A 72089-nucleotide genomic window follows, 5' to 3' on the forward strand; every position below is an offset into this window, starting at 1 on the left:
TTTTTTTCACTTGACTTGTTTGTCATAACATTTCTGTAATTCTTAGTATGTAAAATTAAAAAAAAAAAAAAAAGTAGATATTATGATAGCAATTTTATAGACAACTTAAACAAGATTCCGTATGACTACATATTATCTTAGTATAAGTCACAAAAGATGGTCAAAAGTCAGTGTGTAAAAATCAAACTAGGTTAAAAAAATGGAAGTATAGTATAGATCAAGTAATGTACGTAGTATGACATTTTCATTTTAAATATTACTTTCACAATATAACTTTACATGCACTTGTCACACATACATATGCCCGAGTGTATGATAGATACTCTTCTACGTAGACTATGTTTATACTTCATTTGGCAACTCTTGCAATAAAACATAAGCACTTTTGTAGTTAATAGCTAACAAGTTGCAAATGGTAGAAGAGAATGATGGCAATAAGAGAAAATGTAACAAGACTAAAAATAGAGGCAGCCAACTTGAATGGATTGAGGCAGGCTCAATAATTAGAGCTCAACAATGATTGTTAATGCAACTTTTTCCCTTGAGAATAATTCGGGAAAGCCGCTGTAAATTTAGTGGGAAAAATAAATAATCATAGAATATAATCAGATTTATTCAAAAACCATAATTTTACCTTTCTTTACACGTACTATTTGAGGCAATAAATAACATTAGATAAACGTTATATACAGTACTATGCCATTATGCTTCTTCAGATTTTAGATGACGCATAAGCGCAGCAAAATTATAGGATTTTATAATATCAGAAATTGAAGGGACTATGTCATCTCTAGATAAGGACTACTAAGCTAGTAGAAGTAGTGATGGTGTTGATTGTACAATATCATTTTCTTAGAATAAAAAAAGTATTATGTAATTCGGTGCCGACATTTTTGTTCATTTATTAATTGAGCTAGAGATTGGCACCAACTTTTTAATCTTTATATTTGGAAAAAAAAAAATGTGTATTTATACTTTTATAGATTTAGCAGCCAATTCGTGTTTAAATTGGGTGGATGAGTATTGACGGGTTAGATTTGGGTAATCAGATTGGAATATGTCTTAAAAATTGACCAATTTATGTGGATCAGGTCATCTGATTAGTGAGTTGTGTCAGCCTATCAGGTCATGTATCTTTATGGGCTCGGGATGGGTTAATTAACTTGAAGCTATTTCAATTTGGGTTCAAGGATTACGTTGATTCGGTTCAGATCGAGAATGAGTTTGTACCTGACTATTTTGAGTTTGGGTGCGGTTAAATTGAAACATTCACTTATCAATTTCTGGTCGAGTCATTAAATTAGGTTATTATCAAGTATAGACAAATACAAATTGATTTATTATCAACTCAATTACAATTCATGTTAACTCAGTTACAATTCATGTTGGTACATTCATGTTTAATTGAATCATTATGAGTTCGAGTTTGTTGTCAAAGAGTTGCTTTGTTACCATTAGGGTGGAGTTGATTGTCATGAGATGCACGGTACATATAAGATATACGTAAAAAGTGTCTCTGAAAACCTATATATAAATTTTCTAATACATTTTTTTCATTGGGAAAATTCCTAAGAGATTATCCATCCCAACACTGCTCTCAGCCAATCACAATTAACTATGACATATCACACGAGTAGTTTATGATCTTCTTAAAAAAAAAAAAAAAAAAAACTACCATGTTGACATGAGTTTTACATCAAAATCTAAGAGAACGGAAAATATATACTACTTCCGTTCCTAAAAGTTCGACTCACTAACTATCCATCTGGTCAAAATAAAAATAAATTTGACCACATATTATAATTTATACAATAAAAATAAATTAGTATGAAGGGTCTTATTAGATTCCCCTTATTATAAAATTTTCAAATATCAACTTTTCATAATTTTCACTTATACATAGCCGAAGATATTCATGGTCAAAGATGTTCATTGAGAACCGTGCAAATGCAAAATGAGTCGAACTTTGAAGAATGGAGGGAGTATATAGATTTAACATAATTATTGTTGCTTGAACCAACAATCATTTTGTACAAACATCTTTAATTTGGGTTAAACCGAATTATTATTATTTTTTTTTTTATTTTTTTGCTTAATAGATACTTCTTCCGTTCTTTTTTACTTGATCCGCTTTAACTTTTATACTATTCACCACCTCTCCTTTGACCGTCTTTTGTGAATAATATATAAAGAAAATCATATTCATGTGGGATCTTTTTGAATTCCTCTCAATAAGTACTATCATAATATATAACTTTTACAATATTTACTTATAAAAAATTAAATTATTGATCGTTAAAATTTTATATTGATAAGTTTGATAAAAAAAACGGTCAAGTAAAAAAAAAACGGAGGAAGTATTGCATAATCTATTCACCCTAAGCTATAATCTTGATGGTGAGTTGGTGATGAGCCCAAGAAACATGAAGTAGAAGCTCATAAAGAATAATAATGGAAGTGAAAATAGAATATTACAAAACGATGAAATTAAAGGCAGAGTCGCAGAGACTTCAGTGTACGTGTGCATGATACCCAACACAAACTTCAATGTATCACTATACGGTTACATTATTATCACTATTAACTTCACACCAGAATTTCTATTTTTACCGTTGATTTGATCATGACCGTTAATCTTGTTGACCTCTTTGCTAGATTATACCTCGTATTTTACTCTAGTTCGGACTATTTCCTGTAATACGACTATACAAGTATAAGTATAGAATAAATATTGTGTACGACGGGTTTACATTAATTTTATTGTAAAACGGTCAATTTGAGCGTAACTTTAACTACTTTTATGATAACTTTAACCACTTAAAGGGTAACTTTAAGTTGTCGTTAGTTTAAATTTTATGTTAATGTGTAATTTTTTATAAATACGTGATTAATTATTATAAAGACTAATATGATTAATCTAATACATTATAAGTTTTTTGTAAGATAAAATTTATTAATAGAAAAATAATAACTTTTGCAGTACAAAGAGTAATTTTTAGTACTTTAACATAACTTTAACCCGTTTTACAATGAATTAATGACGTACACCCGCCTTTTTAGAGAATTTGTGATAAGTATCACTACTTCTATTTTGGCCTATTTACATGCAAAGTATTTTGCTTTGTAATTTATATTTCTTATTTACAAAAACGTAAAGTTTTATATGATCTTGTTATATGCATTTTGATAAATATTATAAATATTTTTAAACTGTTTTTTACTTAATTATAATTAAAGATATTAATTGTTAAGATATACATGCACAACATGATGACAAGTTGCAACTAAATGAAAATGGAGGTAGTTTGTTAACACAAGTTAAACAAATAATAAATACTTTCTCTGTTCTTTTTTACTTGACCCGTTTCTTTTATCATGCTTGTTAATATAGAACTTTGACGATCAATAACTTTAATCCTCCATAAGTAAAAATTATAAAAGTTATATATTATGATAATACTTATTGAGACGAATTTAACAAGATATTACACAAATATGTTTTTCCTTACATATTATTCACAAAATATGGTCAAAGGAGTGGTGGTGAATAGTGTAAAAGTCAAAGCAGGTCAAGTAAAAAAGAAGGGAGGAAGTAGAAATATTGCAACTAAACTCCAACTATTCAATCAATATAATTTAACTACTCATGCTAAAGTTTTTCATGATCTAATAATAAAATTGTTTGTTAAGAATATTAAAGCATTATAACTGAACTTAAAAAAAAAAAAAAAATATATATATATATATATTTTCATGATCTAATAATAAAATTGTCATTAATAATTTTTTCAAACTTAAGTAAAATTTTAATGAACTTATCATAATAGAACTTTTAATCATATATATTCAAATATACAATACAACGTATGAACTTATTTAATAATTTTTAAAATAAGGCAAACAAAACAAGGCCATATTTAAACTTATTTTTAACTGCAAACTGAACTTTTTAACCCTTACGCTCAAAGTTATTTTTCCAAACTCATCTTAATTGGACTTATTTCCTAAAAAAGTGAAAATAATTAAATAATAAGATCAAAGTTCTTAATTAATAAAATCAAAGGCCGAATATTTGTTACATGTAGCTTGATTTCCTCTGCTTTTAGTTTGTAGTTTTATGGGCAACTGCTATAGGAAGGGAGAATATTTATTTTTAGTAAATATGATCAAATTAGTAGGGAAAAAATTGAAAAATAAATAAATTAAACGCTACAACTTAAAAGTAATTAACAAGTCAAACATTTACCACAAACGATCATATCAAGCTTTTGTGTAGTACTATGCAATTTTATGCTTGGAAGCATATTTTACTTTTGTCTTTTGATAAGCTCATAAAGCCCTTTCATTAGGCCAAGACGTTGTACTAAAGGGTTTTCATTCATTGTCTTAGAACTTTGATCAATCAAATCCTATAAATATGTGAGGCAACATGTACAAGACTAAAGGGTATATTCTTTTTGCTTCAAACCAAAAAAATAACAATAAAAATTATGAGGTTATTAATGATTCCTAAATTTTTGAAATAGTAATGATTTTATGTATCTAGTCTTTAACTTTTCTTTTTAAAACATGTCTTTGAAAAATCATATCTATTAATAACTATACAATTTGCCAATCGTATAAGATGTTTTGTTCGATGTTTGATCTAAAATCAAGCTTTAAAAGGTTTACAAATTTTTTGTACAGCATTACATGAGCTTTGCAAATCTAAAATATCAAGAGGTTGTAGGAATATGGACATTTTATGAAGAATTCGGGACATTAGCACTAGAGTAAGTCTTGTATGTGGGTAGCCACACGGTGTGGCCACATTGATTTATAAGAATAATCCTTATTTATATATGAGTAATACTATTTATTCATAAGAGTAACCTCATTTTGTCCATTAAAATAACTCCAATTCATTATATAATATCAACTAATTTAGAAATAAGTAACCCCATTTGTTCATTCGAGTAACCCTTATTTTGTTCTTTTAAAAATTGAAAGAATAAGAAAACCGCACTTTAGTTCAATCGAACAACCTCACTCTCCTTTCTCTCTCTCTCTCTTTAACTCGCTCCTCCTTTCTCCCTCTACCTTTCCCCATTTCCTTCTTAACTCCACTAATTCCACTGCCACTGCTTCCACCACGACACACCCCTATCCACCGCCACCACACTCTATCCTCATTCTTCACGGCATCAAGGCGATGGTGACGTTGGTCGCGATTGGTTGTTGGATTTTTAGGGTTTCAGGTGGCGCCTCTCTTCTCTCTCTTCTTCTTCAGGACGTCCCGCCTCCTCCTCCTTTGTTGTCTTGCGACGACCCGAAGTTTTTGTTCTTACCCCATTATTATACTCACCTTCATTCGAGGTTAAGGTTATCTTATGATGTTGAATAATTTTATAATTTGGTTGAGTTTTTGTTATTTTAGTTTTGAAATTAGGGCTTTGATTGATTGTGGTTTTTTATTTCGATGGATTTGTTATGGGTATCCGATTTTTGGTTGTAGTTAGATGGATTTTTGGTTGTTTTTAGATGGATTTGTTTGTGGGTATGCAATTCCTTGGTATTTTTGTTGTGGTTTTGAATAATCGATTTGAAGTAGCATTTTATCAAGTTCATTTTTCTGCTTCGATTAATTTTGTATATTTGGTCTTGATTTCAATTTTTAATAATTTATGTTGTTTAAGTTGTAGCATAGATCTGGTTGATTAGTAGTTTACCATGGTTCAAAAATTATTGGGTTCCACTATTTACCATGTCTGATATAAGTATTTTCAAGTCTTTGCTTTCGCTACCAATTGCTTATTACAAGGATGGTCATGGACATGAATTTCTAGTGAGACAAAATTATTAAGGTGGAAGCTCTCCATGTAGATTTCTCTAGCTCAATTTGAGGGACAAACCTGTTAAACAAGTTCGAGATCTAATGCCTTGGGATGTCATTGTTTGTACTGGAAGCCTTATTCGTGTTCGAAACAAAGTGCCTGATAACTCACAATGATTATGTCTTGGAAGAGGTAATTCAGATTTTTTTTAGCAAGGTTTTAGATTGGAAGCTCGTATGATGGTGTAGCCGTGTAGCCTGTGGCATGATACCCCTGTTGTCCTGCTGATCTCTTATGTTGTTATAAAAGTTTTCTATGTTTTGTATGTCAGAAAATTTAGTTACCTTAAAGAGTCTAATGCTAATCACTTGTGTTGTCTTAAGAACTATCCATGTTTTGTATGGTGAATATCTTGTTTTTGCTATGAGAGTCTTTGCTAATTGCTTATGTTGTCTTAAGAACTCGTCATATTTTGTATGCTGATATCTTGTTATTACCTTGTTAGTTATGACTCTATTGGGCTTATTTATCTAGTTCACATCATTATTATCTATTATCTTTTGTTGTGATGGAATATTTACATATGAGACTAGCATTTGTAATGGTGTAGTGTATTTTTAGAGTAATATCAAAGATATATATCGAATAGCTCGTTTGATATATGCACCGAAATATGGGATTTGGTTTGCATTTATTTTCAGATTCAACACCCTTAAGCTCATTTTTCTTGTTGAAAAGGCTTAAGTTGTAGCATTTATTTGAACTTCATGCACTCAAAGAAAGCCACCGATATCTCAAGTATGGTTTGATGTTTCTTTTATTGATCTATTCTCTATAATGTCCTATGATCATCAGTTGAGGCTATTTTCAATATGATGCTTATTTTACAAAATCTAACCTATTTATATTATTTCAGTTTGCTGATCATGCCTTTTCATCTCTGCAGCATGATAGATCATACACGCAACAGCTTTGAAGATATAGTGGATGCACATTTGGCATACCTACAGGTAGGCTTTGTTAGTTTGTTAAGGATTCACTATAATCCTCTACTTGGAAGTTTACACGAGGGCTCTATGCAAGTGTGACTGGTCTTTTGATTGGGGGAGAGCTCTGATGTGTGCATGGCCTCGCTTAATGTAGTTGAAGGTTGTGTTGGAATTATTGGCATTGATCGTTTGCCCTTGATTTCATTTGACATGATGTGAAGGACTTGACACCAGATTTATTGACATAGCTTCCTGATGACTATACATTTGAGACCACCTAGCAGACTTGATAGTAAGTTTTAGGGTTTGAAATCAGATTACATAACTCATTTTTAGGAGTCAGCTTTGGTTTGTGTTTAAGCTACATCTGTGCTTGGTTGCTTGTGTTTTCACAGGATGATTCACTGCAAGCAGTGTGGTCAAATGGTGAAGGTGAAAGGAAGCTTATTAGGTATATATGATAAAGAACGCAGAAAAAGAGACACTCATTGAGGAGAAATCTGCTTCTATTAACAAATTGGTGGCAGAGAATGGACTAGGGCTTGAATCTTATCTAAAAGGTAATAAAAGTTATAGTTTTATTCCATGGCGCGAAAAGAAAAAAAAATTAACAACCATCTTTAATATACGATTGATATGTTTCTTATAACTGATCACTCTCTTATAATTCAATTTAAAATTTGTAAATATATGTGTATGACATTTATTTTATATATGTAAATAAATAAATGTGTATGCCTTCCCTTCACGCATGTGCTAGAATGTGAATGCAAATCAAATAGTGGCCGCGGTTTTTGGCTGCCAAGGTAGAATGCTTTGATGCTGATAATTGTATGCTACTGCAGCGTTGTTTATTTTGCTTCATCTGACTTTGCTTTGGTTTGTTCAGGTGGGATGAAGGTCAAGACTGACGGAGATGAACCATCTCCTTATGCCGATTGCTGCTATGCCCCTGTTGCATGATGCTATGCTCCTGCTGTTGTTTTGCTTTACGCTACCGCTGTTCTACTGCTAATCTGCTATACTTGTTTTTTTTTTCCTTTTTGAATTAAAATTGTAATATTGCAGCTTTGTATTAATGAAAATTATAAGTTTTTATATATGTTAGTGTTTATGTGTCAATTTAAATGGAAAAATGCAAAAAAAAAAAAAAAAAGCATTATTCGCACTGGTTACTTTTTTTTTTAATTTTTGAAGGCATTATTGGCACCGGTTAACCGTGCGAAAAGTTATATTATTCACACCCCTCAAATCTAAACCGGTTCAAAACCGGTGCTCATTTCGTTTTTTCTACTAGTGTCCACTTATGTAAGAGAGTAACCCCTTTTTTTCATTTAAGTAACCCATATACGTCAAGGTAACCCCATTTGCTTATCACCGTAACCCCCTATTACTTATTTAATTGTCTTATATGTGAAGTGGCCACACCATGTGGCTAGTCACATATAAAAATTTGTGCTAACACTAAAGTAAGAATATTTAAAGATTGCTTTTATGTGTACAAATAGGAAATTTTAGAATAGAATTGCATATATGTCATTTTTAAAAAAATCATTAAAATGATACTCCGGTTTGCATTAGCTAATTTGTTTTTTCCAGTTAAGTAGTACCCAAGACTGGAGTCGAACCACCTATGTGTTGGATACAAGGCCAACACATCCAATAACCCTCTTTCTCTTAACGAGAATCCTACACTTCTATGAGAATCGATCGATCCTCTTTGATTACAAGAATGAAAGGCAAAGATTTAATTACAATTTCTATACACTTAATTTAAGAAATTAATTGTATGTATTTCCCTTTGGATTCCTTTGTCTCCCTTTCCTACATTCATAGTACATAACCTTATTACCTTCTCCATTCATTTTTATTATTTGTTTTTTTAAAGGAAATTTAATTACATAAGAAATTAGAATAGTCCTCTCTAAAAAATAAAAAAAAACAAAAAAATAAAAAAAAAACATTGATTCTAACTTTTCAGAATAACTAAATAAAATTAATATCTATAAATTGATCGATATCTCGGTGAGCTTGCATAAAATGACCTAGTGCAACAATATAGTCTGCTGCTCGATTGCCCATTCAATACAACAAACCATTGACAATCAATCATTACATACAAATCCTCAAGTGTACAAAATAAGCTCAATATTACACATACTCAATATCATAATAATACATATACACATGTCAAGGAATATTTAGAGAGGAAAATAGTTATAAACTCAATAGGTTAGAAAAGTTTATAAACTCAATATGGTACTCTATATAATTATTTATTATTATCACACTATTATAAAAATTAATTTAATGATAATAATGCATATTTGATCAATTAAGCCTGGGATCAATCAATCAACACATTGGGTCCAGAAAGTCAACACGTGGGGTGGCATTTAAACCTTGATTTTCATAGAAGTACGTAACACTCCTATAAGTCTACAAACTCTTAATTATATAAGAGTTGATACTAATATAACATTATTTATACTTAATTGTTTAATGTAATTGTACTATTTATGTTTTGGTTTACTTGTTTATGTTCCTATTTTTATTTTCCTTTTTTGGGATACACAACTTGTTTATATTGATTTATGTTATATAAATTAATTAAAGAACGGTTCTGAAGGAATAAGAATTTTGACCTCAAACGCAATGTGTATTGTAGATTTATAGTACAAAATATCAATCAAATCTTTAAGCTAAAGCTTAATTTCAGCATACATTTAAATTATTTTTCTTCTTTTTGATGTTGATGAATTGTAGACAATCATTTCTTATATTGTTAAATTAAATACTACAGAATTAAACTTTCATCCCGTTAATTACTTAGTAGTATTTACTCTTTTTAATCAAAATGATTATTACGGAGTACATTATTCTTCGAAATAGTTTTAATAAGAAAAATAAAACATGATTTAATTTATTAGATGACCTATACACACTCCTTCCATAGTTCCATTCTTAATCAATTTAAGAAATGGTTTAGATATGTATGTATAAATTCAATTATAAGCCAAACTTTTGCTAGAAGAAGTTAAACATTTCCTACTACGTATAATTTTATTAAAGTAATACGGAAAACTACAATAGTATAATTATATAATTGCAAATGAGTAAATATCCCGTCAAAAAAAAAAAAGAGAAATTGTACTTTCATAACGAGTTGAGGGAAGCAATAAATTGTTAACTTTTGATATATTGAAATTGCCAAAAACATCAAAACTATATCTCATTTACATAAATAAAAAAAATCTAATAACAAGTTAAATATACCTTTGTTGCATGCTTAGGTTTTTTTTTTACTTCGATCAAGACTAGATTAGAATTGGAAATTAGATAATACCATGTCACATCTAAAAAAATTTAGATTAGATCATATCAGGTGAACTAAACGTCTGAACATAACCACAATTGCTCATGTGTACACCCTATGAGTAAGTCCAACTATATAATCAAAATAACTAATTGAATTCGATTTTCAGCTAAACAACAATCACTCAAACTTACTAAATTAAACCTTTTTCTAATATCTTTCAAACTATTTTTAATGAAATGCACTTTCATTAAAACATTCATTTAACAGAAACTTACTCATTTAGGTGTTTATCTTTATAGGTTTTTTTTTTACCAAACTAATGATAAATAGATCTGATTATTGGACAAGGTAGCCCAATAAATATAGGATTTGAGCCAAGATTAACAAGGTTTTTTTTGAAAAGGGTCCTTTAGCGGACTCCTTTTATTGGACACGATCTGTATAAGACTAAAATGTTTGTCCAATTTAATAGAAAAAAAAATGTGAAAAACAATTATGTTATCTTTGTTTCATATTATGCGCAACAAAGGTCTTGATATAGACTCCCAAGTAAAATTTGTTTGTCGGTATTAAATAGAGAGTGAAAGATGGAGATGCATGTGATAATGAGAGCAATAGAGAATTAAAAAGAAAATTTGTTGCACAAATTGTGTATGAGCAATTTTTACTAAATATTGCACATAAATATAGGTACTACTTAATTTTGGCTCTCTCGTCTATTCTTTTTCCTTAATCGTTTGTTGGTCCGTTCATTGTTAAACCGCTATTCAACTGTTCCACTTTACGCAATATAATATGACCCTCTTTTGACTCGATCAATTACTGAAGCTCACTGACCCAACCCGACCCGCCCAATAATAAGTTCTAATAATGAAAGATGCAAATAAAGGGGAATTACAAAAGAGAATCTTGAAAGGAGGCTCCTTTGATGGGACAGAAGAAAAAGGAGAGGGGACGGAAGGGAGGCGCAGCTTCATCGTTCCTCATGTGATGTTGGCATGGCATGTTGTTAGGAAGTGGTGCCCTGCACACTACACTGCTCTCCCTCTTTTGCTCTTTGTCCCCACTTTTCTTTGGACCCCAACCTCAACCTCATTCGCCCCCTTTCTTCTTCTTATACTACTATCAATATCAATTGTAGAGTTTATCATACATCCATTCTTAGCAATTTGACTATTGAACACCCTTAATTAGCATGCCATAAGCCAAGGCTAGGCAAGATAAGGCTTATGTAGAGATTGGCCACCGGTCACCACTCTCTTCTTTTCCTAGAAGAGAGTCTTACGTACAGCTGGGTATGGGCTAGGTTGACATGATGACCAATCTATAGCACGACACAAAAATTGTTAAACTTGGTATGAATTCGTCACAAGATTTGCATAAAACGACAGACAAATCAATGTGTTACAGATAATACATGGATATTTTTCTCAAATTTTGAAATGAACACAATGGTTGATTCGCATAATGCATATAATCCCACTTATTTTACCAATTTATAAAATATATAAAATTATTAAAGGGTCGGTTGGCACAATTCAACCTAGCTAACATAATACGGCACATGAGTCAAGTCATGTGTATGGGCTATGCTCAAGAAAGATTGGCATGTGCTTATTAGACGGGAAAATTAAAGAAACATATTTAAATTTCACGTTTTATATTGAAGTTAGAAAGTCATCAAACAAGCAATTTTTTTTAAAATTTTTCATTTTAGGGAAAAAAATCGAAGGGGAGAATGATTTAGCGTGATAAAGCATAACGGCTCCAAAATCAAGGTCCCATATACTTCTCATTTGTCTTACTCGTGTAATTAACGTTATGTTTTATGTGGAAAAAAAAAAAATCTCCTCCTTATGTTACATATATCATGATGTTTGTTTTCTTAGCCACGTTCTTTTCGCCTAAATAATCAAGGTTCAAGTTACATAGGTTATCATAAAAAAGAAAAGGTTAAATAAGTTATCATATGTTAGAATAAGTTAATATAATAATGCTACCAATAAGATTGGTAAGTCTATAAATTAATTGATAAATGCATGCAATTTTAATAATAATAAAATAATAAAATAATAAAAGTTTTACCTCCAAAGAAAAACAAATTTAAGGGCCAATAAGTTTTGATAAACTCGTATGAATTCTAATTTGTCCAAATCAAATTAGTTGAGGGGTTTTAGGTATAAACTTACATTTAATAATTACGCTTATTTTATAAATTAAATACATCTTGCGTCTTTAAAAATTCTTTATTTTTTGACTTAATTTGTGAGACAAATACTACTCTGTATCAAGGAAGAATTTTTAGTGATGGAAATTAATAATTTGATGGATCTTAATCTAAGGTAATAATAATGGCTTTTTGTCAAAAACTACCTATTAAAAGCCATATTTTGTGAGAAACTACCTAATAAAAAATAAATTGTTGTAAGAAACTACTGATTAAAATGAAAATGTTGTAAAAGACTACCCTTTCACCGGATTTTCGCCGTTGACTAATTTTTCCAGCGTTGACCACCCATTTGCCAATCACGTGAATTTTTAAAACCTTTTTTTTCCATGCCCCACCAACAATGCCACCTATCATCTGACCGACCGAGGGTGTTCAACACTGGAGAAATTAGTCAAAGACGAAAATCCGACGAATAATAGTTTTTTACAACATTATTTTTTTTAATGGGTACTTTTTTACAATATTTTTATTTTAATAGGTAGTTTCTTACAACATTTTTTTTTATTAGGTAGTTTCTCACAAAAAAAATAGCTTTTAAAAGGTAGTTTATGACAAAAGTCCTAATAATAATATATTTAGAAAATGCTTTGCTGTGGTTTAAGAATGAATTCTCATTATTACAATACTCATGAACAGGCTTGAATAATTTTAACTATATTATGTTTAGATACTATTTGTGTTACACACTAAAATTTCACAAATATATAGAAGGATTTCAAAATATTAATAGCAAGCTTTTACAAATTACACTGCTAGCTATGTATACATAAAATAAATTTAAGGATTTACTTGTTTGGTCACACTTTTTTAAACTCATATTAATTTTTATTAAGTGTTGGCTCAAGCTTATATGTGTTTGTTACTCGGTAATAATTAGACAAGTCGAGATGAAATAGCTCCTATATCAATATTAATTTGTAAATAAATTAAGAATTTAAGATGTTAGTATTAATAAAATTGCTATCATGGAATAACTTTAATAATGGAGATTTTTGTCTAATTATTTTTTTCTGCTAAAGTTACCTTTACTCTAAAAATCAGTTTCAAACACTGAAAATTGAACTTACTTAGTAAAAATCGATCTCAAACGATAAAAACTAATTTCAATTAATATGTTTACTAATCAATTTTCATAATAAAAAATTGCAAATAAGTAGCAAAAAGAAATTTTAATTAGTAATATGTATATTCAAAAAGCATGAGTGTAAGTAGTTCACTTCAGTGAAAAATACTTTTTGATAAGTGTAAATTGATGAAGGGTAAGGTGTGTTTTTCTCAACTTATTTTGATCGATATGATTTGAGACAATAACCAAAAAAAAAACCGGTTAAATAAGTTCATCACAAACTAAATTTATACTCCTCCGTTTTTAAATACTTGCTCCATTTCTCCATGTGCGGAGTTTTAGGAGAAATTAGAGAAAGTAATAAAATATGGAGATAGTGGGATAAGTGAAGAAAAATAAAAAATTGTAAAAAGTAAAAGTAGTTGAGAGAATTGAAGGGGAGAGAATATAAAATTAATTATAATGATTTATGTTGGATCCACTAGTTGAGAAAAAGGAATTAAATATTGTAAAAACTTTTCAAATAAGAAAATGGAGCACGTATTTAAAAACGGCCAAAAATAAAAAGTGGAGCCAGTATTTAAAAACAGAGAGAATATAAAATTAGTCAAAATTAATTCTGGCATATTAATAACTTGAGACAAACTAAGTTTAGATTAGTCTATATAAAACTATGTGTCCCTTAACATTGTTCCAAAAAGTTATTAATTATTTTGTAAAATAAATTTATATCGTATTATACTTTTACACCATGCAAATTAACATACAAATCATATCAAACCAAAATTCTTATTATCATTTGCATGAATATATCAAATACTCCGTACCTTTAATTTGTATTAGTAAATTAAAGAAAGTTGGATTTATGAAAAATACACATTGCATCACATCGAATCTAGCTAGCAAGATCCCATTAGATAACCAATTCTCAAATCAAGCTAGCTTAGAGATCAGAATAGACAAAATTTTAAATATTAACGTCACAAAATTATTTCATATGAAGAGAATACAACCTAAGCTGAAAAAAAACACTCCCTTGATCAATAATAATTACTTCAATTTAATAATATCCTGAAAATAAGTAATAACACTTTATATAATTATATGTTTGTGCAAACTGCAAAGAATACACTTCACTCATTTTTTCCTTTTTAGTACAAAATTATTTCAGTAACATTAATATGCAGTTAATTTAAATATGGGTGGTGTTTCGGGGTTTTCTGATGTCCTGCGGGAGAGTTACAACACCGAGACTGGAACCGGCCGCCTGTACCTGCAAAATAACGGAGACTCCTGGGAGCTCCGCCTCCAACGGTCAAGTTAGTACCTGATTAAGGAGTAATGAGTGCGGAAATTAAAGTGGTTTAGTCTCTCTAGGTGAGAGTGTTTAATGTATAATCCGTGTGTTATTAGAGTTCTCTCTCTTTTTTCTCTCTCTCCTCTTAATGAGGATTAAGAGGAGTATTTATAGTCTTGAGAAGCGTGCCACTCTCTAGGTTTAGGGTAAACCTAGGGCTGACCGGGCTTCTAAACAGGATTGGGCCTTGGTGGCCGGTTTTCCCATTTGGCATGGGTGGACACATGGCGTGTCTCAATTGGTCCGCAGAGGACGTATATGTGATTGACACGTGGCAGGCTCCTATTGGCCTACGTGAAGGACACGTGGCGGAACCTGGTTGGTCCACTTGTCAGACGGTGATTGGAGGATAAAAATCCCCTAATCATTTGCCCCTCACAGGTGGCACGTGACTGGTCACGTGTCGCCTGTGACAGGTGTCGCACGGTGACAGGCGACGGCCTGCTACAGGTGTCACCTTGCAAACGGCCGAGAGATTTTCCCGCCCACATTTTGAATTTGAAAGCGACCATTCGCCTTCTCACTTTGCCTATATAAGGAAGTGCTGACTTCGGTCATTTTCACATTTGAGAACTTTGCGAGAACATTCGGACCCCTGAACTTGCTCTGACATTTCGGACCTTATCTGCCTACCGCCTGTTCTGACAAGCCGACTGACCCGGATTTCCAGAACTTCATCAACCGTCACTCGTTCAGGTAACTCAGTTCTCTTACTCTTAATTTTCTTTTTATTTTTTGAAATGGCACCACGGAAGCACACGACACGACCTAAGTTAGTGATCAGCCGGTCACCGGGGACGGCTGAATCTAGGACTAGGAGTGCCGCCTGCCCTTTTCTGGACCCATCTTTGCCCTTTATACAAAGTCCGACTGTATCTGTGTCTATGCAGAACGTGATGGCCAGAACAAAAAAGACTGCCATGATATCAAACTCAGACGGCTCCTCCCAAAGGGTGCTCCTTAGTGAAACATCTGACCAGGCGCCAGATGTAGAATTGAAACGAGGCGGCTGCCAAGCCGACAGTTCTGAGAGAGGGGCCAAGGTGGTCCCTTCCCATCTTACCGTTGATATGTCTAATTTTCCTCCTGCTCCTTCTAAGGGAGAGGAGGCGGGCCCCTCTGGGAGAGGGGAGGAGTCGTCCTCTTCGGACTCGTCAGAGGACGAGTCCGAGTCCAGCTCTTCTGGCCACAGTTCTCCAGGCTCAGAAGAAAGAAACAGTCGCCTACAAGAGGCGAGGCTTTCTCATGCAGTTGAGAAAGGGGACAATTGGGCGGAGCCGTCCGCCTCTCACAGAGAGGAGAACACCCCCTACTACTGCACGGTACCCCGGGGCCGGATCGCAACCATGCAAGACAAAGTGGAGAGCTTTATTGCTAACCACAGAATGGGCCCGGAATATTTACTGTTCGTGCCGGATCCAGAAGACACTGTCGTCTGGCCGGCTGGTACCAGCTATGATGACGGCTGCTTTGGCTGCTATGTGGCGGCCATCAAAGCTGGACTGCGCTTCCCATTACATCCGGCTGTTCAGCGGATTTTAGATGGGTATGATTTGGGGTTATGGCAGTTAGCCCCCAACTCTTGGGTAAACGTACTCGGCTATGTGGCCGGGTGCGAAATGTACGGGGTGGAGCCAAGCTTCGAGGCTTTCGCCCACATGAACTATCTCAGCCGGACCCCTAAGTCGGGCGGTACCGGCTGGTATCAATTAACAAGCCATAGGGGTTACCTCATGACGAGAGGTAAGGCGAACAAATGGAAGGATTGGCGGAACACCTTCCTTATCATCGAGGGTTCAGACACGGAGCTGAACAAACGCTTTAACAAGTGGAATAGGGATCCGCCTCTTCTCGCAGGCGGCCGCAGCATGCCACCTGTTCCCCCAAAGGCTAAAAAAGAGATCCTAGACAAAGGACTCTTCAAAGTAGAGACTAGGGTGAACTCTACTTCAGGGGTACGAGAGCAAGTACCCCTGAACTGCGTCCCGAGCTTCAAGTGGCTCTATGACGAGTACTTTTTGGCCGCCTGTGGCCTCAGCAGTCGGTGCTCTAGAGGTAGCCGGCCTGACAAATACTCTGTTTTTCACGCCTTGTTTACTTGAGATTTTTACTAACTTTGCTGTTTATTTTTTGCAGCTGACGCCATGAGTAAAATAACAGCATCCAAGACTGCGGCGGCCATGTTGCGGGCCTCTCTCATGAAACATTCCTGTACCGACTCCCCCAACAAGGGGGCACCCTTGGTAGGCCTCGAAACTCTTCCTCTTTTAGGAGTTGTTGTCTTATGCATATACTAACTTTTTTCTTTTTTTTTTTTTTTTTTTTTTTTTCAGTCGGGCACTCCAAGAGCTTCTTCCTCGCAACAGCCGGACCCCAAGGCCCGGAGGACGACTGTTGCAAGCTCTCCTGGGTCTTCCAGGAAAACAGTGGCGGCTGAAAAGCAGCCGGCCACTTCTTCTAAAACTCCGGCGGGGCCGCCTAGAAGTATGGACAATTACTTGTAAAAACCTTCACTTGCTTTCTTCTTGACTAGGTCTAACTTGCTTTTTTACGCTTGATGCAGCCGGCCCTCAGGAACCTGACTTGGTAGAGGTAGCCAAGTCCATGATCAAAGCAGTTCCTGCATCTGAAAGGGAGGTGGTCAGGGGTGTCGGCACCCTTGACCTTGATGGGATTGCAGGGGTCCTTGCTGAGGTATACTTAGCATTGTTTGTATTCGAGTTCCAGGACGCCTGTTATCTTGTTTGGAAACTGACGTCTGTTCCCTTTTTACTTAGGCCCTGCTCCGAGTGAACGGCCTTCGCAAGCCGCTTGATCGGAAAAACAAAGAGGTAAAGGCTGCAAAAGCTATGGCCGCCTCTAACTGTGACAAGGCAATGTTTCAAATTGCCCAAAATGAAGTTCTGACAATTGATATTCTTTATTATCAGGCGCAGGCTACCGCCGCTATCCGGGCCCAGTTAGAGGCGGCCCAGAAGCGGAACAGCGAGCTGGAGGCGACCGTCTCCAACCTCAAGGCCGAGCTTAAACCTCTCCGCCAAAAGATACTCTCATACGATGCCATGGAAAAATCCTTGGCTAACGTAAAAGAACGCCTGGTGACCCAGGAGAAAAGTCTAACCAAGGAGCTCTCGGAGAAGGCTGAGCAAGAGAAGAGAGAGCTCACGGAGAAGGCTGAGCAAGAGAAGAGAGAGCTCGTCCGAGAGATGATTGAAGACTCTTCCCAGATCCAGCGCATGACCTGGAGCCGCCTCTTCCCCAGTGCCGACTTTGCCTCGTGGGAAAAAACGTACCGTCAGTGTTCTGAAATATATAATCAAGAGATCCTGGCGGCTGCTGAGGACGAGGCGTTGGAGGAAGCCTTGGTTGAGGATGAGCCGGTTGTGGCGCTTGTGCCACTTGGGGGTAAGGCATCAAAAGAGGGTGCAGCTGAAGCCGAGTCCAGCAAGAAGAGTGCTGACCAGGCGGCAACTGCTAATACTGAACTGCCCCCTTCTTAAGCTTTATGTATTCTTTCCACGGCCTGCGTGCCGTTTGATTGTATTTACCCGGCCAGGGGGCCGGGGTTCTGAATATTTTTATCTTCATTAATGAAATCATTTTTTGCTTGAAATTTGTCTAAGTGTTGAATATTTGATATTGCATTGTACACTATATCGACTGTTTTGCATGGCCGATTGTAGACAGGTACGGATGGTCCGCCTATGCCCCTGGACGACTGGTTGTCTGTTTCCAAGCTGGGCGATCAGTCGGCCATTTATTCAATCGGTCCGACCGAGTAAATAGTATTACCATTTATTCAGTCGCCAAGGAATTAAGTAGGTTAACAAGCGGCGGGTACCGGTTGTTTCCCTTTATTGCCAATGTTGGCTTTCAACTCGTAATTTGTTAACCTAGCAAGAGTAGTGGTTGAGAGCCCCTGTTTGTTAAAAGCAGGCGGACGACTCATACCTTTTAGGCTCCATACTAAGTTTGAGTGACTATTAAGTTAACATAAGAGTTACTTAGTCTTCGTCACACTCTAGATTGAGTAGTAGAGGTACCAGGCGACGGAGGCCGGCTGATCCTCTTGGTTTGCCAATGTTTGTTGGCTATTAACTCAATAGGTTACCTAGTAGGAATAGGGGTTTGAGTGCCCTTGTTTGTTTAAAACAGGCGGACGACTCAAACTTTTTAGGTTCCATACCAAGTTTGAAGGAGTGACTATGAGTTAACGTTGGAGTTACTCAGTCGCCGCCACTTATGTTTGAGAAGTAGAGGTACCAGGAAGCGTAGGCCGGCTAGTCCCCTTGATTCGCCAATGTTTGTTGGCTATTAACTCAATAGGTACCCCCTGCATTTATCCCAAGTAATACAGGCGGTCATCTGACTCAGATGTCAACTGCTACCACTGGTTTGGTTAGTGATAGAGTTATCCTTGTCTCAAAAACGGCTACGTGGTTGCCCTTGGGGACAGTCGTATAGGTGCCGTGTAATTAGTTTATAGAACAATGTTCCACCCAAAAGGGAGCTGCTCTCTGCGACGAATTTCATCCGGAGGGATGCCGTCGGACGCCTGCTATGATGTTGGGACAGGTCGTATTAGTTTTGTAAATTGATCAGGTGGCTTGGCGCCTGGTCTGATCATTCGGCCGGTTGCCTTGGTAAGTTCTTGGTGAACGTAGGTGCTAAGTAAAAGAATGGGTAGCCGCCTGTATGCACAGGGTCGGCCAAGCCCTAATCTTTTTAGCTAAGTATTGTGAGTAAAATACTCAATGGAGAGTAGCCGACTGTAAAGGTACAGACGGCATGCCCCTCTGAAAGAGTGAAAAAACTCAATGGAGAGTAGCCGATTGTAAAGGTACAGACGGCATGCCCCTCGTAATACAAAATTGAATAGTAAGTGCAAACTTTATTAAGTAGCTCTTTACTTTACATCATTCAGAAGAAATATTTTTTAAGGTTATCTACATTCCAAGTTCGAGGCAACGGTTGTCCGTCTGGTGTTTCCAGACGGTAGGTACCGTCCCTGACTTCTTCATAGATTCGGTAGGGTCCTTCCCAGTTGGGAGTTAGTTTGCCAGACTCATTAGCCCTACCAACTGCTTCCATTTTTCTAAGTACAAAGTCCCCTACTTTGAGTGGACGCCTGTGTACTTTTTTGTTGTATGATCTAGTCATTCTCAGGCGATAGATCTCATGGCGCAAAACAGCATTGCCCCTCTTTTCAGGAAGTGAGTCTAATGCCAGGCGCATGGCTTCCCAGTTTGCCTCTTCGTCATATAGCATTACTCGAAGAGTCGGTTCGTAGTGTTCTATTGGAAGGACAGCTTCCGCACCATAAGTTAGGAGGAATGGAGTTTCTCCAGTCGCCCCTTTTTCAGTCGTCCTAATGGCCCAGAGAACATGTGGTAGTTCATCCGCCCATAGGCCGCCTGCTCGTTCAATCTTTTTCTTGAGACCGTCTGAGATGATTTTATTAAAGGCTTCTACCTGGCCGTTTGCTTGTGGACGGCCGACAGATGCAAAGTAGTGTGCAATTCCTTGGTCTCCCAACCAGCTTTTGAGAACAGGCGTCTCAAATTGGGGACCATTATCAAAAACCATAGACATGGGAACCCCGAACCGAGTGATGACGTTTTTCCAAATGAATGAAATTACATCTTTCGTCTTGATTCCCTTTACAGCCTCTGCCTCTACCCATTTAGTGAAGTAGTCAACGGCAACAAGTATGTACCTTCTGCCGCCTGTAGCAGGCGTATATGGACCCAGAATGTCCATGCCCCACTTAGCAAACGGTAGTGGGCTGTGAATAGTAGTGAGGTCAGTAGCCGGACGGTGAATTAATTTGCCAAACCTTTGGCACTTGTCACATTTTTTCACCATCTCCATAGCATCAGCTTCTAAGGTAGGCCAGAAGTAGCCCTGGCGCCTTGCCCGTTGAGCAAGCGTCCTTCCACCTATATGTGAAGCACAGTAACCAGAGTGGAGATCGTCTAGTATCTCTCGTCCCTTTTCAGGAGTAACACACTTTAAGAAGGGTTGTAGGTACCCCCTTTTGTGAAGTTCTCCTTTTATCATTTCAAAATTGGTGGCTCGTCTTTTCAGTGCTCCCGCCTGTTGAGGATCATCCGGCAGTGTACCGTTTATCAGATATGCCCTGATTGAATCCATCCAGTTTGAGCTTCTGTCTAGGATTCCAATAGGGTTTTCCTCGATGCTTCTCTTCTCCATTACTTCCCAAAAAACAGTTCGGGGAGTATCGGAGGAGGCGGATGATGCTAATTTTGACAGTGCATCTGCTTGGTTGTTTTCTGATCTCGGCACTTGGATCAGATGGAAATCCTCAAGGGAGCCGACTGCTTGTCGGACCGCCTGTAAATACTTGATCATGGCCGGATGAGTTGCTTCGTATTCGCCATTGTACTGACTCACTATCAATTGTGAATCAGAACAGGCGTCTATTTTTCTTGCCCCTGCCGCCTTGCACATGCGGATCCCGGCTAGTAAAGCTTCATATTCTGCCTCATTGTTTGAAGCCTGAAAACTGAAGCGTAGAGCATACTCGAACCTGTCGCCCTCTGGAGATTGACATACGACGCCTGCTCCACAACCATTTGAAGTAGAACTTCCGTCCACATATACCTTCCAGACTTGGTCTGGAACTTGAGAGTCAGGAGGACGAGTCATCTCTACAATAAAGTCAGCAAAGGCTTGCCCCTTCACTGCTTTTCTAGGCTCGAAAGTAACTTCGAGGCTCTGAATTTCTATGGCCCATTTGATCATTCGTCCTGACGACTCCATGACGGTAAGGGGCCGCTTGATTGGTTGGTCGGTATACACGACGACTACATGTGCCAAAAAGTAGGGCTTCAATTTTTTAGCAGCCATGAAGAGTGCAAGACCAAATTTCTCCACTAGGGGGTACCTCAACTCGGCATTTTTCAGTACGTGACTGATAAAGTAGACCGGGAGCTGACAGCCGTCCCTTTCAGCAAGGAGCACAGCGCTTAACGCATGATCAGAGACGGCCAGGTACATGTAGAGATCCTCTTTGGGCAAAGGGCTGACCAGCCTCGGCAAGGAATGCAAGTGAACTTTTAATTTCTGGAAGGCGGCCTCAGCATCCGGCCCCCATTCAAACCTTGCCTTTTTCTTAATTGCCTGGAAAAAGTATAGGCATTTGTCGCCTGATCGGCTTAGGAATCTCCCCAAGGCCGCCAGACAACCTGTTAATTTCTGAACCTCTCGGACGGTACGGGGCGACTGCATGTCGATGACCGCCTGTACCTTCTCAGGGTTCGCCTCTATTCCTCTCTGATTGATAAGGAATCCGAGAAATTTCCCAGACTCAACTCCAAAGACACATTTCTTGGGATTGAGCATGACATGGTGCCGCCTGAGTGTGGCGAAAGTTTCTCGGAGGTCCGACAGATGATCTGTCTGAAGTTTAGACTTGACAATCATATCATCAATATATGCCTCGACATTTCTCCCAAGTTGATCAAAGAACACAGTGTTTATCATACGTTGGAAGGTGGCCGGGGCATTCTTAAGACCAAACGGCATGACCGTGTAACAGTATAACCCCTGATCAGTGACGAAGGCCGTCTTCTCCTGATCTTTCTTCCACAAAGGAATTTGATGGAAACCAGAGTAGGCGTCCATAAAGCTCATCAAAGCATGGCCGGCTGTTGAGTCGACCAGGCTATCAATTTTAGGCAGAGGGTAACTGTCTTTGGGGCACGCCTTATTCAAGTCTGTGTAGTCTACACACATTCGCCAGGTACCATTCGGCTTTTTAACAAGAACCACATTTGCAACCCAGTCTGGGAAGTAACATTGCCGAATGAACCCTGCATCAAGTAATTTTTTAACTTCGGCGGCTGCCGCCTGACTTCTTTCTTCGCCATGGTTCCGCTTCTTTTGCCGTACCGGCTTCTTTTTCGGATCCACAGCGAGTTTATGTACTGCCAGATCAGGACTAATGCCTGGCATTTCATGGACTTTAAATGCAAAGATGTCCTTGTATTCTTTCAATAGGTTGTGAAAGTCGTCACCAAGGTTTCTCAGAGCAGTCGTCCCAATTTTGACTGTTCGGTCAGGACGTGAGTCGTCTAAGATCAGGTCCGCATGCTCACCAGCCGGCTGAGGGCGGAACTCATCCGGCCGCTCCTCTGCCAATGATTGCTATTTTCTTGCTTTTCTTGCGGACTCTGTCTGGGACGCCTTTCTCTTTTTGTCGCCTGTTTCTTGAACAGGCGCACTCTCCTTGACATTGTCAAGGTCTGTTTTTTCTCCACTTGACCCAGTGGTCATAACAGTGGGCTTGACATCCGAGAGATAACACTCTCGGGCCATCCTCTGATTTCCCCTTAGGGAGCCGACTGTTCCATTATCCCTCTCAAACTTAAGCAGCATAAGAGACGGGATTATAACAGCCTTGGAATTATTCAGGGTTGGTCGACCCAGAATCATGTTGCAGGCCGAGAGTTCCTCTACTACTAGGAACCGGACTACCATGTGTCGTCCTTCCCCTTTTTCGCCCAGGCGAATGGGTAAATCTACTCGTCCCAGTGGGTGGACGACTCCTCCTCCAAACCCTATTAAAGGGTGAGAGGCCGGATGTATGCAGTCCGTCTGATATTTCAGTTTTGACAGACATTTGCTGCTGATGAGATCTGAGGAGCTCCCGGTATCTATGAGGATTCGGCCAACTCTCTGGTTGGCCACTTTACATTCAATAACGAGAGGGTCGTCATGCGGCCCCCTTACCCCTCCTAGATCCTCTTCAGTGATGACAATCTCAGGAAATGTATATTTGGACGGCCGTTCTTGGTGAATGGAATTTACATCTAACCGCCTTATATTATCTTTGTTGCCCCTAATAGTGGGGCCGCCTCCTGAGAAGCCGCCTGCAATGGTGTAGACGACTGCATCATCTGTATCGGAACTTTCGGCCTGTTGATTCTTTTTGGCCGACTGCTTTTTTGAGGAAGTGTTCCCCGTAGATTTCTTGACATAAGTGTCAAGATCACCTTGCTCAGCCAAGCGGTCTAGGTACCGCATGAGACTGATGCAGTCATTGGTGTGATGACCAACGTCATCATGATAAGCACAGATTTTGTCTTGGTTCCGGTTGTTTGCAGAACCCTTCATGGGGACCGGCTTCTCAATTGAGAACCGTCCCTTTATTTCTTTTAGGATAAACTGGTTATCCTTGTTAAACACATACTTTGGGGAGTATGGTTTGAATTCTTTTTTCTTCTTCTGGGCCGGCTGTTTAGAGGAATCGGCCGCCCAGACCTATTTTCTTTTCTCCTCTTTGTTAGACGACTGTTTCTGTCGTCCTTCTCTTTTGTCGAACCTTTTCCCGTCCGACTGTTTTATCGTACACAGATCAGTCGCCTGTATATAGGCTTCTGCTTCAATCAAGGCCTCTTGAAGAGTCGCCACCCTTTTTCGAACTAAGTCAAATTTGAAGGTAGACCCGTCTTTGAGACCTCTAAAGAAGTCAGTATAAGCTACCTCATCCGGTAACCCTTGAATCTGTATTCTCATCAGGTTGAACCGCCTGATGTAAGAACGAAGCCCCTCCTTCTCGCCCTGCTGAATTGTTCCCAAATCAAGGGTCGTTTTCTTTGCAGGGATGTTCATGGCGAAGTTGGAGGCAAATAAGTAAGCAAGCGTCCTGAAGCTGTTTACACAACCAGTCGGCAGGTTGCCGAACCATTGCTGTGCGATTCCCTTGAGAGTCGCTGGGAAACACTTGCACCAGGTGGGATCATCCAACCCTTGAAGGTACATCAGGTTGGTGAATGCCATCAGATGGTCTTCTGGGTTAGTAGTGCCGTCATAGGCGCCTACTAGTACATTTTTTACTTTGGCCGGCTGAGCGGCTTCAGTAATTTCCTTGGAGAAGGCCGACGGCTGTTCACCAAGTCTAAGCAACCGTAGCTGCCAGTCCATAGGTTGGACGTTTTTTGCTGCAGGTCCACCAAATGGAGGTGGCTGCATAAAATACTGTTGTTGCGGCACAAATGGTAAGTTTGGTACCGCCTGGGCACTATGAAAGCCGGACTGACGGGAGGTACCGCCTGACTGACTCTCATGGTACGACTGAGTATGCCTCATCGAGGTATTTTGTAAACTTTCTTGAAAATTTGAAGTAGAGGCCGACTCTGACAGTCGGTCACTCTTCTTCTGTTCTAACAGCAGACGAGCGTCTGTGTATGTTTTCTTCGACCCGTCCGCCTGAATGTGACGAACAGGTTTCCTATTTCCCGTAGGATAACGGAATTTTGTGAAATCAAGAGCAAGTGGCTCCCGCTTCTTGGATTTAGGATGAGGAGTCGCCTCTCGCCCTTGAACTGGCTTCCTCTTCAGTGAAGTGGAAGGTTTTTTGGCCGACTGCTCTCTGACTGAAGCAGGCGGCTTTTTGTTGATCAATTCTTGAATCTCTCCCTTGAAGTCCCTCATGAAGGTCATGAGTTCGTTCCTTGTGATGGGAGCAGATCCATCAGTCGGCTGTTGCCGAGCAGGCGGTGCGCCTGCTGGCTCGCTTCCTGTTTGAAGATGCTCCCGTTCCCTCCTTTCGGTATGACGGGTACGTCGGGCCCTTAGGGTCCCGTCTGGAGCTGTATGAGTTTCCACTTCAAATTCACTGTCAGTGTCATGGTCCGACTGAACTTGAGGGTCGTTTAGGGGACGCCTTTCTTCAGGAGTCGGTACAGACTTGGATGCCATCTCAGAAGTACTCTCCCCACAGACGGCGCCAAAATGTTTCGGGGTTTTCTGATGTCCTGCGGGAGAGTTACAACACCGAGACTGGAACCGGCCGCCTGTACCTGCAAAATAACGGAGACTCCTGGGAGCTCCGCCTCCAACGGTCAAGTTAGTACCTGATTAAGGAGTAATGAGTGCGGAAATTAAAGTGGTTTAGTCTCTCTAGGTGAGAGTGTTTAATGTATAATCCGTGTGTTATTAGAGTTCTCTCTCTTTTTTCTCTCTCTCCTCTTAATGAGGATTAAGAGGAGTATTTATAGTCTTGAGAAGCGTGCCACTCTCTAGGTTTAGGGTAAACCTAGGGCTGACCGGGCTTCTAAACAGGATTGGGCCTTGGTGGCCGGTTTTCCCATTTGGCATGGGTGGACACATGGCGTGTCTCAATTGGTCCGCAGAGGACGTATCTGTGATTGACACGTGGCAGGCTCCTATTGGCCTACGTGAAGGACACGTGGCGGAACCTGGTTGGTCCACTTGTCAGACGGTGATTGGAGGATAAAAATCCCCTAATCAGGTGGTAATTAAGATAATTAAAGAAAAACATATTGTAAGCTAGTACCAAACTATATCACATGTCTTCTTAAATGATGTAACAAAAAAATAGGTAAAATTTGACAAGAATAATCAAATGTTTCACTATAATAGTTTAATCTCACTTCTTACTTAGACGAAATTAATCCCATTTTAAATTTAAGTAGACAAATAAAAAAATAAATAAATTAAAAGAGGTAAAAAGTAATGGTAAAATAATTGTAAAATTGGGTATCATTCATATCAAATTTTCCTTAAAGTAATAAGATTCTCATGCAACAGCTTTGCAGCAAATTTGCAGAAATTGTACACTACCATATTATTAAATAAAAATAAATAAATAAAATATATATATATATATTATATTAAAAAAAAAAAAGGTAATTACCGCAATAATTTACTCCTTGAATCACATGGAAGTGAAGATAAATGAATACCCTGGCATCAGCTAACATCGTCCTAGCTAGTCCTACATGGACAAAGCTAGGCTACATCAGTTAAAATTCAGTACTTATATTTTATTTTTATTATTTTTGTCAATTTTTATTTGATTTTTGTGATGCAGACTTTCAAGAATAACTTATGACTGTTTATTATAGCATCAGAGATATCAGACGGCCCAAACTCCCAAGCTTAACTAAGTCGCCACCCATCAAACGAGGTTTATGCCAAAGTCAGCTCACTCTCTCTCTCTCTTACACCCATAAATAAGCTTTGCTGCATATACGGCAATCATTAGTGAATCAAGTAAATACTAGAAACGGTACGATACGGAGTACTCCTTTCGTCTTTAAGAGTTTCTGCTAATTTGAGTTCGGTTGAGGTTAGGCCTTACTGTAAAAGGTACTAACTGTATAATGGGTTATGTTCATTGAATCGGAGTGAAAAAGTGAAAAAAAAAAAAAAAAGTTAAATGAGAATTTGGTGTAGTGTAACAATTTAGTTTATTTGATAATAAGATAAAGTACTAGTAAATTAACTGGGATTACACGTTTATACACCCCCACAATTTAATCAATAAAAATTGAAAATGCGATAAGAAAAAAAAATATATTGAAAGAAAAACACAAGGAGTACTCTCTAGTAGTCTCTTTATTCCATTAAATTCCTATTTTTTACCCATATACCCCCTTTTTTTTTTTTATCCCCACAAACAAATCTTCATTCTATTTTCCCTCTCTTCCTCCCCATTTTATTTATTTAGCAAAACAATAAATAAATTATCAAAATTTAAACAAAGAACCAAAAAAAAAAAAAAAAAAAATTACTGTCCCCCAAAAATAATAGCTTACACGGTATTTCATGAGTCTTGCCCCCTTTTTGACAATTGCTCCGGCCCGACCCGTTTGCCTGAGATGAAACCCGACCCGACTTAACCAAACCTGCTTCGTCTCCTGTCGAGGTCTTCCTTTCTTCCATGATCTGACCCACTTGGATGTTACATGATAAAGATTATCAACTCAAGTGTCACTAACACCCATAAACGAACATATATGTATAATTTTTTTTTTTAATCCCCTCTTGATTTCAAAGCCCAACCCAAAATAAAAATTATCCCCAAAGAAAAATAAAAAAAATCCCCATATTTTCATGCTTCCCAACAACCAGTTCCCAAATTTTAATTTTAATTTTATTTTTTTCTATCTCATTTCTCAACTTCTCTTGAATGCTATACCATGTATTTCATCACTCACTCAGCTGTTGCGGCGGTTCGAGTGGCGGTAGTTGAGGTGGTCATTGAACCTGCATTAACATTATTATTCGCCACTATCTCATACCCACCACTTCCTTGATCATCATCGTCCTCATCATCCATGTCGTCCTCGCTTTCGTCTTGATTTTCACTCCCTTGATCCTCCATTGCTTGATCCTGGTGGCTTTGAAGCGGCCATTGCTGTTCGGGTTGTGCCATGATAGGCGCCATTGTTGTGGCCGGCTGCTGCTGTGCTTGCCCATAGGTTGTCAATGGTGTGGCATTGGTGGTCGCTGGATTGATTTCCATTTTGCTGCGCCCGCGGTAGAGGGCGTCTAATTGATGAAAGTACGGACATGTTTTCGAGTCCTCGGGTCGTTTCTTGTTACTCTCCTTCACTTTCTTGAAGTACTTGTTGATGTTTTCCCACTTTTCCTTACATCTTTTGGCGTTTCGGTTGTACCCGAGTTTTCGCATGGCTGCCGAGATCTCTTCCCAGAGCGGGCCTTTCGGCCCGTTCTCTTGGTATTTTTGATCAAGGTTGGTACGGAGATTGATCAATGCTTGTACTTCGGCTTTAGGCCATCTTGATGAACTTGCTTGAAGGAGATTCTCCCCATTGCTCGACTTCTGGAAGTCACTGTTGTCGCCGCCATTGTTTGTATTGGCCACCACCAATGCTTGTTGTAGCTGAGGTGGTGGTTGCTGAGGCAACTGTGCTATTGTTTGGGTTTGTGGTCGTGGTTGCGTTGGCGATGCCAATGATACTTGACTTTCAGGTACATGAACTTGTGGTTGTGGTTGAGGTTGTGGCTGTGATTGCGTTTGTTGCAACACTTGTTGTGTTGGTTGTGGTTGTGGTTGCGGCTGTGGTTGTGACACGGGGGTAGGACTAACAACTGGAACGGTAGCACGAACCTGACCGCCTTGAGGTTGGGTTTGAGCTTGTGGTTGAGTTTGGGATTGGACCGGTAAGGGCAGCGGAATTTGCTGCTGGTCAGAAAGCTTTTGAAGGAAAGAGATAAGAGCGGCATCTTTCGCCGCAGCCATAGACCGTTCTTGAACAAGAAAATCATGTTCCCGATTCAATCTAGCCATCTCTTGTAACTTCCACGCTTCCTCTCTAGCCACCCTATCATGCTCCCGTTTCTCAACCGCCTCGAGAAACCTCTTCTGTAACTCCTCTTGCTTATCAATCACTTCCTTCATCAACTTCTCAAAGAAATCCTTCCATTTCCTCTTCCTCTTCCTCCTCCCCATTAGCTCCTCATCCGACGATGTGGATGAAGACGAAGATTGAGTAGCCGATGGGGAAGACGGATTCTCCATCTGGATCGATCCATGAGTCGGGATCCCCATTGTCTGCTGGTGCTGCTGCTGATGCTGGTGCTGATTCTGATTCTGACTCTGATGATGTATCACCTGCGGTTGCGGCTGCTGCTGCGGTTGCAATTGTGATGCCTGATTTGTAGGGTTATTAACATTCATTTGTTGTTGTTGTTGATGATGAGGCAGTGGACTAATACAAGTAGTGTGAACTACACTTATTGGATGGGGGCTTGATGGAACAGTAACACTAGCTGGATTAGTACCAGCTGGTATTACCATTGTGACCGGTACCGCCGCTTGCGCCGGCCCTTGCGATTGACCACGTTGTTGCTGTGGTGTTGTTGCTTGACCAACTGGTTGTGGCAAAGGTGGTAGTGCTGAAGACGTTGTCATTGATAAATGGTGTTGTTCTAACGCCTCTAATTGCTCGAAAAATCGATACGTCTTACCGTCCGCCTTACCGGTTCTCCCGTCTTTCGTTCTCTTGTGATACTTGTATACATTCTCAAACTTCTCTTTGCACTTCTTTGCGCTTCGATGATATCCAAGTTCCGCCATCTTTCTGTTAACAAATCAATAAAAAAAAATTAATAAACACATAAATAAATAAATTGCACCATATCATGTACAAATCTTAATTCAACACTTGCCAATTAATCAAATAAATATATACTTGTATGTATAAATATAAATGAATCTTATTATAGTAGCATATGATTATCCCAATATGGAGTACATTTCGAAATAATTGCACATAAAATTAGGAACTAAGTGGCTCTAAATTTCAGTGAACAACCAATTTGCATAAAGTTCTAAAATGAAAGAATCCCAATATATATTCTAATAAGTACAAAATTGTACTTGGGAAGCTATTCTAGAAATTCGAAAAACATAAGAAGTATTAGAAGAAAAATAAAAATCAGCAAAATTTAATTAAAACCAATTAAAATTAAATGACTAATCTCATTATTTTGAGGGTGTCTATTTGTTTTGTTTAAAGAAGTTACAGTAATAATTGGATGAAAAAGATGAGAAAAAAAACTGACCTGGAAACTTCTTCCCACAACGGACCTTTGAGGGAGGAATCACGAAAAATAACATCCATATCAGACCTTATCTTAAGCAAAGCAATAGTTTCTTGCCGAGGCCAACGGTTACCGCCCGTGCTCCGGTCATTTTCAAATAAATCCCCACTACCACCACCTCCGATACCGATACCGCTTCCGCTTTGAGTCTTCTCCTCATCTTCCATCCCAGTGGCCATAATTGAGGCTTCCGGTGACGGCCTCACGACACCTTCACCAGGCCCGCCTTCGGATTCATGTGCCGAACCACCACCACCACCTCCGCCGTCACCGGAGCTTCCTATTAAGCTTGAGGTCCCCAGCATGTATTATGATGAGATGATCTTTGTATCAAATTTAGTAGTTTAGTATAAGTATAAGATGATGAATGAGATGAGAGAGAAAGGGTGGTGGTGGGGAGAAGAGAGAGAAAGAAAGGAAAAAAAAAAAAAAGAGAGTGTGTTATTTTTGCCTGCTGCTTGGAGGCTAATAGCTAGATGAATTACAGCTAACAAAAAATAAATATAAATGAAAATTAAATTGAGTTAAACTAGCTAACAGGAGCAAAGGAGAGAGAAGCTGGGGTGATGGTGAATTCAAGGCTTTTATAAAGATTGAGTTGTCTTAATAATTTTTATTTTTCTTTTTCCTTTTTTTTTTTAAATTTTAATTTCTTGTGGGGATCTGGCTGTCTGAATTTTTTTTTATTTATTTTTTTTTTAAAAATAATTTCTTTTTTCCATTTTTTATGGTTTAGTTTCTTACTTTTTTTTAATTTTTTCAGCTGTTGGAATCTTCACTCTTCCTTTCTTAATTTCTCTCTCCTCCACTCTTTTTTTATCTCCTTATAATATTCACCCTCCATACGCCCTACCTTTTTATTTTTGTTTTTTATTTTATTTTTTAGATGTGAATGAAAAAATGGGGCCGTATCTATATTTATTATAATTTCTGTATTCATATACCATTTAAATATCTTTGTATAAAAAGATTACTTCATACAGAGTATTTGGTATACGACAATGTATGTACATGGTATAATAATTTTACATTTGAGGGGCATTTTTCGTTTACACTCAAACTAAATTGATTTGTGCAAGATTTCGATCCAATATGACATTTTTTTTTATCTATTAAGAAAAGAAATAAAACTTACGCACAGCTGGTAAAATTACAGCTCATTATTACTCTGTATTAAGATTGCATGATAACTGAAAATAATATGAAAATAAATTACTAACGTGGAGTATTTTGAATTGATTGAACTTGGTGTTTTAAAATAGAATTTATGATTTATTAACATTGATTTTTTTTTTTTTTTTTTTTGCATTAGAATATCTTTAAAAATATATAAATAAAAATGTAAAATAAAATAAACTCTTACCATTATTACAGTCATTAATTGTTATTTACCATGCAGACAAGTAAAAGAACTCAAATAATTAGAATATAATTTTTCAAACATATAACAGTAAACTAACTATACTTGTATATATAATCGGTAATTTATTTAATAATAATGTAGTACATGCAAATTATGGAGTATTATTATTACAAAGAAAGTGACAATTATTGTCAGATGGCTTCTAATCTGTGCAAGCTTGATTTCTATCAATGGAAATTTACAGCAGTTAATTACTTCCCTAATTATTTATCATAATGGTCGGCTATTTTAACTTTTCAGCATACTGTATTTTTACACAACATTTGCTACCGTACCGTTAATAAAAAGAATTTGGTACATAACTACATACATCCCTGCCTAAGACTACTACTTTTATTGTTGGAGGTTTAAAGTGAAATTATTAATTTAAATCAAATATTTTTTTTGGTGTTTAGAGAGTCACAAGGGCGGGTGTTGAACTCGATCCCAAGATCGCCAGGAATCGAGAGGGGAGCTCTAACATTTGAGCTATCTCTCACTCTCAATTTAAATCAATTAATCAAATATTAATCACACCGATTAATGTATAATTTTGTCATGTATTTGATATTTTAAAATTAACACACTACATCCTGCATCGATTAATCTTTAGTTTTGACATTATTCAATTCATAGCTAGTTCTTTAATTACACATATACGTATGTATAATTTTTATACCAATTATACGTGACTTTCAGTATATACTTTTATAATAATGATTTTTTTTTTATATATAAATATCTTTTTATATATAAAATCAAAGATACATAAAGTTAAAATTGTACATTGAGATATATAAATCATCTTATGTCACTAGAGGAAGTATTAATCTTGAAATTAATATGTATGTTAGATGGTTATAAGCACAACTTAGGGCTATATATATCATTAGTCATCGTAATAAATTAATTATATAATTGATTTTTTTAATATAAATATCATTTCTTATATAATTAAATATTTAAAGTTGAAAATATGCATTGGAATATGTAAATTCATGTCACAATATTTGAAGAAAGTATTAACCTTGAAAATTATATTTTATATTTCAGATGGTTATAAGCACGACTAAGGTTGTAAAAGTATCTACGTGTATTATTAGCCTTTATAATAAATTAATCGTAACAAGCCGGTAAATTTCTTAATTACTCCGTAATATTTTAAAGCGGTAAAAAAATTACTATGATAAGGTTTGAAAATGAGAAAATAATAATTAAAAATGGGAAGCAACAGCTGCAGATAGCGACGATGAGGATAATAAGTTGGTTTTTGTCTGTCCAGCTAAAAATAGTTAAAAGCCGGCCCATGTAGGTCACCTTTGCTTTTTGGGTTTTTTTTGGATTTCAGTGGTTATTATTTTTCATCTTAATTACCACCTAAATTACATTTTTACCCCTAACATGAGACTCATTCACCTTAATCATTGATCCCCTAAAATTATACCAAATCAGATCACCTAAATTAATTTAATATTACGGATCAGGTGATCAGTGATTAATTTTTTTTTTTAATTTTGTAAATTAATTCATTATTTAAAAATGACAGCGAATTTAATTTGGATCAAAACTTTTTACGAAATGACGAAAATACCCTTTAGTTAACTAGTTATTTAACATGATATCATAGTCTTAAAAATAAAAAATTTCAACTATGTTGGGTAAAGACTATGGCGCTCGTGCAGCCACGCAGGCTGTTGTTGGGACCCACTAATGAAGATGACTATTTAGCCCCATTTGACAAACTCTCTTCTTTTTTATCTTTTACCCCCACTTGACTTCCCAAAATATGTAGGAATGAAATTGTGTTTGATAAATTTAGTGATTAGATTATTTCTACTAATAGAAAATGGAAAGTGATAAATGATAATATGCTTACTTATTCTAGTAAGAAAGTTTCACAACAATTCTATTGACTAGAGGATCAAGGTTAACTTGGGGTTCATTTTATTTACCTGAATTATTATTAATTTAACTTGATTAATTACGATTTTTTTAACTTATGTAAATACTTAGTGGATTTGATTAGCGTTATTATTTTTTATTTTTATTTTTATTCGGTAAATAAAACGCACCCTTACTAATTTCTGCATGGCTCATAATTTCATTTTTAATTAGGTGACAACTTTGATTTTTTACTTTTACACCTAATTTTGTAACCCCATTTGAAATATGTAAGTATTTTTTTTTCATGTGTACAAAATCTTTACTTTTAATTATCGTACCTTTATTTTAAAAAATTCAAATCCGCAATCAATTTTACCCAAGCGTACAAGGAAAAATGTTTTACAAAGACAAAGACATTGTTTTTCAGTACGTGTAATACAAGTAGAAGATACAACCGGCAATTCAAGTATAACACCCCAACATCCTTTTGTACTAATAGTAGATGAATTATTGGTTTATATACATACACATATATACATTGATATATAACTAAATACAATAATTAATGCATTTTAATAATTTTGCTTGACATAGGAAAAGAGGGAGAAATAAAATGGGCCCAAAAGATATTACAAGATAAGAGTAAAGAAAAAATTTAGGAGGTGGGATCCATTAATTTGAATTGATCTAAGTTAGATGGAGGTCGTCTTATTAGGCAAACCCATTTATGGGTAGAAGTGAATAGTGACCAATTCAGTTAGTATGCAACCTACCGTAATAAATATGGACAGATACTAAATATAATTTCCAAATAATTAAATAAAATTGGTGGGTCGAATGAATTCTACATATTTTAATTTAATTATACTATATGATCAATTATTATTGAAAAGTAATAAATTTAAATAAAGAGTATTACTACTATTATTATTATTATTGATGAGTTAATTTAATCTTATTTGGTCTTGACATATAACGTGGCTAAAAAGCCATTTTCATGGAATTCTAACATCACCATTTCTTCTTGTCCCCCATTTTTATTTTCCCATTATATATCAATTAGCTTTGATATGGGGTATCTACCCCTATTTTGAAAGGACCTTCCCTAAAAGCTAAGGTTGTTAAGGGTCGGTGCTTTTTTATTTCATTAAATTACTTTTCAATTTATGAAAATAAATTAAAGCCCGTATTCCATACGAAGTACTTCATGCGTTTGCTTCCAGTTGTAACGTGTGTAGTTTTACACTTGTTAATGCATAATTTTAACCTTTTATAACATTAAATTAAATATAGATAAGTAAAAAATATAAAAATTTGACATTTTGTAATTATGAATCGAGGTGATTCTAACAAGCTAAGATATCACACGACTATATTTTGCGAACATGTAAATAAAATAAGTGATTGAACACAAATTCTTATATGTGGCTAGCCACATGGTGTGGCCACTTCACATAATTACATACTACAAGGCAATTAATTAAGTAATAGGGGTTCGATGATGAGCAAATGGGATTACCTTAATATATGTAGGGTACTTAAATGAGAAAAAGGGGTTACTCTCTTAAATATTTGGAATTATTCCTTCATTTTTTTAAAACAAAAGAATAGGGATTACTCGAATGAACAAATGTGGTTACTTATTTCTAAATTACTTGATTTTACTTGTATAATGAATTTGGGTATCGACAACATGAGGTTACTCTTATGAAAAAAAAAAAAAAGGTTACTCATACATTTAAATGGAGATTACTCTTATAAATCAATTTGGTCACACATGTGGCTAACCACAAATAAGACTTTAGCGTGATTGAATTGAAGAACGTGAGTAGTGTAAATTTCCAAACATTACAATCGAAAGAAAACGAATGAAATATTTGATTCTATTAATTAAAAAATAAAGAAAATTAAAGCTTGTATTTATATACTTAGTATATGATTCCATTAATTATGAAAGTATAAAGAAAATAAAATTATATTCTTGCCAATTGCAACGACTCGGTGCATTTTTCTTTACATCACTATGTTATTGTGTCTTTTACTTTTTATTAGTTTTTATTTTCTCCTCTTTTTAATAATCAGATTGCTATCATATTGTTGCATCATAAAGATATGCATTATTTCTATCTTCCAATGCTTTTATAGTGACTAGTGACCTTTATCCTACATGGGTTAAAAAACACTTAGTATAAATGTTTTTTATTTTTAGAAATAAAAATTATACGTACGTAGTACTCGATAAAGTATATTTACATTAGAAATTCCCCTCGTGAAAAAAAAACTTGATAGAGTATATTTTTGTAGAAATTATAAGAAATTAAACATGAATTTATAAGAAGGAAATGATATATGTGCCTTTAATTGGATTAAAGTGAAAATAGTAAATATAAATCAAACATTGATAACACTAATCAACGTCTAATATTGTCATGCATGCATGTAATAATACACATTTCTTATTTTTATTATATATATATATATATATATATATATATATATATATATATATATTGTTGATAATTGTTTTTATTGCTTAATAGGTATTGGTTAATTTTTCAAGTAAAAATAACTACTATTAATAAAAACTTAGGACTAACATTAGAGACACTCTGATGATATATAGTGAAGCACTTACTTTCAGTTTATTTTCTATATATGACAATTAAATAATCCTAAAATAATTACACCAAAAATAAATTAGTATTTACTCCATAAAACAACTAAGATTCAACATATTTAGTTAAACTAGTACAAAATAGAAGAGCACCATAAATTAACTTCATCAATTGTTTTCAGACTTTACTTCATTTGAAAATAAAAATCACGTAAATTACTACTTTTAAAATGATAAAAAAAATTATTATCATTATATTGAAAATCGATATACACTATGGCTAACTTTCAAACATGCATTTCTTATTGAAGTGGAGTGAAGTAGAGGGAATAGGAAGGAGACAATTGTCATAAAAGATATTTTAGCGAAACTAAAATGGAGCCTTAATTATAATAGTGGCTGGGATTATGTCACAATTATCTTAAAATACATTCACTTGAATTGACATAACCCATACTAGTATTTGTTGATAAAGAGACGGATTGATTTTTTCACCTTATATTCGCATATTTTAGATTAAAACAAGTTTAGATGAACTAATACCATTAATAAATTCATAAAAAAAAAAAATGGAGATAAGTTATATTCAAAAAACAAGAACTACTCAAGTTCAATATCCAGCTAAAATAAAAGTATCATTGTATCTTTCAAAAAAAAGTATCAATGTAAGTTTTAATTAGTTCTAATAAGTGAAATTAGGTGATTAAAACACACCTTAAATAATAAGTTAAACACATTGATCTCTCCCATACAGCCTAGCATAATACTGATGTAATACTGATCAATGTAAGTTTTAATTAGTATCAATGTAAGTACTTGTAATTTTAATTTTTGCACTTTGATCTCTCCCATACAGCCTAGCATAATACTGATGTAATTGAAGCTCAAGCTAAACACATTCACTCAATATGTCAAGAAGTTAATTTTAAATATTGATGGGTTTCCTATATGTAAAGTATGCCAAAAAAAAAATGTAATACTCCCTCCGTTTCACAATATAGTTCCTATTTTCCTATTTAGAAGACTCAAAATATTGTTCCTGTTTCTATTTTTGGATAGTATGTGAAGACCATTATACCATTTTTTTTTTTAACTTTATTCATTGAACTTCCTAATTTATCCACTTGCATTGTACTTTTTTCCACTTCCCGCCCTAACTTTTATCTATAATTGTACTTTTCACTTTTTTCTCCTTAAATTATCCACTTGCCTTGTACTTTTGTCTAGGTTTTTTTCACTTTTAATGTATTTCTTTTACTTCTCCTTCCATTTCTTAAATACCGTGAAAAAAAACATAATAAGAATTATATTATGGGACGGAGGGAGTATGTTATTTTTTTAAAAAAAAAAATATGTAGTATGTGACAGTAATGAACAAGCATGATACCTCTTTTCCCGGATCTAACATTCATGTACTTCAAATACTTACCACTATTTTAATAAACTTTTTGTTAGAAGAATGATTATGATAGACTTTTTTTAAAAAATAAAAAATAAAAACGAATATAATGATGGTTATGATCAACATGTAATGCTAGTAAATTTTGCTTCTAATGTGACAATGTTTTTTTTATAAAATCTAATTCAGGTGAATACCTATTGTTAGATGAAATAATTTTAAATAATGAAATAAACAAGATTTCCACTTAACCAATGGGAATAATCGCTAAGAATTTATTAGGGTTAAATCTTTCAAAAATGAATTAATTATACGTGATTCGTGAAGCCTAATGTAAATTTCTTTCTTTCAAATTTTTTTTTTTAAAAAAAAATGTAAATTCTTCATTTTTGAAAGATTTATCTATAAATTCTTAGCAATTTTTCCCATTAATATTACACAATTTAATGAATCAAACACTACTACTACAGGCTATGTACGTAATATTAACTGGCATATAATTTTGTTGTAATTTTTTTTTTTTTTTATGATGAAAAATTTTATCGTAATTTTTCGATATATTGATAGTACGTTTCATCCATAAAACTTTCACTCATGCGTAGTAATCTGAACTTGTTTGATTTATAAAAATTCAACAAAAAATAATTGAACTTATTTTAACTACAAACTTAGCTTGCGTTGTCCTTATTAACCCTTGCATGAACTTATTGCAATTATTAAGTTTGAGATATTTTAACTACAATATTACATCAAAATTTTCACAAATGAAAATACAACTAAAAAAAATATAGAAAAAGTATGAGATAATTTTACAATATATATTTATATTAGTACTATAACATTAACTTCTTTTTTTTTTTTTTTGTGTGTGTGTGCTAATCTTCTTTGAATTGGATTATATGTATAGAGTGACTATATACTAGTATAATAAATGTTTCTTCGACATTACTAAGACAAATTTATGTGATGCGAAAAAATTAAGGTAATAAGTAGTAAATTGTGTATATACGGAATATGAATCATGGATGTAAGTTGAGAGTTGAGACGACACATGACTCCCACAGTCCCACGAATGTATCAGTAAAGAGTGCGCAATCATTTTGTTCGTCTATATTTATTATTACTGCTACATTTTATTTAACCAATTTTTATTTTTTAAGTGGTAGTTTTCAGAGATAAATATATACTCGTACATAAATAGGTAGAAAACGTTAGACAGATTATTACATATGTTAGTACGAATTCAGATTTATCATTATTCTTTTTCAACTGGATGCTCCAACAATAGTTTATGAATAATTGAATATATCCAATTTATATGTAAAACTGTAAAAGTACGATGACATAAATATCAATATTTAAGGCGTACTAACATGAAAGAGTTGAGCTTTTTTTATTTTTATTTTTATTTTTATAATATATGGTTGTATTTAACTCTTATAGATTCCCTCTTCATCTATTTAAATTACACACTTTTTTTCCCTTTTTTTTTTTCTTTAAATTCTTTCTGTCCTTTGACTATATACCACATTTCAATTTATCACATTCAATATGATATGATCCGCTACTAGAGTTCATATATTCGTCAACTGACTAGTAAAAAGACCAAACTAAACGGTAGAACCAACACATCTGTTATATACAATCGATGATTATTAATTGGTATAATTTTAATTGGTAAATGAAGAAATAACGTTTGATAAGACATCTTAAAAAATTACCAATTGTATTTGGTACTGACCCAAAATGAGCCAAAGGCAAAATTTTCAGTGAATAACGGATCAAGCTTACATATTTCAAAGATTCAATTACTTAAATATGACTTAATAAAATTCAATAATTTGAGAGAATAACTTAGGAACGATGATGTGTGTGTTAACTAGTAGCTACAAAAATAAATCCAATTATTGAAAATAAGAGTCAATTCTGATCATTATACATCATGAGGAAATCAAATTTGAAAGTAAATATCTATGTAGTATACAAGAATTTTAGCAAATACAAGAATTTTAGCGTGAACAAGAAGCAACAAAAGACAAAGATATAGATAAAATTACTAACATAGGTCTTGGCTAGGTACCACTTGCAAAGTATAATAATTTGTCGATTATTAAGCTAGCTAACATTCATGTAAATTATTAATCGTAGATAACTACGTCAAAATAATTAATTAATCAATGGTGAAATGAAATGGGAATACTATCATTGTCAAAAATAATAAAAGAAAAGTAGTAATAGTAGTAAGGGGTCAAAAATTAAGTTGCGTATAAGCATAATCATCTAGAAAAGAATTTTAGAATGCCCGTTAAACTATAATTGAAGGGGCCAACAAAAAATAATGCAGCAAAAAAGTGGGCCTTCATCAATCAATAGTAGACAATGAATGCAGCAAAAATAAAGGTTCATATATACACCAGATTTATGATTAGGTGCACTTATTAAATTAAAATTAAAATTTAATTTAATTAACCCCCATGTAACGTAATACTACAAGGGATAATCGGGGGGCATTTTGGTAATACACCTAAAATTTACGAAACGGCAAAACAGGAAATTAGATGTTGTATAATAGCGGCGGAGAAGTAAAGGTTGAATTGGAAAGTAAACGATTGTTAACTTGACCAAAATTCATTTTCTTGCTTCTAAAATCAAGAAAATTCTTTTCACATTTTGTATGAATTATTACTACTACTACTTCCTCAAAAAAATCTTTTCACATTTTGTATGAATTATTACTACTACTACTTCCTCAAAAAAAAATAAAATAAAAATATAAAAAAAAAGGCTACAAGGCTATAAGTATAAATACATGGTGTACCTAAATAATGACTAATGTGTACTCCCTCTGTCCCTTATGTACATGCCTTTTTTTTTTTTTTTTTTTTTACGGGAATTATGGAAGTTAAATATTCCTTAAAACTCATGATTGGGAAGTATAGATGTGCATGTGGGGTTAGAGAGAGATAGAGAGAAAGAAAATGTAGTTGGTAATTACTCCCTCCGTCCCATAATACATGAGACGTTGGACTTTTTTCACTATTCATGCATTAGCCTTGACCATAATTATTTACTAATATAATAAAAACAAATTTTTATCATAAAATATGTTGTTAGATAGGTATTAATATGAAGTTTCATAATATAATTTTTAAAATAATTTTCATTAATATTTAATTATATAAAAATAAAGTCAAACTAGTGCATTGGCATGTGTACAATGTTGATTGTATCATGTATTATGGGATAAAGAGAGTATTGAAAAGATAGAGAGAGAAAGTGTTGGTTAATGATGTCAAAAATACAAAAAAAAAATAATAATAATAAAATTGACGACAACTCATTAAAAAGAGAGAACATTGTCAAAAAGTACATTTTTTAAATAGAAATAGGCATGTAGTTTTGAAACCCCAAAAAAGGAAAGTAGGCATGTAGATAAGAGACGGAGGGAGTACATTATTATATTTTACTCCGTATTTTATGAGAATTACAGTGTGAGGACCATAATTTACTACGGAGTATGGAGTAGTATTTTCTTTCAAAAACACAATAATCACGGAGTACTATTTATTTATTTATTTATTTATTTATTTTATTGTAAAGTACTTTTCTAAATACAACTACTAAATATTCACAATTTTTTTCTTTATTTTATAACTATATTTTCAAATGCTTAGAACATTTTCCACTAGCTTAAAAAAAAAAAAAAAAAACCACTTTTCTCTAACCATTTTAATAGTAATAATAATAATAATAATAAGGAAAATGTTATACATAGCCCTTAGGACTATATATAAGAAGCTAAAAATAGAAAAAATAAATGAAAATATAACATTAATTAAACTGATTTGCACGTAATTTTGTTATGCAGATTCCTAAATTAATATCAAATAAGGAAAAGTATTAAATGCATATTCATAACCCTAAAGGCTACATATAGCATTACCCTAATAATAATAATAATAATAATAATAATAATAATAATAATAATAATAATAATAATAATAATAATTAAAAGACGGGGTTGACTGGAGGGAATGACGGGGCCCTTCGGCCGGCAGATGTGTTGCTTTATTCCTGGGAAAGAGGTCTTGATGTATGTGTTGACTTGACGGGGTCTTCTCCTTTGACTCAATCTGGGTTGTCTGACTTTGTTCCTGGTCGTGTTGTGTCGGCTGCGGCTCAGCGGAAGCGGGACAAGTATGGGGCGTGTTGCAGGGCAATTGGCTATGGTTTTCTTCCTTTCTCCTTTTCTTCATTGGGGGAATTAGAGAAGGATGTTGTTGCGTTGCTGAAGCGGATTCAGGCGTTTGCTAGGACTCAGAATATTGGTGCTCGTGCAGCTGCTCATATCTTCAACAGGATCGGGTTCGCTATAGCTAGAGGGGTGGGGGCCTAGATTGTATCTCGGCTCCCCACTAATTTCTTATAAATCAATTGACTTTGTAGGTTTTTGTTATAATAATAATAATAATAATAATAATAATAATAATAATAATAATAATAATAATATAAATTTACTTTTGGATAGCATTGTAAAATACTTTGGGGTGGGGACACATATAACTGAGATTTCAAAAATCATTTATTGATTATATTTATTGATTTTGGTGTTTAGAGAGCCACAAGTAAAGGGGTGAGAATCGATCTTATGATCTCCTAGAATCGGGAGAAAAGCTCTAACCACTTGAGTTATTCCTCACTCTCATCATTTATTGATTATAATAGATATATTGATAATATTTTCTAAAAAGAAATAACGGTTATTTCATGAAATGCCACCGAGTAATTGCAAAATTCACCAAATGCCATCCGACTTTTCAAAATTCACCAAATGCCACCGAGTTTTAACAAAATTCACCAAATGCCATTTTCGTTAGTTGACCATCAATGTCCGTTAGTTGACCGTTAGATGACCCCACCACTTTCCATGTTTCACCTTCTGATTGGTCCTTTTTAAAAAAATTTTTTTTTAAAAAAACTAAAAAAATAACAAAAATAAAAATTAAAAACTTTTAAAAATAGTAAAAAAAAATTATAAAATTACAAAAAATTCAAAAAAAAAAAAGAAATTAAGAGGTGGCAGCCACAACCTCCTCCCTGACTGCCCACCCCAAAACCCTAGACACCACAACCCCTGCCGTCGGGGCTAGCACCGGAAGGCACGCTAGCCTCTGGCGACCCCTCCCCTTCCCCTCCCCTACCCCGTCGCGACCCCCTAACTCGCAAAATCCCACCCCCTTTCCTCCATCACCCCGAAACCCCACCCCCCTTCTTTTCCCTCTCCAATTTTCGGCACCCCAAAACCCATCCCCTTTCCCAACAACTTCGTGATTGGTGCGAGATTGGTGGAGGAGTTTGTGGCCATTGATGCGAATGGTGCGAGATTGGTGGAGGAGATCTCGGCGGCGGTTTTTGGGGTCGAGGCTAGCTGTGTGGGTGGTTTTGGGGGTCGGCGGTGGATCAGGTGAGGTGCTAAAGGGTCCACCGACCGATTTTTGTTGGTTACGAAGGTGGCCGGTCGTTTTCCGGCAATATAAGGGGAGGGGCAGGGTTTCGGGGTGGTGGTTGGGGTGGTTCAATGGTTTCTGTTTTTTTTTTAATTTTTAATTTTTTTTTGGTTTTTTTTTAATTTTTTTTTTAAAAAAACGAACCAATCAAAAAGTGACACGTGATAAGTGGTGGGGTCCACTAACGGTCAACTAACGGCTGTTAGTCATTAATGTCACTCGGTTAATTTTGTTAAAACTCGGTGGCATTTAGTGAATTTTAAAAAGTCCGATGATATTTGGTGAATTTTACAATTGTTCAGTGGCATTTCATGAAATAACAAAGAAATAAACTCTCATTTATTAAGTTGGTTTGAAATGATGTCATGGATCTAGAATTTGGGAATGAGGTGAGAAAATAGGTAAGGTGAGTAGTCACAATTTATATGTGTAAGATAAAAAATGACAAAAGCATTTGCTTGTTGTAACACGAAACAAAAGAGGAAAAAAAAGCAGTAATTTTGCTCAGTTGTTTTATGTCGACTTTCCCCATTTATATAGGATGAGTAAATGAACAGTGAATTGCTGTCAATTTTCTCTCTCTAAACTAATGGAAATAATCATGGTACGTAGATTGTCTGTTGAAAATTACTCATAATTCCCGAATATATATTTATTTATTTATTACGGAGTATTACATTTCTTTATTATCTTGTTTAATTATCAACGTAAAATATTAAATAATTATTAATAAGATTTATATATAAAATTAATAATATGTAAATAGGCTATGTTATTCCAGCACTGATCAATAAATCACAAAAAAAAAAAAAAAAAAAAAAAAAAAAACACTAAAGCATATTGAAAGAAGTATTTGTTACGGAGTATATACTTATTTTTTTTTTTTTTTCCTTTTTCATTGTTATTTTCACATTACATAATCATATCAATTTATACCATATATCTAAGATAACATTATAAATTTAGGTACATTCTATGACATATTTAAAGAGCTCTTTCATTATGATAAATACGAAGTATATACATTTAACAAATTGTATCAGCTAGGATAACTAATTAAGCTACACTATTTTTTAGTAATTTACGAGCATCGGTTGAGCTTTGCTTAGCTATTTTGCTTATTTGTCTTCTGAGATCACCTGTTTATTTTAAGCATCTTAAACGTGGGAAGTAACTAAGTCGTGTAAGGAAATTTCACTCCCAAAGTACATTTCATTTTTTTAGTGAAACCAAGCTAGGGATAAAACATCCACGAGAATGAATATTATGAAAAGTGTATGAGAATTGAGAAACATTTTTACTACTAGAAGATAATGTAAATCTGAGTTTTTACATTACATAATATTGGTACTTGTATACTTTGTATGTTTTACGTCTTGTATTAAATAAAATTGTAAAATAATGGTGATACAACTTTAGGGAGTAAAAAAAAAAAAAAAAAAAAAAAAAGAGAAAAGCATAGCATCACATGGCTCAATTATCATGCATGTGGTTAAAAAAACATTAGTAACAGTCTGTGTAGCAGTACTTCCATTTTATTCTATTGTAATATTATTATTCCATTTATAGTGCACTTGCATCCCATTGTCCTTTAATTTTATCTTTTAAGTTAAACTCTTTAATTTTTTTACTTAAGTTAATAAAGAAATTACTTTAGGGTTTCAATCTAACACATACTATATGTTAAAAGAATTATGGCGAATCCTCAATTATGACGGGTTAAGACAAATTTAACAATTAACTTCAGACCTAATCTTCAAATTACTTATATTAAGAGTAATATATATTGTTTACTTGTACCTGTCCTTTGTCTAGTAAAGATATACTTTGTATAAGTAAAATGAATAGTTTTTATAAAACGGACGAAAATAAAAATTGTGTATTTACGATATAGATAAAAGTAAGATTATTTCTACGAAAAAATAATATTTGCGATGTATGAGTTGTTCCCCCGTGTCTGTGGTTTGCATGTATAATGGGCTAGCTAATGGGAAGTTATAGCATACATCATTGTCAAATGTCAACTTGTTAAAATGAGACTGACCTCTTAGTTTGCCAGATGGAATATTATTTTAGCACGTATATTAAATTAAACAAAGTTCGTTGTTAAAAAATACTAGTATTAATCAAACAAAACTATTTTAATGTTGTTAATTCTTTAAACTGCGGTAAATAATAGAATTACATTTTTCCAGCCCTTATGAATTTTATTGATTGAATTTTCTTACAAACGTTTAAGACTTATTGTATACATAATTTCACATTATTAAAAGTATACTGTTCCAAATTGATGAATCTTCTCAAGTGATGTACAGATAATAAACTAATAATTTTGTACAAATGTACAATCTATTTTTTTTAACATATTAGTGAGATGTGAAATTGATTACTACTCAATGTATAATTGATTTTTTTAGCTTTTATTTATATAGTTTTTAAAATCAATTTCCCTTACAAAAAAATTAATTTTAATCATTTATTTATAAAAAATACGTTAATTAATAGTATCCATTTTTTTTTTTCAAATTTAAGTATAAATACAATCTACTTCTACAAAAGTATTCTCTTCTACTACATTTATCATACATAGTTTAAGCTAGCAATGTGACAATAAGCTCGAACAAATTACATTATGGCTCATAAGTAAAACAAGGTTACATTATAGAATTCTAAGCTACTCTATATATAATACAATACCATAGAATTGTTTAGAGAAGTTCAATGTATTAGTAGAAAGTAAAACATTCTTTTTTATAACTAGGAGATTAGGAGAAGACTAATTATGAACTAACTAGAGCTATATTGTAGCAACACCTATCCATGTTAGAAGAATAGAAAATTAAAAGAATCAGTAACAACCACTGATATGCTAATCAAATTAATTGTCTTAATGTGTGGAAAAATCTACCATTAGATTACTAAATTAAATAAAAACTTAGAAATTAATTACAGAAAAGTATATATATATAAAAAAGTTGCATTAAATTAATCTTCTAATTAATCAATTAATTTACATCAGAGAAAGTTCAGTACTTCTGAGATCTTACAGAAGTATGTATATTATACGTTTTTATAATTAATAATAATAAAATAAAATGGCATAATTTCTTGTCAGGGAACAACAAGGAAAGAATTATTTGTAAATTAATTAATAAATCGGGCTGGGAATCTGATGATTTGTTGTTGGGATCACAACTTTTATGCCTTAGAGAAGCTCCATGTTTTACTTGTCGCATAATTTTGGCAACCTCAAAAAGTTAAAAATACCCTCCCTCTAATTACAACAAGTACAACATGTACATGTCTAGTATACCTTGTAAGACGCTTTTAACTTCATGTGCACTTGGGCCTCTCTATTTATTATTTTATTATTACGCCGACTGCGGTATAAGTTACTCATTTTGTTGTTGAAGTTAATGTTTTAATTATTCTACGATTACTGATATGAGATACATGTTGAAACTCATTATACTCCACTTGTGAGTGTCTCACATTAAAGAGGAGAGTTAGTTTCACTATTACCAATTGATTTTAGTATGAAACTTCATTTGGCCTTGTTTATGGACCGAACTCTCCTCTTTTTAGTTCGGGTTACCCAGATCAATTTCATATTCTCTCAAAAATTTAACAATACATAAAATTGATAACTCTAATAGGCATGGTCGTAGAAAAAACTATGAGAGTTACTTATATACAAGGTACACTTAGCTTAGTACACCCAAAAATGAGCTAATTTTCCTATGATTAATTATTTAAAGGAGATATATTTTTCGGTTTTTATAAGCTTATTCTCATCTCTTCGATTTTACCCAAAAATTAAAAGATCAAATGATCATTAGATTATATCTAGAGGAGAACATAATCTAAGTCATTCTTAATCGTAAAATGGATTTTTACTAGAATTTACTTGATAGTAGATTTCTTATTAAAATGTTCTATTTAATTACCCCTTCATGTAATTTAATCATTTTATATATATTTCCTCTGTTTTTTTTAGTTGCAATATTTTGACTTTTACATTATTCAAGTGTTCCACTTTGACTAGTTTTGATGATTTATAGTTATGCAAAAATATAGTCATGTGGGATCTTATTAGATTCGTCTCGATTTATACTATTTTAATATCAAATGTTTATAATTTTTTACATATTGATAATTAAAGATATCAACAATTGAAATCATGCATCGGCAAACGTGAAAAGAGAAGTGTTGCAAATATAAAAAAAAAAAACAGAGGAAGCATATGTTTAGAAGTCCAATAATAGTTAGTTTATTCCATTATGTAACTAAAATATTTAAACATAGGAAAAATTGATTCTAATAATCCCACCTTTGGTCGATTCGCGGTTAATAATCCCACCTTTCGATTATTATTTAATAATCCCACCTTTATAAGGCATTTTCTTTTGTTGGTCCTTTGTGATCGGTAACTTGTACATTGGGTATTTTTTTTATTTGTTTTTAGTGACACATGTCACTACGCGATTAGTCAAAAAATTAAAAAAAAAAAACTAAAAAAAAAGGAAAAGGGCAGCCGTTAACCCCAACCCCTATGTCAACCCTCCGGCAGCCTTCCCCCGGAGCGCCGATCAACCCAACATCTTCCCTAGCGCCAGCCGACCCATCCCCCTCCACCGCTTAGGCCGATCCACCACCCTCCCTATCCTCCGCCGCGACCACCTACATCTCTCTAAATCCTAATTCCCGACAACCCTCCCCCCTCCCTTCCACCACCACCAAATGGATCGGATTGTTGTTTTGCCTTCTTTGCTCTTTTCTTTTGATTGAATACATAGCCTCCTGCGCATATTAATAGCAACAATAGAACGAATCCATTTGGTGGTGGTGGAAGGGAGGGGGGAGGGCTACCAGGGTTAGGGTTTAGAGAAAGATGGGTGGTCGCAGCGGGGGTAAGGGGGCTGGGTCGGCCGGCGCGGGGGGAGGTGGGTTGGCAGGTGCGAGGGAGTGGTATGGGTCAGCCGGCGCTCCGGGAGAGGGCTATCGGAGGGTTGGCGTGGGGGTTGGGGTGGGTTAGTTATTTTCTTAATTTTTTTTTTGGTTTAAGTTTTTTTATTTTAAAAAAATATTTTTCACCAATCACAAAGTGACACGTAGATTTTAACCTATCAAAATCGGTTACCAATAGGTTAAGGACCAATAGAAGAGAATATCCTATAAAGGTGAGATTATTAGATAATAATCAAAAGGTGAGATTATTAATAGCAAACCAGTCACATGTGGGATTATTAGAATCAATTTTTCCTTAAACATATTACAATACATTATTATTAATTTTGAACAAATGAGTGCTATATCTGTTCACGAATGCGATATGATTTGAGGTTGATCTAAATGTATGCAATTTGTGCTTCAAATTTCATATATAGTTAATATACACAATACCCATTTTAAAGGGCACATAGAAAGTAAGGATACTTCTGCATTTTAAATGGATACCAAATTTCTCAATAATGGACTTGTAGAATAGAGATATGTGATTGTATATAAATTATTTTGAACAAATGGAACATTTTTATTTGTTCAAAAATACTATATCAGGGTTGTTTAAGAATAGTAACTAATAAGGAATCTTTATTCCTTTTCTTGATATAGGAAGGAAGGGAATGTATTAATTGAATAGTGGCATAATTGTGAGGTAAAGAATCATTAAAATTAATAAGTAATTAAGGGTGGCTAATGTAAGTAGCTAAGGTAAGGTAACCACAACGTGCACCTTACTTCCTACATATTTATTCCATTTTCTCCATCTTAAAAAACTTTATGATATAACAATATATAGTTTGACATCTATCCAACATAAAATAAAAAATAAAAAATGAAAAAAATAGATACAAGTAGAGATAGTGAAGATAAAAAGATAAAAAGTGGGCTTATTGCCTCATGATATATGCCTCACAAAACAGATCATTTCCGCTGTTACAACCAACCAAATGGTGGGACCCAATCACCTTTGTAAACCCAAGTTGTTACATTACATTACAGACCATGAAAGCCTGGCACATGCTGTGAAGATAATGTGTTAAGGGTTGTGACTTTTCCCCTTATTATATGATATAAGGCTCATTTTCGAAATTAAATTCTGATATAAGTACTCGATTACTTATTATATGGCGCACAATTATAAAAGTTAAACTTTGTTGCTTACTATAAGGCGCATTTTCGAAATTAAATTCTGTTACTTGTTACATGACACACATTTTTAAAGTTGAACTTAATAATCATGATTGCTTTGGCTATTTATTGGTAGTTATTTTCCCAAGCCCTTATATAATCCCATTGTTACTTATTATAAGGTGCACACAATTATAAAAGTTGAGCTTTGTTACATATTTTCGGAGTCAAATATTGTTCCTTGTTATAGCGCACAAGGTTCTTTAAGTTGAAGTTAATCGTGATTGCTTTTGAAAGTTTTGATACTTCTTGGTGGTTATTTTCCCAACCCCTTTATGGTCTTCAGATAGTAATTACTGCTATAATAATATTTTTGTTACTTATTATATGGTGTGCACAGTTACAAAAGTTGAACATTGTTACTTATTATAAGGCACATTTTCAGAGTTGAACTCCGCATTATAAGATGCATATGGTTTTAAAAATTGAACTTAATTGTGATTGGTTTTGACACATATAATTGTTAGTTTTTCTCCCAAGCTCTTTATGTCTTCTAGTAATTATTTATGTTGTTTCATACTCCCCTCGTTATTTATTATAAGGTGCACACAGTTATAAAAAGTTAAACTTTATTGCTTGTTACAAGGCGAAATTTCGGAGTTGAATTTTGTTTTGTCATATGGCGCACACATTGCTTTTGATATGTGTTGGTAGTTTTTTTCAAGCTCTTTATGATATTCATGTAATAGTTACTGGTGCATAATCCCTTTGTTACATATTATATGGCACACACAATTATAAAAGTTACACTTTGTTACTTGTTATAAGGCGCAATTTCAGAGTTGAATTCTGTTAGGTACTTGTTATATGGCACACACAGTTTTCAAAGTTGAACTTAATCGTGATTGCTTTTGATACACAGTTATATTGTGACTAATTTTGATACTTATTTGGTTTTAGGATTGAATTCATTAGTTTGTTTAATTTTATGTATGCAATTTGACAATTTGTTACCAATTTGAGTAAAGATCGTAGTTTATTATGTAAGCCAAGTTAGAGAATTGAGAAATTATGGTGTATATTTTGTTTATAGCTTTTTACAGGTGATCTGATCTACTACAGTTGTTATGATTTATCTTAGTGTGTTTTTTTTTGGTGCAACAGAGCAATATTTCCTTATTTGATCTAGATTAAACCACCTAACTTGGGATTGTTACATGCGGCCTCCTTGATAATCTAGAAGTGACCCAATTCTTGTAGATGGGCCTATCTTGTGAGGCTCAGCTATTGTCGAAATTATTTCCAACAAATTTTCCTTGATTATATACAGTATATCATTTGTTAAAATTGCTTAACGAATGATTATTTTGATTGGATTTTGCTATGTTAAAGTCATATAATAGTGTTTATTGTTATTTTTAGATAATTAAAAAAAAAATCCTTTACCAAATAGAAAAATTACATTTATCTTTCCTCAAAAAAATTAAAAAATAAATATTATCTTGTTAGAACTTATTGTAACTCTAATTAAAAAAAAAAATCACTATGTTAAAATTATTATGTTGAAATAAAAGTCATTGTGGTATTATAAACTACAAAGGCTATAAGAATTTTTTTTTTTTTGTGTGTGTGTGTATGTGTGATTTTTTATATACTAGTCGATATAAATAATAAAGGTTGCTATGTTAAAATTAAGGTCATTATATTCAACATAACGTCGTACTTCAAGTTCACAATAATATTAAATGTCACAAAAGTTTTAATAAAGGTTACCATGTTAAAAATAAGGTTAGTATGTTAAAATTAAGGTCACTATGTTCATTTTAACGCCAATTGTGTGCGTGTAAACCTCATATCCACAATAATATTATAGTGGATCAGGTCCACGCAAGTTTTTTCCAAAACAATCATAGTGTCTCTAACGTTAGTGGTTCACAATAAATTAGTGTGAACCAGGTCTATTTAAAAGTTTTTTCCATCTATTTAAAGCTTATCTCATCTAATTCTTATTTAGAATAGCCCAAACTCTACTTTAGTTCGGCTTTCCTTTTTCATCTTGATTTTGTTCCTAATTTCGAGAATGCTTATGAAGACTATTCCTTGGGTATTAATTTAGGATTTTTTTAGGGTTTTCTTATGTTATATAAGGAACTGTTGGTTTGACAATTAGAAGATTTTTTTAAACCTAGTCAATTCAAACCAAGATCTATTATCTTCTATAATACATTGTATCTCTATCCTCCATAAAAGCTAATAAGAAAATATTATCCCTTACCCTATGGATATAGGTCAAGTTAACCGAACCACATAATCTGTGTGTTAATCTTTTGCTAATTTATTTCTCAACTTTACATTTTATATATTGTTGTATATGTTTCGCACAAATCAAACACATTACCTAAATTATTCCATCCGCATGAGCTAAACAATATTGGGGTAATGATTTCATTATTTTAATGTGATGGAAATGTAATAATTAATACAAAATGCATGGAAATCAACTTCAAAAACAAGAATCAACCTAAAATGATGCAAATAGAAATCAACAACAAAATTGTGAAATAAATTCATAATTTCCATTAAAAATGCTACTTTGAAATTCAACATCAAATTTGATAATTAAAACCGAATAAAAATTTAAAATTTATGTAATATAAAAAAAAAAAATCTGAATCTTATACCTGATGCAGATTTAAGAACTAAATTTCAGATGAAAGTCTTTACAAAGAAAGTAATCAAATAAAAGAGCTATAAATAAATTAATAATTAATACATTGTATTTAATATTTGATATTTAATAGTTAAAATTAACCATAACAATAAAAATAATTATAATTATAATAATAATTGTGATTGTTATTATTACTATTGTTATTTTTCTATAGAAGTTATTATTATTATTATTGTTGTTGTTGCTGCTGCTGTTGCTGTTGTTTTTGTTGTTGTTGTTGTTGTTGTTGCTGTGGTTGTTGTTGTTGCTGTTGTTGTAGTAGTTGTTGTTGTATTGATGGATTAGAAAAATTATTTATATTACAAAGATTATACAAAAATACCTATGCTCTTAAAGGTAATTTTTATATAAGACAACCAACAACCAACAACCATATTTACCAAACATATTAATTATTAGCCAATAGTCAAACAGCCAAGATAAAAAGTCAATTACAAACAATTGGTCTAACCAGCCAAGAGAAGCAGCTTACAGCCAATAGCTAAACAAGGCCTTTATGTCCTTGTATTGACTACACACCTTTAACGATCCATATATGATCTTTATAGTTGTTAATATATTTTGATCTAAGTAAGTATATATGTTATTAATGACGAATATAACAACATCCTACATGATTTAATTCACTCTTATACATTGGGATTATTAATATAAAATAGAATAACCCATCAAATTGTTAGTCACATAAATATGAATATAAAAATGATTTTTTTTTGTCAGAAACTACCTAATAAAACTCATAATTTGTGATAAACTACCTAATATACAAAAATGTTGTAAGAAATTACCTAATAAAAGGTAAAATGTTGTAAAAGACTACCTCTAGCCGGATTTCCAATATTGACCAATTTTTCTGATGTTGAACCACCACAAAACACCCCCACAACTGCTCACTTGGGGGTTAAAGAGTGGTTTCGGCTTGGTGGAGGCGATTTCAAGCGGGTTTTGTTGGTTTTGGAGATTAAAGTGGGTGGTTTTAGGGGTGTTTTGTGGTGGGTCAATGCTGGAAAATTAGTTCAACAGTGGAATTTTGGCAAAAGATAGTCTTTTACAACATTCTACCTTTTAAAAAGTCGTTTCTTACAACATCTTTATTATTAGGTTATTTCTCACAAATTTTAGGTTTTATTAAGTAGTTTACGACAAAAATCCATAAAAAATAAACTTATATATCAAAAAGGAGTGTAATGAACAATCTCAATACATGCATAAAAGAGGAGCATATTGTATTTGGATTTTAATAAACAGTTTTTGGTAACTCAATTAATGATGCTTATTGCCTAATAACATCAATTAGATACTTATCCCCCCCCCCCTTTTAAGTGCAATACTAATGCATATTTAACATTAGTAATTAATAAACTCAAGTCAAAACAAATACCCCAAAAAATCTAAGTGTTGCACTTACAAAATATTGAGGGTACAAACTATTTAGAGTTGTTTTCAAATGACTCCTCATGTACCACTATAATTGCCATGACATGACACCGGAGTTTGGACATTAACTAGATACGAGTACTACACAAGGTGTCAAAAATTAACCTGATAGATCCATTTCAATCTGATCGGAAAAAAACCCGATTCAGATTCGACTCGTATGGACATCATACATAATTTAACATGAGTCAACTTTGAAATAAAGCCAACCCGATCCGATTTTACTGAACCGAGCCTAAGCACCTAATGACACCTCTAATATTAGGCTCATCACATGGGTATATTAGTCTTTTCATGTTTTTTAATTCTGGGAGGTAGAACTTTAGGCCCATATAAGTCATTTCCTATTTTGGTATGTATAAAATTGGTTTTAACTGTCTTTGTTAATTAATATATATATACATAGAAAAATATATTCATGTGGGGTCTTGCATTGTTAGATTCCTCTTAAAATGTGTTTTTTGAATATCATTTTTTTTTTTTTTGGAATTTTTACAAAATAAAATAATAGATACTGTATATTATAAAGGTCAATGTTTTTGAAGTTTTTGGAAACATGTGTGAAATTGTAATAAAGCTTAAATATATGAAAAGGTATTATACTATAATTTGATAATATTTTAATTTCTTACCATTGTTATGTTTTTAAGAAAATTGAGCAAAGTCCATTTGTCTCTTTTCTTTGAGCCCTTATCTAATTTTTGTCATAATTAATCAATATTTTATCCTATATTTTCTAAGATATGTATGTGCATTAATAAAGAAAAATAATAATTGTTATAGCATATCATCCAACTAAATTAATTTTAATCTTAGGAAAGCTACACATATAATATTATATGTGTAGCTTTCTAATATTAGATGTGTAGCTTTCCTAAGATTAAAATTAATTTAGTTGGATGTTATGCTAGTCAACTTGATGTAAAATACTATAAATTATAATAAATATAGTGAATTTGATCACAAAATCTCAGTAGATCAAATGTTAGTTGGATTGTACATAATCATCCTCATCTATAGTTCTATACTACTACACTTCAATCAAGTTGTCCAAATACGAAGAATATATATGATATTATTATTACAAAGTCCATGTTCTATTATTGTACTTATTTTTCGATTTAGTAGTTCAACTCAGCTAGTTTCCTATTTACACTTCAATTCAAATTAGATTCATTCAATCCTAGAGAACAAGGCATAAGTCACTAAAATAGACGGTAGTGACAAATTTTACATTTTATTCCCTCTTATGGTGTTTGTAAATGATTTGAGTTGAAGATCTTTGAGATTTTAATTTTCCTCTTATGTCTTAGTAAACACAAATTTTAAATCTGCAAAATAAAAAGTCAAAATAAATGCAACACATCTAAATTTTAATTGATTTAATAATTCGAAATACAATCTCTAATATGATCCTCTGAACTAAATAAAATTTATGTGCCTACAGTCTCCTCTTGTATAAAAAGAAAAAGGCATTTGGCAAGATCGATATGATTAATTTTAATATTCCTAGTTTTCCCTTGCTTATCTATGTTAATAATATCTTACAATACCTTTAGTTTATTAGAAAAATTCATTTAATTTCCAATTATGGGCGATTTACTTCTAATAATCCCAACTAAGGATTATTATCTAATAATAATCCCAACTTTACTATCACTTTTCCACTAATAGTTCTAATGACCGGTAACCTACTAAAATGCTAAATTTCTTCTTCTTCTTCTTTTTTTTATTTTTTATTAAAGCCATGTGTCAGCATGTGATTTGCTCCAATTTTTTTATTTTTTTTATTTTTATTTTTTAAAAAAAATAAAAATAAAATAAACCAATCCCAGCCACCCCCTAACCCCACCGTAAAACCTAGCCCACCCCTAACCCTGCCAGAAATCGGTCGGCCTCCCCCCTAAAGCCCCCCTCCCCTAACCCTTCCCTTCCTCTCGAAAAACCCCTTATAATTCATCTTCGACCGCCAAAAACACCCATCCACCCCTTCCTACACCCCGAAACCCTAACGGCTAGGGTGGAGGGAGAGGTGGCTGGGTGTTTTCAGCGGTCAGAGAGGAGTTATAAAAGGTTTTTTGAGAGGAGGGGAAAGGCTACGATGGTTAATTAAGGGAAGGGGGTTTGGCCGGCGTCAGCACCGACGGGGGGGGGGGGGGTCTGCGGCGTCGGGGGCAGGGGCGTGGGTGGCAGGAGGGGTGGCTGGCATGGGGAAGGGTGGTTGTTTTTTTTTTTTTTTAAATTTTTAAATTTTTAATTTTTTTTTACCAATCACGTGTTGACACGTATCTTGATAATCTGTATCAACATGTTGTTGACCGGTTGGGACTACTACAAGCAAAGTGATATCATAGTTGTGATTATTAGATAATAATCTTTAGTTAGGATTATTAGAAGTAAATCACCCATAGTTGGGATTATTAAAGTGAATTTTTCCTAGTCTATTTTATAAAGTTATTAATGGTGTTTGGATCACTAGGTGGTAAGAATTTAAAATTTGGAATCGGGCCGGCCGGGAATAAATTAAACAAAGATAATATGAGTTTGAAATGGAGAACTTATTAAAAAAAAATCAAGGATCTATTCTCTTCACCTCATTTTCACTCATTTCAAGCTAAGGGTTGACAAGTGCTAGTAAGACAAGAAAAGGGCTACTAACCTTTGTATAAGATAAGATAAAGTTTGATAACTATAATAAGTTTAGATAAGATAGGGTAAGACCAATAAGTTTCAACAAGATGAGGTCTATATAAGCCCTAGTAACAAATTAACTAACAATAAGGTCTAATAATATAAGGCCCAACATTACAATTGTTTAGTACCTATGCCCATTTAAGGTATTAGAATCCAATAAATAATGTTAATTTTTTTTTAGAATTTTCATTTAGTAAACTATTGCCTCCATATTTAGATAAGTGAAATATTTTGACTTTTTGCACTATTAATCGAATTCACTTTGACAAATGTTTGTGATTTATATATAAGAATAAATATAGTCTTGTGGGTACTTGTTGGAATCGTCTCAATGAATAGCTTGGACTTGTTTGGACCGTTTTCGATTTTTTCTCTATTTTTGTAACAATCCTTATTACATTATGAAAAAAAATAATAAGTATGAGAAAAATGATTGTTTAAAGCCTATATATTTTTAACGTCCGAAATTAAATAGCTCATAATATAATTTTTTTTATAGTATATCAAGGTAAATTAAACATTATAGAAGTTTATTTATAATTTCAAACAAAAAATTGGCCTGGTCTAAGACCTGTTTTTAAGAGATTTTTGACCGGATCAGGCCGAAGAACAATGTTTTATAGTTCACGACTCGGAGACCGGATCGGTTACTTCGGTGTGGCGTAGTTCGGGCCTATTTTTGAACACCACTAACCTAACTTGGACTGTATCCAAGCAACAAAACAACCAACTTAGGAACATAATAGTGACTTACCCTACCATACTTGGTACAATTAAGCACTTTAACTCGACTTGATAAGTATTTACCCGCCACACGGATCAAGCTAAACCGCTCGAAAGTTTTGAATTGACACCTCTAATTTATTGATCCCAATTGAAGACAAGATTTACCTTTCACATTCTCTTTTTATCTATAAGTGTTAGTCACGTAACAAATGCATTAAAAGAGTTTTGAACTTATCACACAACCCTAATTTTTTGAACGAGTGATTCGATCTAGTGTAAACGCTAGAGCTTTGTGTTTATGCGACGACATAGACCACTTTTGCCAATTATCTTCACAATTTTTTGAGAGGGGGGAAAAAGGTACGGCTTTTATTTTATTTATTTTTTATAAAAAATAAAGTATAAAGAAGCAACTCAAACATGTTTTCCTCCTTCCAAATTGACAATACTTTTTAGTCAGCATAATCCAATGGAAGCAAAGGAAGGTTAAAAAGGGTGACAACAAGGACGTGAGAATCATTATATTTTAACATCCGAATTGCGGCTTCCATTATATTTTTCCCATAAGCAATTATGAACTTATTATATATACCTCCCTCTTTTGCTTAAAATTTTGATTTAAAAAATTAACTGTATATTATAAGTAATGATAAGATGGCACAAGAAAAGCAAAATATACCTAGCCATCATGTGGACCCATCAAAGCAAAAGAAGGGTGTTCTAGAATTTTTATATTATTTTATTCTAATTCTAATTTAAACAACGGAAATTGTAAAATCAAATTAATCTAAATTAACGGCAAAATTTTACAAGATGAGTGTGATAAAAGCTAAATGTGTCAATTAGATAGAGTCAAAGTAAGTAATTGAAAATAATAATAAATTAAAACGTTATTAAAATAAGTATGGCAACAAAATATAGGTAAGAGATTACTTCCCCTCCCCCTAATTTCTTCACTTTTGAATAAATTGTGCTTTTTAAATATTTTTTAAGAGAAAATTTCGAATGTATGCTTACTTCACCACACAGTTTACATACATTACAATCTACTTAATTATATCACAATAAAAGTAATACAGAATATTTCTAAATAACTTACTTTCAAAAAATAATAGACTCATGTTTTCAAAAATTTAAAATAAGACTCATTTTAATCTCTCATCATTGCTTTGATTGACATTGATACTGTATGTAAAAAGATTTTTTAAAAAAATTGAAAAAGGAAAAAAAAAAAAAAAAAGTAGAGGTAGTATGTGAAACATAGAAAAAGATTTACTCTTCTAGTAACTTGCAAGAAAAGTAATCCTTGATACCTAAACAAAAATATTTTATTGGTAAAAAAAATGAACACGTCTAACAAAAAATATTTTTCCCTTCCCTTCAAAAAAAAAAAATTTTGAAAAATGAAAAAGAGTAAGTAAAAAAGAAAATGGAGATTTAAAAAAATATTTAGTGCGACCATGTGGCACTAATTGAAGCTGTCTGAAAAATAGAAAAAAAGTTACGTGAGAGACAAAAGGTTTACTTAGTAACATGGTTAGCATGTGAGTGTTTACTTGCATCATGTGGTCATCCATGTGTATTAACCCTGGATTTTATCTGTCATAAAATTATAACTTCTAACCAAAATTTCCTACCACTTCACCACTAACTAATTAATTATAATTTATTTATTTAGTTTCAAAAAATAATTTATATATTTATTATTGTTATTTTGATGTAGAATAATAAGTTATTATCCCTTTACTTCAACTTGAAGAGAAGTTATGTATGCCGTCGTATAATTACAAAATTGATTGTTTAGTCTGGAACCCACAATAACTCAATAAGGAGAGTAGAAATAATAATGATAATAAAAATATTATTATTATTTGACTTAACCTTAGTTTGCCCATCTAATTAAGTGGGGATAGATAACCCTACATAATTTAATGCATATGAATATATGAGTGATTATGACTCCTTACCTTGATTAAGACTCTTACCATGACCTAATTTACAGGCTAAATAGTACTTACACAGTATAAGTTAGCATCAATAATGCGCAACAATGTATAAATTTTTAAAAATTGAATGATGATTAATAGTAATATAATTTATGTATGGTCATTATCCTTATCAGTAAGTCCGTGTTTGCATTATTAGTAACCAATTAAATATTAGTAATAACCTGAGTAATAACCTTAGTTATATATTACTGGGGAATGTGTTTACCGGTCACAAAAATTACGACGAACTGGACAAATTAATACTTCGAGGCATGCACAAAATCACTTTCCCAAAGTAATACTTCGACCCTTTTATACACACCGGATATCACGAAATTACTAGAAGATACAACAAAGACAATCACAACAGTGTGTAGTATGTTTGTGATCTAATGTAATCAAAATTTGAGATAATTATGATGATGAACAATGGGGTTTGCAAAAGGTTTCAAAGAAAAATAAACTGTTATTTTTCTTCAAGTTATTTCCATCATATGTTCAATGAACATATATATACAAAGCAAAATATCAAACAAAACTAACGAAGGAAAATTAAACCGTCACTTTTGTTCAATTCTGACCCGCGCCCTGTCGGGCTGGCGACCGCCCGACCGGGTTAATCTGACGTCTAAGCTTGATTCCTTTCGTGCCCGGTCGGGCGGCGGTGGCCCTGCCGAGCGGCAGAACCCAAACTCCAGAAAAGCCTTCTCATGCCCTGTAAGGCGGAGTATCCTAGATTTCGGCAACAAGGCTTCGCATTTCTTCTTCTCACTCGCACCCGGTAGGGCGGCGGCTGCCCGACCGGGCGGCTGAGCAACATTAGAAACCACCGCTGGCGCCCGGTAGGGCGAGTACCACCCTTACTGGGCTGCTTTGTTCCTTCCTCTAAAACAGAGGTTCCTCCCTCTAAAACCCAGTATTACTTGCTTCTTATTTCTTGTTTAATTAATATATAACACCATAACCTAAGTAATTAATCAAACAACATGAAATTAGCCTACAATACTCTAAATTATTCAATAATCCTCCTCCATTTAGAGTATAAATCTAGACTCATTGCAAAAACACCATCATCATAAAAGGCAATCTTATGCATAAATGAAAGTGTACAAAGACTTGAGCTCCCACTTAGTGCAATATACATTCCAAGAATTCGTATCCATTCGGTATCGTAAAACGTTTGAACCAAAAGCAATACATATTGAGTTCATGAAGATATTACACACAAGATAAATTACTTGATTACATTAATACTTGACACGTAAAGCCATGTGTCCCTATCTTTTCGTAAGTAGTTCAAAGCTATGCCCCAAAAGTTTCTTGAAGCGGCTAAACTTCGTACTTATAGAGGTAGACTTCCAAAACATGCTCCTGTGACAAAGCATTGTATCAGAAATTCTATTAAGTTAAAAACAACCTCTTTTCATCACAGTATACCGGAACTTTACCTTCGATGATTAAACAAGTTCCCAATTACCAAGTAAGAAAGTTAATCTTATTGAACTTAAGACCCAACTTCTTATTGGGCGTTAAGTTAAGACTCCCTCATTGGTAATTACTTAGGGCTCCAATCCTAAATTTATTGCCATCCTATTATTCACATCTCTAGCCAATGCCTTGGTGAAACAATCGACTAGATTGAAATTCGTTCGAACATAATCAATAGTGATTACACTATTCTTGATAAGCCCTTGGATGTAACTATGCCACACTCCGATATGCCTTGACTTACCATTATACACTTGGCTATATGCCTTAGCCAAAGTAACATTATTATCGCAATGTATCTATCACAATTGGCAATATTGGCTTTTGCAACAAAGGAATCACATGCATTATATCCCTTAACCATTCTGCTTCTTTACCAGCGGAATGTAATGCAATGAACTCCGAGGTCATTGTAGAATCCGCAATGCAAGTTTTCTTCTTAGATGCCCATGAAATGGCACTTCCCCCATATAGGAATAACCAACCACTTGTGGATGAATGATCTATATTTGAGATCCAACTTGCATCCGAATATCCTTCAACAACCGAAGGATACCCACTATAACACAAACCATAATCCATGGTTTTCTTCAAGTACTTCAACAAACGATGAATCGCTTGCCAATATAGCATACTAGGATTACCAGTGAACCTGCTCAATTGACCAACCGCATAAGCGATATCCGCCCTAGTACTTGTCATAGCATACATCAAACAACCTATAACTCTAGCATATTCCAGTTGTAAAACTGCATTACCTTTATTAGGTATCAACTTTATGCTAGGATCCATAGGTGTTGAATAAAGAAAGGTCGACTTTCACTTACATTGAACTTCCTGAGCACTTTCTTAATGTAATGAGATTGTGACAAGATCAACTTCCCATTTTCTCTCTTTATTCTTATGCCCAAGATGACATCCACTTTTCCCATGCCTTTCATGGAAAACTGAGAACTAAGGAAGGATTTTTTCATTTCAACTTGTGACAAATCCGTTCCAAAGATCAACATGTCATCTACATATAGAAAAATTATGACACCTTGACCGTTGTCATCAAATTTGCTATACACACATTTGTCAAAATTGTTAAATTTAAAACCATTAGATAACACAACCTCATCAAACTTTTAATGCCATTGATTAGGTGCTTGTTTTAGCCCATATAGTGATTTAATTAACTTGCAAACTTTTGCCTCTTGGCATTCCACAACAAACCCTTTCGGTTGTCGCATATTAACCTCTTCTTCCAAATCTCCATTCAAGAATATTGTCTTGACATCCATTTGATGGATCACTAGATTCTTAATTCCCACAAGTGCAATCAACAACCTAATAGTTGAGATTCTACCTACCGATGCATATGTATCAAAATAATTGATACCAAGCTTTTGTGTAAAACCTTGAGCCACTAATCGGGCCTTGAACTTTTCAAAAGTTCCATCAATCCTTAATTTCTTTCTGAAGATCCACTTGCACCCTATTGGTTTAAAATTAGGTGGTAAATTAGCTAACACCCAAGTGTTGTTTCCCATGATGGAATCCATCTCATCATTAATTGCTTCCTTCCAAAATGGAGCATCTCGAGACTTTATAGCCTCGTCATAAGTTAAAGGATCATCTTCCACATTAAAAATGTATGGATGTTGTGTTGAAACTTCATCCCTTGATCCCTCAACCAAGTACACATGAAAATCCAGGCCAAAGGATTTTTCTTTTCTTGCCATCTTACTTCTCCTAGGTTGTAATGATGATGTAGAAGCCTCCTTTAAATGAGTTTGGTCATCTACCTCTTGATCAATTAAAATTTGATCAAAACTTTGAGCATTGGTATTTGGAGTTACATCCTTTGGTCTAGGAATTTAAGAAAATCGATTTTCATCAAACAATGCATCCCTTGACTTAATGGTGGTGTCAACCGACCAAAAGTCATTTTTCTCTATTACATAGAACCTATAGGATTTTCTATGTTCCGCATATCCTATAAAATGCATTCAACTCCTCTTTCACCTAACTTTTTACGTTTAGGTTTCGGCACTTTTACAATTGCACTACAACCCCAAACTTTGAGATGACTCAAGTTTGGTTTCCTTTTGTACCATAGCTCATATAGGGTAATTTCCTTCCCTTTCATGGGAGTACGATTTAACACGTAACAAGCCGTTAAAACGGCTTCACCCCAAAACCCATCACTTAAACCCGAATTTGACAACATAGAATTAACGATTTCTTCTAGTGTCCTATTCCTCCTTTACGCTACACCATTTTGTTGTGGTGTATATGTTGTGGTAGTTTCATGTACTAAACCTAAAGATTGAAAAGAACTTGGGCCATAGTATTCAGCTCCTTTATCGGCTCTTAATCTTTTTATCTTTCCGTTAGTTTGCAATTCTACTTCATTTTTGTAGATTTTAAATTTGTCAAGGGCTTCATCTTTAGAGAATAAAAAATAAACATAACAGAACCTTGAAAAATTATCAATAAAAGTTACCAAATATTTCTTATTCTCTAAAGAAGGTGTGTTGTGAAAATCACATAAGTCACTATGCACTAATCAAGCAATGAAGTATTTTTCTCAACAACATTAGGAAATAGGTTTCCTTGTAATATTTTTTAACATGCATGTCTTTCACTTCTCTATCCTTGGATCAAACACGGGTATCAAATCATGCTTAGATATAAAATATAATTTTTTGTAATTAACATTACCAAGTCGTAAATGCCATAGACTAGAGATGAATTGTCATTAACAACATACACTACATCATTTAAAGTATTACAAATACTTAACTTAAACCTATTATCACACGAGTAACCAAGTCCTACAAAATGATCACCTTTAGACAAAATAAACTTATCTGACTCAAAAACCATTTTAAAACCTAATCGATTCAAGATCGCACCGGATACAATATTTCTCTTAAGTTCAGGAGTAAACAATACATCTCTTAAAATAAGAGATTTTCCCGAACTAAAGATTAACTCAACTTGTCCCTTGCCTAGCACCTTAGCAGTAGAGTCATTGCCCATATAGAGAATTTCTCCATCATCAACTTCCATGAAGGTCTTGAACAATGTTCTATCTTTGCACATATGCCTCGATGCGCCCGAATTGATATACCACGAACAATCAGCCTGTACATAATTGATTTCAGAAATCATACACACATAATTAAGGATGTTCATCGGTCCAAGATCGGACCGGAACAAAGACCGAAAAATTGAATTTCAACAACCGGAGATCGGACCAATTAAGCTAGGACCGAACCCGGACCGGACCGAAAAAATGGTCCAAAACCCTGACCGGATTGATTTTAGATTTTTTATAAAATAATTTCCTAAATTTTAAATAATTTATGGAAAACTCGAAAAAAAAAATAGGAAAAACAATATTTTAACGTCTGTTTTTTGTATGTTTGGCATAAAAAATCTCATACAACTAAAGTTTTCCAAGCTTGTTAAGGATAATCTTAATTATTATTAAAGGTTTTATATATAACTTTAAGCAAAAACCCGGTCCGGTCCAAGACCAATTTTTATAGGGTTTCGGACCGGACCGGAAAAATAAATTTCTCAACCTTGAGACCGGACCGATTAATTTGGTCTGGTCCGGTCCGGACCAAATTTGTGAACACCCATACACATAATCCATAAATGAATTAAATGAAATTTGTGCACAAGATTTACCTTGTTTGTCTTGGGATTGGCTAGAATCGCCTTTTCCACTTGAAACTTTTTCTTGCTCAATTTCTTCTTCCAGATTGTACAATCCTTCTTAAAATGACCAGGTTTTCCACAAACCCAACAAGCACGTAATTTAGTACCATCACCACTTACTTTAGGCTTCTTGCCCTTATTTTTGTTTGAGCCAAATCCCCTCTTCCTCTCATTGGACTTTCCATCCTCCACCATGTTAACGGTGGTAGAACTAGGATTTACCTCCTTTTGTCCTTCTTGAACACGGATTTCTTCCTCAATCCAAATATGGGAACTTAATCCGTTAAGATTAATATCTTCTTTCCTATGCTTTAATCCATTCTTAAAGTCTTTCCAAGAGGAAGGCAATTTGTTTATTATAGATGACATTATAAAGGTCTCATCAAGATTAATTTCATGTTGCCTAAGACTCCCTAAAATCCTTTGAACCTCATGATATTGTTCCATGACTGGCCTACTATCAACAAACTTGTAATTATTAAATATACTAACAAAGAATTTCTTGCCAGATGCATCCTCGGCCATATATTTCGACTCTAAGTCTTCCCAATGAATTTTAGCAGAATCATGCAACAAATAAATATCAAACAACTAATTTGACATACCATTCAAGATGTGCCCACGATAAATGTAATCGTCATTCTCCCACTTGTTGCGTTTCCTAGCAGCCTCCAATTTCTCGTTTTCCTCCTCCGTTGGCTACGGAGATGTGAGAACATACGCCACTCCAAGTGAGGTTAACAAAAATTGCATCTTTTTTTGCGATCTTCGAAAATCAACTCCTTCAAACTTCTCCAACTTTTAAAATTTTGATGTTAATTCTTTCACCGTTGCCATCTTCGTAGAGAATATTACTTTGGATTGTTGGGGAATGTGTTTGACGGGTCACAAAAATTGCAACGAACTAGACAAATTAACATTTCGAGGCATAAACAAAATCACTTTCCCGAAGTAATATTTCGACCCTTTTATACACACCGGGTATCACAAAATTGTTAGGAGATACGACGATGACAATCACAACAGTGTGTAGGATGTTTGTGATCTAATGTAATCAAAATTTGAGATAACTATGATGGTGAACAATGGGGTTTGCAAAAGGTATCAAAGAAAAATAAACTGCTATTTTTCTTCAATTTATTTCCATCATATGTTCAATGAACATACATATACAAAGCAAATTATCAAACAAAACTAACGAAGGAAAATTAAACTGTCACTTTTGTTCAGTTCTGACTCGCGCCCTACCGGGCTGGCAACTGCCCGTTCGGGCTAATCTGTCGTCGAAGCTTGATGCCTCTCGTGCCCGATCGGGCGGCGGAACCCAAAATCCAGAAAAGCCTTCTCGCGCACTGTAGGGTAGAGTATCCTAGATCCGGGCAGCAAGACTTCGCATTTCTTCTTTTCACTCGCGCTCGGTAGGGCGGAGGCTTCCCGATCGGGCGGCTAAGCAACGGCAGGAACCACCGCTCGCGCCCGGTAGGGCGAGTACCACCTTTACCGGGCTGCTTTGCTCCTTCCTCTGAAATAGAGGTTCCTCCCTCTAAAACCGAGTATTACTTGCTTCTTATTTCTTGTTTAATTAATATACGACACCATAACCTAAGTAATTAATTAAACAACATGAAATTAGCCTACAATAATCTAAATTATTCAACATATGTATTGTCAAAATCTAATTTGAATTCATCACACCATTAACTAATGACATAGCATGTCACATTTAAGAATGACCAGTGTTTTGTTATGCCTCACATAGATGAAGTATATCACATTCATGGCCCTAAAACCCTTCAATTTTTAGTATTTAGGTGGTAAAAAATTGTAGTTTTATGAAAAATTTTGAGTGGAATAGTGCAAGAAAAGTATCATTTGAATATCAAGGTTAGCAACCCTATCTCCAAACATGTGTTTTATCCATAATTTTTTTCATAAGGTGTTGGCAATAGATATTAATAAAAATATTCTTCGTATTAAAAAAGAATATTTTGGGATGAATTGATGTTATCTTGGGAAATAGCATAAAAGTTTCATTATTATAAATTACAATAGATATATTAATTAACTCGGCTACATTTATGCACTATTCAATTAAATCCAAATATATGGAGTAGGGAGTATTATTTATCAGCTTCTGTTATATACTCCCAGGAGTAAATTAAGGAAGGTGCACCCAGGGGTATTTTCGTAATTTCTCACAACATCTTCCTCCTCCCCTCACCACCCTTTGACTTTGGCTCCACCTTCCTCCTCCCCTCACCACCCTTTATCCTTCAATTATGGAAATTCAAGCCCAAAATCAAATACTCTTACCTTCTCCCCATCTCTCCCGACTACCTCGTAAAATCTGCACACACACAGTTCCACCTCTCAAAAACCTTCAATATTTACTTACATTCCAACATTTCCTCCATTAAAATCCTCCATTAAAACGCTAATTATGCAAACAATTCTTCAAATTTAACTCCACCTTCAACCCAAATCACAAATTTCAAGATGAGTAGAAGTTCTTCAACTCACCCCTCAATGTAAGTGTTCTTAGCAACTTATACATTAATTTTTTTTTTTTCTTCCAGAAATTAAATCAGCCCCATATTGTAAATTTTCATTTTAATTTCTTAAATCTTTGTTAATTGAATTTTAATAAATGGGATTGCAGCAAATTTAATAATAATGATGTTGAATCAAATTACAAAGAAAAGGAAGACGATGATGGGTTCTTGAAGTTTCATAGAGCTATTTGCAATACCATTGACGACGACGACGACGATGATCAGATAGTGTTTTGCTCATTTAATCAACAAATGAACAAATTGCTCATTTGATAAATGAGCAAAAAAATTTGGCTTATTTGTTGATTGAATGGCTTAAAAATAGTTGTTTAAAGCAAACTTGCAATTCTAACTCAAATTTGCTAATGAATATAAAACTATAAAAGAAAAAATCAAAGCCAAACTATCTAGATGATGCCTCTATTGTTATCACCTTCACAAAAGTTAGCTTTGTTTTGGATAAAAAACCATAAAAATGAACTAATGAAGAAAGAAAGAGGCAGGAAGAAAAAGAGGGGTTGAGACTGGAGAGAGAAAAAGTGCAGAAAGTAAGAGAAAAATACGGAGTAGTATAGAGTAGAAATCAGATAGTATAATTCTTCAAGAAGCTCATAGAGAAGCGTGTTTAATCAATATTGCTAACTTAAAATTGTAGAAAAATAAAAGCGCGTGATGTTGGCTACTTAAAAAGACGCAAATAACCTAGGTGTACGGTACACCCAGGTACATAACACAATTTCTAATTATTTATAGGTAAAAAAATAAAAGATTTAAAATTTGTTGCAAATGAATTGTTGATATGTTCATTTGACATATTTTTACACATTCTCAAATTAGCGGTATATTATTTTATTGAGTTATATTTAAACTCTTGTGTTGTCTTGTGGCATATATATGACTCATACTTAAGCTTATATATTAATCATATTTTTAACAAAGTTTGCTAATGATATGATACTCCATTCGCCCCACAAAATATTTTTCATTTCCTTTAGGCACATTTGTCACACAATTAAATTGGACCATCATCATATATTTATTTCATTCATTAGCAAAATATATAGAAGAATCTATACAATATATTAAAAGGCATTCTTAAAGAAGTTTAGGTGGCACGTGACACGTGGCACCTTCTTCAATTAATCGAGTCTTTCATTCACGTGCTTTAAAATAATGAACTGCTAAACATCGCCCGCAAATCTCTACATAAAGCCCACAAATTTGAAGTGAATTGACACTTTTGCCCACAAATTAAAAAACACACTCTCATCTTCTCTCTACTCTCATTTTCTCTCTCTCGATTTTTTTTTAAAATATCGAGGCGACAAGGCAAGGAAGTGGCAGCCCCGGAGGCGGAGGGAAGGCGGTCACGCGGTGGAAGGTATTTTTAAATTTTTTTTTTTTTAAAAAAACTTGAGTTGGCGGCGGAGCTACGGTGGTGGCGCCTTATCCGGACGCCAGGCCCACGGTGGCGACACCTGGGCAGGATGCCTAGGCCACAGCGGTGGCGTCTTACGTGGACGCCGCTATCGTGGCCTAGGCGTCCTGCCCAAGCGCCGCCACTTTTTTTATTTATTTTTTCAGTTTTTTATTTTTATTTTTCATTTTTTTTCGGATTTTTTTTAAGTTTTTTTTAAGGTTATTATTATTTTTTTGTTTTTTTTTATATTTTTTTTGGTTATTATTTTTTTGTTTTGTTTTCTTTTTTTTTTTTTTTTTTGTTTTTGTTTTTGTTTATCTTTTTGATTTTTTTGTTTGTTGTTTATATTTTTTTTTTTGGTTTATGTTTATATTGTTTTGTTTATGTTTATATTTTTTTTCAAATTTGTTGTTTTTTTTATGTTTATATTTTTTTTTCAATTATTTGTATATTGTTTTGTTTATTTTATTTATTTATTTTTATTTAATTTTTTTATGTTTATATTTATTTTGTATGTTTTGGTATTTTTTTTTGTGTGTATTTTCTAATTTGTTTAATTTTTTTTTCGGTGTTGTGTACTTTTCTTTTTAATGTCAATTTGTTATTATTTTTTTTGTTTATTTGATATTTTTTTTGGTTAGGTATTTCTATTTTTTGTTATACTTTTAAAAATAGATTATTAATATAAATAATAATAATAATAATAATAATAATAATAACAATTGCTATTATTTTTCTTAATTTAAATAGAGTTAGACATCGCATTTTCGACTTGGTGCGGGGAAGAGTATGAACGTTATTAGAAGTACAATCTACTCAATGGAGAGCTCGGGGCCCGGACACGTTAGATCCCGTGGTATTTCGGCCTTGGCTCACAGAGAACGGGTGCACTATTCTTAAGATGATGATGGTGATGATGATGATGATGAGGAGGAGGAGGAGGAGGAGGATCAGAGTGGTTCATTAAGTCAGCGGCTTGATGATATGTATGAGGCGCATAGGGTAGATGTGCGTACGGGTAGAGATGGTAGATTTGTTAGTAGATCTGGCACATCATCTGCATCCACTGTGTCTGCGGTTTGCAGAAAACTGTCGAGGGCCGTTAATGATTCTTGGGTGGTGAGGGGTGAGGTGGTTGGGGGACCTGTAGACGGGAGTGTGATTCCTAGCTTTCTAGGACACATTGCTACCCGTATCTGGGAGGACCAGGAGAGGGCTTTGGATATGGGAATTTTGAAATGCCAAACCCGAGAAAAGACTTGTAACTTTTTGCGTAGTTAGGTTGATGCTTGGCTGGAAGAGAGCGAGATGCTCGGCCGATTGAGGGGCACTAGAGTGAGTCGCCTTCCTGCCACCATGCACAAAAGAATTGACCCAACGCTAATCACGGCTTTCGTTGAGCGATGGCAGCCGGATACGAACTATTTCCACCTTCCGTTCGGTGAGATGACGATCATGTTGCATGACGTCGAGGCCATCCTTGGGATTCCCGTAGAGGGAAACCGACTTTCTATTGTCACCGATGCGGATCAGACAGATTTACTAGCGGAGCTGTTGGCGATGGATAGGGTTGTGTTGTACACAGTGGCACTTGGTGTATGGGATCACGGCGGTGTTAAGATCGCAACCGTTTTGCAGCGATGTTTGCACCCCACTGCACGTAGGACGCATGACACACAGCTAGCTGCATATGTTTTTCTTCTCCTCGGGTGTACCTTGTTTCCGGATAAGAGCGGAAACAAGCTCAGGCCACGCGACATAGTTGACCCGTGTGAGCCCGACATAGTAGGCCAGTTTTCTTGGGGGTCGGCTACGTTGGCGTATATGTATCGCCAATTAGGATTCTCAAGTCTGGCTGATGCGGCAGGTATCACTGGATGTCTGACATTGTTACTGACCTGGATATACGAGTATTTTCTTGCGTTTCGACCACACCGCGACCCGGTTCCCATTGGGGATGGGCAGCCACATGCCTTTGCGTGGAGTCCACGGTTCGAGAAGAAGTCCATTGACCGCCTGCGATCGATACGGTTATAGCTTGACAAGATGTCCCCATTAGAGGTAAAGTGTTTAAATTATTTCTACTTTTATAGTTTGATGCGTTTATTATATGAATTTTACTAATTTGAAGTGGCACGTCGAACCAACGATTTTGACCGCAAGGTCCTCTTCCCCACCGGATACGCTGCAGAGACCTATCCAAGTCTTGGTTGTACACATGGAGATAAACATCTTGGTTTGAGGCGATTTTATTGTACATCAACTGACGCACTAAACCGTAGTTGTCTTCACCCATCTGAAACACATCAGCCACGACCCGAAATCCGCAGTTACCATCTGCAACCACATCATTCCACCCGTCCAAGTATGCCATGATGATGTTAGGGATCCTGTCCTTATATGGAAACTGTACAATGTCCATTATTCCTGTTGCACATATCAATAAGCACAATTAACAAGTCAGCAAGTAAACTAAACAAACATTCTAAAAAGTAAATTAAAGTGAAGTACTGTACGGTGCCGGGCATATTCACCGACGAAGAAGATAGGCTACGACTTGATGACGATTTACGATCACGGCCACGACCACGGCCACGAATGTACTCAAACGCACTCTTGTTCTGCCGTGCTTGTCGACCTCTAGGTTGCTCGACCCCTTCAAATTCCTCGTGATCCAAGCATGACGTGTTGAACATGTCATGAAGTACGTGGGTAGCATCACAAATGATTGAAGGGTGACTGGAGGACACTTGGTCAAACATCGAACAAAACTGCTCCAACTCAACCAGTGGACCGTCTGTGGAACAACATGCTCTCCAATAACGAGCGTCCGCTAGAATGGATGAACCTGATCAACATGTAACGACGCCCTATCTTGCGTAATTACGCGGTGAATGGTGCATGCACAAGGTAGTCCATGAGTCACTGATATAGCACATCCGCACCGAATAACCACTTCATCACCCAACTCCCTCATCCCGTTGTGCTCGCTCAGAATCAACCCCAAGCAGTAGTGTGACACATGACCATGGAGAATCTTAAATATGAAATGGCAATACATCATGCCATGTCGCCGTCTAAAGTCCTCGAGAGAGTTCTTGATGTCGTCCTTTTGAGTGTCAATTGCCTGTTTATTCTCTCGAACAGTGTATCCAGAGCAGAGGTGGAAGAATCAATCCAGTCCTTCAAAGCTTTATGAGCGTTCTCAACTCTACATGTTGTAGTGTTTCCAAAATGAAGAACTTGGCTTGTCCAATATTTGACAAACTTTTCCCTCTGAGGTATCCATTGCTGCATCACATAGTTTACCATTGCTGGGCACCATTGGTACGCATCTTTGAACTGCTCCAAGGCTCGATCGTACTCTGCCTCCGTGGTAGCTTGCAGGATCTTCTGCCACTTACCATTTACCAATCTCTCTGCTAAATCTAAATTCTTGCTGGAAAAGTTGTAGGCTTTGACTTTCACACAGTTGTTGATGTGTCATGTGCACAGTAAACGACTCGACTCCGGAAAAAAATCCGCTATAGGGGCAAAGAGACCTCCCTTACAATCACTAACGATGGCTGAACATTTGGGCCGATGTAATTTCTCAACTTCTCCAACACCCAATAGTAACTCGCAGTCGTCTCATCCTTGATGACTGCATAACCAATCAGAAAGTTCTAGTTCGTTGGAGCCATCCCAACCAACTCAACCAGTGGGAACTTGTACTTGTTTGTCTTGTATGTTGAATCGATCAAAATCACAGATGGCCAAGACATGATCATATTAGCACAATCAGGATGCACAAGGAATAAATGAGTCACCTCTGATGTGTCTTCATCAGAATTAAACCAAAACAGGTAACCACATGCTTGTGCTGGGTGTAGAAGTTGTTGTATAGGGTTCCTTCCCTCTGACCGTTCAAACCTCAATTTCTGTCTGACGTTGTAGATGTGTCTTTGGTTTGGCTGGTCTTCAGGAAATTTCTCTAACACAGATGTTAATATTTTAGCAGGCTTCACTTGAGCATCACTCATTTCTTTTACAACTACTTTCGCAGAAGGACTTAGGCCACTTAACTGTCGATGACCCACTTCATATTCTATCATCTCATGGTTGTGATACTCCCATTTACCGTAACCCTTCACTTCCCAACCGTCACGAGTTTGCTGTTGTCGAACCTTTACTCTGAACTGACACCCACAACCTTTCCGCTTTGTTATCAAATCGAATCGCTTGA

At 34.5% G+C, this 72089-nt stretch overlaps 1 protein-coding gene and 1 long non-coding RNA gene across 6 annotated transcripts; one reads left to right on the top strand and one right to left on the bottom strand.

Moving 5' to 3' along the window:
• Positions 1 to 4973: 4973 nt before the first annotated feature.
• Positions 4974 to 7908, top strand: LOC110735715. 5 transcript variants are annotated; one of them, XR_002514164.1, is made up of 5 exons: positions 4987 to 6005; positions 6760 to 6823; positions 6957 to 7094; positions 7198 to 7362; positions 7692 to 7902. It is a non-coding gene; the product is annotated as an uncharacterized LOC110735715 (long non-coding RNA). The 5 variants fall into 5 exon arrangements; XR_002514163.1 differs by having other exon boundaries at positions 4974 to 5355; positions 5863 to 7094; positions 7692 to 7908; XR_002514161.1 differs by having other exon boundaries at positions 4984 to 6005; positions 6760 to 7094.
• A 19088-nt stretch (positions 7909 to 26996) lies between these two features.
• LOC110735717 (trihelix transcription factor GT-2-like) lies at positions 26997 to 30855 on the bottom strand. The gene is made up of 2 exons (XM_021915900.1): positions 30138 to 30855; positions 26997 to 29653 (listed from the first exon to the last, which is right to left on the bottom strand). The coding sequence occupies exons 1-2, from the start codon at positions 30479 to 30481 to the stop codon at positions 27760 to 27762; spliced, it is 2238 nt and encodes a 745-aa protein (XP_021771592.1). The 5' UTR covers positions 30482 to 30855; the 3' UTR covers positions 26997 to 27759.
• Positions 30856 to 72089: the final 41234 nt, after the last annotated feature.

This window comes from Chenopodium quinoa, unplaced genomic scaffold, assembly GCF_001683475.1.
Source record: "Chenopodium quinoa cultivar QQ74 unplaced genomic scaffold, ASM168347v1, whole genome shotgun sequence".
Classification (NCBI taxonomy): domain Eukaryota; kingdom Viridiplantae; phylum Streptophyta; class Magnoliopsida; order Caryophyllales; family Amaranthaceae; genus Chenopodium; species Chenopodium quinoa.

What these genes read in the sequence shown, in the direction of transcription:
- LOC110735717 (XM_021915900.1), bottom strand. Translation starts at nt 30,481, where the DNA reads ATGCTGGGGACCTCAAGCTTAATAGGAAGCTCCGGTGACGGCGGAGGT. An exon ending in TTGTGGGAAGAAGTTTCCAG is followed by an intron (nt 29,654 to 30,137) that starts GTCAGTTTTTTT and finishes ATTTGTTAACAG; the next exon opens with AAAGATGGCGGAACTTGGAT.